Raw genomic sequence first — 72,089 nt, 5'->3', positions numbered from 1 at the left:
GGAGGGATGTGGACAACATTGAGAGGGTCCAGAGGAGGGCCACCCGCATGATCCGGAGATAACAGGGCAGACCCTACAATGAAAGACTGCGGGACCTGAACCTGTTTAGCCCTCACAAGAGAAGGCTGAGGGGGGACCTGGTGACCGTCTATAAACTCACTAGGGGGGACCACGAGGGTTTGGGAGAGACCTTGTTTCCCCTAGCACCCCCTGGCATAACAAGGAATAACGGCCATAAGTTGTTGGAGAGTAGGTTTAGATTAGACATCCACAAGAACTACTTCACAGTCAGGGCAGCTAGGAGCTGGAACCAACTTCCAAGGGAAGTGGTGTTGGCTCCTACCCTGGTGGTCTTTAAGAAGAGGCTTGATGTCTACCTGCCTGGGATCATTTGAGTCCAGTTTTTGGTTTTTGGTTTGTTTTTTTCTTCTGCCCAGGCAGGGGGTCAGACTTGAAGATCTACAAGGTCCCTTCCGGCCCTACTTCTATGATTCTATGAACTCCTTTGGCTCAGCAGGGAACTCATGGACCTCCTGAGTCTAAAAGGAGAGGCTTATAAAGTAAGAAAGATTGGAATCACCACTACAGAGGAGTATTTGGCACTGGTCTGTACCTGTAGGGAGCGAACCAGGAAAGCCAAAGTTCAACCAAACTCAAACTGGCTATATGTATCAAGATCAATAAAAAGTCCTTTTTCAGAAATGCGGGGAGTCGAAGTAAAACAAGGATAACATTGGACCCCTGCTAAACCAAATGGGACAACTGACAACTGACACCCAGGAAAAAGCCAACCTGCTTAATGGGTGTTTTGCACTGGTTTTTCACCAGCCCAAAGGAACTGCCTGACTAACAAGATGTGGGATGGCCAGGGTGAGGGTGAATTTGTACCCAACTTCAGTATAGACCTTGTAAAGGAACACCTTGAGACGCTGGACACTTTCAAGTCAGCTGGTCCTGACAGTTTGCATCTCAGGGTACTTAAGGAGCTGGCAGGCATCATAGCCTAGCCACTGGCAAGGATCTTTGAGAACTCATGGCACTCAGGTGAAGTACCCAAAGATTGGAAGAAAGCCAATGTGGTACCTATCTTCAAGAAAGGGAGGAAATTAGATCCAGGGAACTACAGGCCAATCAGCTTGACCTCAGTCCCTGGAAAGATTTTGGAAAAAAATTATCAAAGAGACCATTCTTGACAAACTAGCTGATGGCAACATCCTGAAGGACAGCCAGCATGAGTTTGTTGCGGGCAGGTCTTGCCTGACCAATATCATTTCCTTCTATGAGCAGGTGACATATCACCTGGACAAGGGAGAAAAGATTGACGTCATATATCTGGACTTCAAAAAAGCCTTTGATCTGGTGTCCCATGATTTTCTCATGAAAAAATTGGCCAACTTTGCCTCAGCTACATCACAATCCAATGGCTGGGCAATTGGCTCTGAGGTTGTACTCAGAGAGTGATAATCAACAGATGTGAATCATCATGGTGCTCCGTAACCAGTGGTGTCCCCCAAGGCTCTGTCTTTGGACCTGTACTCTTTAACATCTTTATTAAAGATATGGACATTGGTGTCAGAAGCAGACTGGCCAAGTTCGCTGATGACACCAAACTTTGGGGTAAAGCACCCACACCTGAAGATAGGCTGGTGATCCAGGCTGACCTTGACAGGCTTAGAAAATGGGCAGATAAAAACCTGATGACATTCAATACAGAAAAATGTGAAGTCCTCCACCTCAGGGAAAAAAACCCACATCATGCTTACAGGCTTGGCAGGGCTACGCTTGCTAGCACCATGACTGAAAGGGATTTGGGGGTCATGACTGACCACAAGATGAACATGAGCCACCTATGCAATGTCACAGCTGGTAAAGCAAACAAAACTCTGGCTTGCATTCATAGATGCTTCTCAAGCAAATCTCAGGACGTCATCCTCCCACTGTACTGGACCTTGGTGAGGCCAGAGCTGGAGTACTGCATCCAATTCTGGGCTCCACAATTTTAAAAGGATGTGGAAAAGCTTGAAAGAGTCCAGAGGAGAGCCACGCACATGATCAGAGGGCAAGAGAACAGGCCTTATGATGAGAGGCTGAGAGCCATGGGACTCTTTAGCCTGCAAAAGCACAGGCTCAGGGGTGACCTGGTGGCTGTCTATAAGTATATAAGAGGTGTACATCAGGATCTAGGGGAACACCTGTTCACCAGAGCACCCCAAGGGATGATAAGGTCAAATGGTCACAAACTGCTCCAAGACCATTTTAGGCTGGACATAAGGAAAAACTTCTTTACTGTCCGAGCCCCCAAGGCCTGGAATAGACTCCCCCCAGAGGTGGTGCAAGCACTTATTCTGGACTCTTTTAAGAAATATTTGGATGCCTATTTTGCTGGGATCATTTTACCCTAGCTGACTTCCTGCCAGCATGGGCAGGAGCTGCCTCCACAGTCCAAGGGGCAGGGCCCAGTGCAGGAAGGTGGAACGGGGTGGCAAGACTCATTGCTGCTTCCGCCAATTGGGCCCCCATGCCAGCTGTGCCACCAGCAGTACAAGGAATAACACGCAGGGGTGGCTGTGCTGTCCACACCTTCTCCCACCACCAGACACTCACTTGCTGGGCTGTGGCTCTATCCCACCACCATGGCCCAGCCACTGCCACCACTCCACTCAGGCTGCAGCTCTACACTGAAGGGGAAGTGGGGTAGCAGGCAGCATGGGTGTCCTGAGGGCAGTGGTGGCAGCAACTGAGCCATGGCAGTAGAGTGGAGTCAAAGCCCAGCGTGCAAGTGGCTAGTGGTGGGAAGAGGTGAGAGCAGCATGCCCTCCCCCTGTCCATTACTCCTCACCAGGGATCCTAGTTTTCTCTGATTTAAAAAACTCCCCAATTTTTGGATTTAAAAAAGTAACTCAAAGTCCACATTTTTCCATGATTAAAATGAAATGGCACTAATACATAGATATCTATATAGCCATGTTTCATTTTGATCACAGAAAAATGTGGATTTTGGGTTACTTTTTTTAACTCAAAAATTAGGGATTTTGGTTTTTTAGCAGAGAAAACCAGGATCCCTGCTCTTTACACTGCTGGTGGCATGGCTGGCATAGGGATCCCAGCAACAACAGCGAGTCTCACCACCCCACTACACCTTCCTGTGCTGCATCCTGCCCACTGGGCTGTGGAAGCAGCTCCTACCAGTGCTGATCTGGCCAGGCTGTAGCCCATTCCCACTGTGGGCACACAAAGCTGGGGGACCATGTGTCCCCCCCCATGCCCTACACACACTTGCCCTGCCCCACACACCCACTTCCTGCCCTACACACTCGGGGGCTGGGACCTGGGGGCAGAGCACAGAGGGCAATGGGTTGGGAGTCAGGGGCACAAGCAGGGCTGGAGGGTATAGGGCTGTGAGTTAGGAGTGAAGGGCACAAGCAGAGGCAGGGGACTGTTTTTTACTTAAACTATTTTCTGGGTCGGGACTGGCCACCAATGTTTACAAATGGGTCCTGGTACCAAAAAGGCTGAGAAACACTGAGCTAGAACACATCTAGCAGAAACAGATTTGGCACACACCAATCACTTATACAGCAGTAGAGTCTGTTAAGGTTCTCTAATAAAGCCCACTGAAAGAGGCTTGGGGCAGTGAGCAAGGAAACTCGTCTCCTGTTTCATAGATTTCATAGATTTCATAGACATCAGGGCTGGAAGGGACCTCGGGAGATCATCGAGTACAGCCCCCTGCCCAAAGGGCAGGAAGTCAGCTGGGGTCATAGGATCCCAGCAAGATAAGCATCCAATTTATTCTTGAAGGTGTTCAGTGTAGGTGCTTGAACCACCTCCGATGGCAGACTGTTCCAGACCTTGGGGGCTCGGACAGTAAAGAAATTCTTCCTTATGTCCAGCCTGAAACGGTCTTGCAGGAGGTTGTGACCGTTCGACCTCGTCATCCCTTGGGGCGCTCTGGTGAACAAACGTTCCCCCAGATCCTGGTGGTCACCCTTGATAAACTTATAGGTGGCCATCAGATCACCCCTGAGCCTACCCTTTTCCAAGCTAAAGAGTCCCATGTCTCTCAGCCTATCATCGTAAGATCTGTTTTCCTGACCTCTGATCATGCGCGTGGCTCTCCTCTGGACTCTCTCAAGCTTCTCCACATCCTTTTTGAATTGTGGAGCCCAAAACTGGACACAGTACTCCAGCTGCGGCCTCACCAAGGCCGAGTGCAAGGGGAGAATGACGTCCCGGGATTTGCTCGAGAAGCATCTATGGATGCAAGCCAGCGTTTTGGTCACTTTATTACTGCAGCATTGCATTGCAGGCTCATGTTCATCTTGTGGTCAATGATGACCCCCAAGTCTCTTTCTTCTGTAGTTCTGTCCAACGTAGCACTGCCAAGCCTATAAGGGTGCTGCAGGTTTTTCCTCCCAAGGTGGAGAACCTTGCATTTTTCGATGTTAAACACCATCAGGTTCTCGTCTGCCCATTTGCTGAGCTTGTCCAGGTCAGCCTGGATCACCCGCCTATCTTCTGGCGTGGATGCTTTGCCCCAAAGTTTGGTGTCATCGGCGAACTTGGCCAGTCCACTCCTAACTCCAATGTCCACATTGTTAATGAAGATGTTGAACACTATGGGTCCCAGGACAGAGCCTTGAGGGACCCCACTGGTCACAGGGCACCATAGTGAGCGACTGCCATCAATCACAACCCTCTGGGTCCGACCACGAAGCCAATTTCCCAGCCAGCGGATCGTGGTGGAGCCAAGGCCACAACTGGCCAGTTTGGCCAAGAGGTGATCATGGGATACCAGATCAAAAGCTTTTTTGAAGTCAAGATATATGACATCAATCTCTTCTCCCTCGTCCAGGTGATAGGTCACCTGGTCATAGAAGGAAATGAGATTGGTCAAACAAGACCTACCCGCAACAAACCCATGCTGGCTATCCCTTAGAATGTTAGCCTGGGCCAGTCCATCAAGGATGGCCTCCTTAATAAACTTTTCTAAGATCTTCCCCAGGATAGAAGTCAGGCTAATGGGCCTGTAGTTAGCCGGATCCACTCTCCTCCCTTTCTTGAAGATCGGCACCACATTGGCCTTCTTCCAGTCTTTGGGCACTACACCAGAGCGCCAGGAGTTTTCAAAGATCCGTGCCAGGGACTGGGCCAGCTCGCCAGCTCCTTGAGTACCCTGGGGTGTAGTTTGTCAGGGCCGGCTGACTTGAAGGTATCCAGCTTCTCAAGGTGTTCCTTCACGAGGCCAGCATTTATGGAGGGTAGGGGATCCCCATCACCGGGATCTCCCTGTCCCAAAGCAGGCATGGGCGTCCCGTGGGACTGATGAAAGACTGACGCAAAGTACCTATTTAATAGGTTGGCTTTTTCCTGGGCGTCAGTTGTCAGTTGCCCCATCTGGTTTAGCAGGGGTCCAACATTGCCCTTGCTTTTCCTCCGGTTCCCCACTTATCTGAAAAAGGACTTTTTGTTGTCCTTGATGCTTGAAGCTAGTTGGAGTTCAGTTGCAGCCTTGGCTTTCCTGGTTTGCTCCCTGCAGGACCGGACCAGCGCAGAATAATCCTCCTTGGAGGTGAATCCCATCCTCCATCCTTTGTAGGCTTTCCTTTTTAGCTGCAGGAGGTCCGCTAGGTCCCTGAAGAGCCAGGAGGGCTGCTGTGCCTTCTTGCTGCCTTGCCTGTTGTTTGACCCCTCTTACGTTCTCTTTATAAATTAGCCAGTTTGCATCAAAGATACATGATTCCATCCTCAATTTCTCTTCCTAACACAGACAACCCTACAGTATGCTGAACTTTGACTAACCATTTGGATCAAAAGGTGCACATCTACATGTGCATTAAAGCACTTTAGTTAATGCACTTTAAATCTAGTACCTCTGGATGCCTATGCATGAGCTTAGAGGCTGTTCCAATGGATTATAATTACAATGTGTTGGAGCAGGCGGAGACTTAATTAATCAAGTCTGCTGGAGTGTGATAATTACCACTTTCCAGTCAGCTTCTGCGGCTTGTGTATCAGCGTGCACATACTTCAAAATGGCCATGGGGGCACTTTAACTAAAGCTCATTCAAAAACTTTAGATAAAGTTCCCCCACCACCTTTCTGAAGCTCAGGGATGCTGATACACAAGATGCTCTAGGCCACTCTGATTAAAGCATCTCCCCCCACCACCACCATTCCCAGAGCACATGTAATAACATCCTTTATTGTGAGGTACTAGGAACATACACACTAGCCTGCCTTAATGTGCATTAACTGAAATACACAATTTTTAAGTGAAGCTTAATGCACATTAGCCTATGTTAATAAACATTAACTAAATAGCATGTTTTAGTGACACTTTAATTCACGCTAAAATAGGCTAATATACATTAAAGCACACTTATAGGTGCACTCAGGGGGTAACAAATAATAGTCCTTATATTTTAGTTGCTGAGACTCAGCAGATATAGTTGTCTCAATCTACTTCTCTTAGCAGAAGGAACAGATGAGCCAAATGGAAACATTTGTTGTGCTGTACAGAGGCTCAGGTTACACAGCATGAACCACTTCAAACTCTGAATGACGCAAGCCATGGTCAGACTTCTTGGCTCTGAGGCTTCAGTTCTGATGCCGGTTCCTCAAACTTATTTATGTCCCTAGGAGCAAGTTAACAGGAGGTGATGTGCAGATGCTGTTTGAATTCCCCAAACACTCCTATGGTGAGTGAATGCTAAACCAAGGGCAATGATGACTAAATTAAATAGAGCTAAATAAAGTAGACTTAAACTGCATGAAAACTGCCTGACTTAGCTTTCACTGCATGTATCTACTAGGGATGCTTTCTGCAGTTCCTTAATTAGCTCCTCAGTAAATTGTCACTGGTCTACATGCGTGGAGCTATTAAGCCGGAGTAAACTAATCAATTCCATCATAGGTTAGTATTGCTACAAGTACTATCCTATGATGGAGTTATTTACTCCGCCGCAATGCACATAGTTGCCGATGGGGCTGGCTTGGGCACTAGGGTGTTCAGTGTGGGGGCTGCCTGCCACCTAGCCCTGCACTGAAGCCCTCTTGTGCCCCAGCCAGCCCCTCTGCAGAAGGTTGAGCCAGGTAGAAGCAGCCCAGGCTGGCAGGCTGACCCCTGGGGCTCCCTGCCAGTCAGGGCTGCGCTACCCTGGCTAAATGTACTGTGGTCTTTGATGCACATGTAAATGCTGCACCTGGAAGCAATAAACTCCTGTACGAACTGCACTGGTATTTATTGCATCATGTTAATTTCACGTGTAGATGCTCCCACTTACTGCAACATGATCCAGGCAGACCCCTGCTCTCTGTTAACTACTTTTATTAGATCATTTGTTCAACCCCTAAGGCTTGCTTAGGGACCTAATTCCCACTGCAATTAATTTGAGTGAAGAACCCAAAATCTTTTTAAGGATTTGGGCCCAAGTCATTTCTGAACCATGCATAGCACCAACCATGAAAGGAAGTGAGAGAATATCCTGAGTGGAAGAACGGAGCAAATAAAATCCCCTCAGTGTTGAAGCTCTCTGGATTGGCAGGGTGGAGGTATTGCAAAACCCCATTTTTCTTTTTCAAAACCCCCAGTTTTTCTTGTTTTTCTTTTTAAAATGTATTCCCTCCCCTTCCCCAACCATTTCTGACTTTCTCTCTGCCCTCTCTATTCCTTATAAGTGATTTCAAGTAGTACTAGGTGAGCTAAGTTCTTGTATACTATTATTGCAATAAGCCCCTTTTTTATATGTTATAAATAGTGTTCTGTTATGTTTGTATTGATTTTTACTGTTTTATATTGTATTATATTGTATTCCTATCATATGTGCATTCATTTTTATTGTTTCATATTAATACCTTATGGTTTAGGCCTTCGTCCGTAAAGTGATGTGTCAAGTATCCATTCCCATCTTGTTCCCGACTTGGTCCCATCCCCTGTTGTGTAAGTATGTTGCAATTCTGTAACCTCTTCCATGTAAATTGGTTTTTTTGAATGTCTGAAACAAAAGAGTAAATGAATGAGTGAAACACCATGCTAGCAGGACCCTTTACTAAATCACCCCACCATTAAAACCAATACCTGGACCAACAACCCAGCCATTGGAACCACCCTCAGCATTCAAGAAACAAAAGATGAGACAACCCACCATTGCGCCAAGGCAGCACGTGCTCAGTATAAACATCTGGAGCCCTCTGGAACAGGGCTGACATTGCCCTGACAGGCCCTCCCCATAGGAGATCAGAAGTAGTCTGCCCCATAAAAATGGGTAGTGAAGACTGACTCCTTGGGATGCCCTCTTCATCTGGAGCAGACCTGCTCCACGTCATGCTGCCTATCAATGCAGAGGCCCTGCCAGTGACCCCCCTCTGGACAACACCTGCTGGAGAAAGACCCCGACTGGCCATCGAGGACCCCCTTCCCGCCTGGATAGATAGCTATCACCGCCATCCTCTCTTCAACCAAGGACTTGGACTCTGTTTCTCTTCCCTACCTGGACTCCAACCCTTCCACTGAGTCTCTTTCTCCTGCTACCATTGTGTGAGTGTGTGTGGGCATGCTTGTGTGACTGTGTGGGAACCAAGCTGTACAGTACAGTGTTCATTTAACAAAACTGTTATTTGGATGCCTGAGTTGGGTTTTGCTTTACTATGGTTTGGCCCTGCTCCAATCTCTGCTCCTTGTCCCTCTGACTTCTGTCTCATTTCTCCCTCTCCTGCTTCTGGCTCACTGCCACCTCCAATACCTGTCTCATGCTTCTATGGCTCCAGCCATCCTGAGCTCCTCTCTGCCTGCAAACCCCTGTTTCTTTGCATCTCCACTGCCTTGTCCCCAATCTCTGCCACTGCTATTGCTTCATCTCCACTGCCTTTTCCCCGATCTCTGCCACTGTTATTAACTTGTCCCCACTGCCTTTTCTCCTAATCTCTGCCACTGCTATTGCTTTATCCCTGTTGCCTTTTCCCCTGATATCTGCCACTTGCTGTTTAGTTACCATACACCCCAAGCATAGGTACCACAGGCACCACCACACATACACACTATTACCTGAGTCAGTGTTTAACCAGTGTGCATATGTGTATGTATGCATGTATTGTATATGATTTCATGTCATTATCATTAGAGCGTGTATGTGCTTGAATTGGTGATAGGTATGCATGTGCCTAGGCTGGTAATCTTGGATGAGTATGTGCCTGAGTTGGTAGTGTGTGTGTATGCACCTAATTGATTTGTGTGTTTGTATACATGCAATTGTACACCATGCCCTCCTGTCTAGCAGCACAATATTGAGATCCTGAGTGTGGCGTGACCCCACAGGGCAACAAAGGTGTGTATCTATCAGACAAGTACTCCTACCAGATCAAGCACCTTCACAGACTAAGGCCTGGAATGTGTGGATTCTAAATGACCTTGGAAGAGAGGAGAGAGGGGCACATACAGTGCCATGTAGAAATGGTTTCATAGTTTCATAGTTTCTAGGGTCGGAAGGGACCTGAGTAGATCATCTAGTCCGACCCCCTGCCATAGCAGGAAAGAGTACTGGGGTCAAACGACCCCAGCAAGGTGTACATCTAATACATGAGCTAGCCCTGAATGAGCTATCTGGCACACCAGAAGTAGTATAACCATGTTACAGAAAAACTCGGTACAGACTAATTTTCCCTGCAGAGTAGTGCTGGGATGTGCAGACATACCCTAAGTGATTTCAGCACCATAAGGTAACCCCTCAGTTGAGAACCACTGACTCAGTAGAGTAACTAAGAGGGAGTAACTGGAACATCAGACCCTCTATGCTGCCACCACCCAGGGCACAGAACTGCTCAGTTATGCTCCTGTACTGCCTTATGGCCTTCTTTCTGCCCCCTTTTGGAATAACAGTGCAGTTAAGTCCTGAGCAGTTTCAAAAACTACTACAGCCCCAGGAACACATACAGGCTCTAAAGAAATGAAGAGAGTGGCAGAGCCGCAATAAGGATCAGGTCAGCATGGTGGATTAGAAGCCTTTCTCTTTACAAATTTCGCCACTCCCTGTGACTTTTTTATTTTGTTTTGGCCTCCCAAAAGAGGCTGAGCTTTTCCTGACCAGAGAAGTTAATATCCATAGTTTCTTGCAGGCTCTGGTTACTTTGTGCTCACACTTGGGTTTCTGGATGTTTTTGTGCCTCTCAGTGTCTTTATGTGTTTATAAACGAGACAAACAAGTGACAGATTAATGTTGTTCAACCTTTCCTGCAATGCTATGTATATGTAAAACTACCAAGAACTAAATGCTACTCTTCTTTGAGAGCCTCATCCAAAGTCCAGGAAATCAAGGAAAGACTCCCACAAACTTTGTGTACTTTGGGTAAAGCCCAAAATACTAGTCAGAACTCCTCATAAAAAGCTTGTTAGTACAGAAAAACAGATGAAAAAAATGACATCAGAAGAAACTGATGAAACTGAAGAAACTGCACAGACTGGTAAAAATTTCATTGTCATTACCTTTCATGAAGGTCTTTTCATCAAAAAAAGTGGATGGGAGCTGCACCCACATGCCAGCTTTTCTTTCTTACAGTACAGTTGATCCTCCCAGTGAGAAATGCAGGGCCTTTAAATAACTGCCTATGGACAAAACTGAAGATTTTTTTTTCCACAAATAGCGCTCAGGGAAGATTAAAATACTCTTTCTTCCCCGCCCCACCTCCCAAGCTTATATGTACTGTTTTTATGGTACATTAGACTATAACTACCATACATGGTGTGTTAAAATATACATACAAGCTACCATGGTTTTTCTCTTACTATGAACTACTGTTGTGTTTGAGAAAACTTTCCCTTAGGTCTGTCTTTTCTCCTAATGATAACTATCCAGTTTCACTGAATCTTTTAGTACTCATATCCTCTAGGAATGGCACATTTCAGTAAGTCTGAACAGGAAATTCTGAGCTGGGCATGTGGCCAAGAAGTACTGCAAACTTGCAAAATATTAGCTTGTACACCAACCACTGAGTAACATATTGAGTTTAAGAGAAGGAAATCAATTGCCTATTAGTCAATTAGCCAGCTGATCACCTTACTAAATTCACTCTCTTGATTCCATTGAAATGATTAAGAGACTGAAATGATCTAAATCAGGTTCATTAGTATAGTGGTAATGGAACAAAAAGAAGTAAGTGAAATACAAAGCACACATTTCTTATCTAGCTTCCTCCTTTGCCCTTTTCCTGAGGTCCATGAGCACGGTGGTGTGAAATCCGAATTCTGTTCCCAAAATGAGTGTCTGAGGATTTAACTTTTCCTGTCCAAGCAAAAAGCTAAAAATTCAAAAGGCCCCTGTGTATTGGGAAACTCTAAAAACTTGTCCAACTAGTCCTGGCCTGGGGAATGTGTCAGTTTAACAAGACTTTGAAAATGATTTAGGACAAGATCTGAAAAAGGGCTTAAGTGCCTCAAGTGTAACTGAAAAGAATTTATGTATCTCAGTCCAAGATAGAGATCCAAACAGACACCTGAAATATGATAGCTCCATTAGCAGATCTAGGACTTTGAAAAGGGCAGGACTTTGAAAAGGGAAATGTATATGCTCTGGTGCATCATCACGTATAACACAGCACATATTTTTCAACAATTGAAAGGAAATTCCAAGATTTATGCTGAGACATGGGGCTACATTATTCAGTTAAGATCAAACAAAAACAAATATAGCTGTATTGGAATGTGCATTACTTTGCTCATATATAAAAAACACAGCAAACTAGGCAAACATACTCAAAAGATATTGTTTCATTAGTCCTGGAGTCTTTAGAATTAAATGTATTTTTTTTTTCAGATTCATAAGAGAAAATCTAGCCTTCTCAAGCATCTTGATAGTGCATCCAGTGTTTCTTCACTAAAAGTTATTTCCATACCTGAGTTCATGTCCATCTGAGTTAATGCTGCTACCTCTCAGTAAATGCTTTTAGAGTTCAAACACAGTCTGCAGGGCTGTGCAACAAAAGCTAAAGAAAGCAGAACTGCAGAAGAAAGGTTAACTTGATTAGTGGAACATCAAGACTATTAAAAAGGAGTGATGGTCATTAACACCTGTGGAAGAGGTGTTTAGAAGTAAGAGTTTAGAAAGAATCAGGTAGATTATAATGTGCCATGAGGTCAATTGACTCCCCCACTGCTGCCTGAATAGAAGTGTTCCCATCACTGCCATGCAGTCGGTTTTAAACTTTGGGTGGACCATAAATCAAAGGGGGAGGGAGTGCAACTGCATCACTGCACCCCCACCCCCTCCCCAAGATCTGCCCCTGGATAGCTCCCAAGTTTTCACTAATCATGCCACTATTGTGAGAGCCCAGACTGCCACTCTCTTAGGAGAGCCAAGCATCTTGGTGCCCCTCTCACCCAATTCCATTTAGGATTCACACATTAGATAGCACCATGTCTAAGTCGGCTAAGGGGCTCAGTCTCTAGGTGCACCAAGATTGGCCCAACCATACACCGACAGCATTGAGTTCAACATCTATGGCCACTACATTAAAACACATGGCTGGAGAAGGCATTGAACTTTCACATAATAGCAAGAATGAAAAGCTATATGGAAAGCATCATTCACCAAGATACTTTTTGATGGTTTGGATACCAATCCATTTAGCCAGTTTTTGGTTCAATTACAACTATTAAACAAAAATCCAGCAAAATAATTCAAGCTTCCTTCCCACCCCAGAGAGCTACAGCTGCTGGGAGCAAGAGACATGGGTGTCATCTTCAGGGTAGATGACTACAGATGCATGTGGAGAACAAGGAAGAAGGAACCTCTGATGCTGACAGCTCCTGGGCACATCTGAGCTGTCCAGACTATAAGTGTAAGCAACCAGTCTGGAACTGGACAGGGAGGAGAGGGCAGGGATGCATGCCAAGTGCTGCTCAGGTTGGAATTGCCTCAGGACTAGAGCAACTGCTTTCTTTTTCGTGGATATGTATTGAAATATGCATTGTATCATGAGTTGAGTATCATGATGTGCATCATGCTATAAGAGATGGGTTTGTTTCACCCCTACCTACAACACTCATTGAGGAAGTGGGAGATCTGAGTACCAGGACCTCCACAGTTTGGCAGGGTTCAGACTCATAATTTTCATCTCCCTGTACCCTAATCACTGGATTACGAGCTAGGCTAGACTGAAGGCATTCTCTGCCTGCCCTTCTTTGTTGAAGTTGGGTCTATATATCTTGCGAGGTCCCTTCCAACCCTTAACTACCATGAATCTGTGAATATCCAAGAAAGAATGCAAAACTCCTGCAACCAAAAGGAGTGCAAGCAAGAGGGCTGAGCACGTAGCCTATTGCTGAGAACACTCCCTTGGGAAGGGAAATTCACACCATGGTCCCATTGCTGTTTATGTATTTTATCCAGTGACTCATTATTTAAGGATAAATGTATAAGAATTACCTGGAACAGGGACTCCCCCTTCCTCCTCCCGATGAGGAAGTGTTCATATAACTGGGAGAACATGGTCAGACCCTTTCTTACTTCATCTCCTCCTAACCACATGAATCTTGCATTGTTTTTTTTCCCAATGGTGGCCCAGCTTCAAGAGGGGTGGAAAGTATGCACCATACCTCACATTCCACAAAGACTTAGATCAACTCACTCCAGCAACTCCCCTCAATACAAAGGGTACAGTTTTGTGTATTTTTAACATTTACAGGAAACCCTTGGCATTTGCGGGTTCGGCATTTGCAGTTTCAAATATTCACAAATGCTGAACCCCACTTTTAAATACACTTTAAACACTTACTGGAGCTCCTCAGAAGCTATGCTTGCTGCCACCAGGCTCCTGCCACCACTGCCACTGGAGCTGTGCGCCCCCCTCCCCCCCCCCCAGCCGCCGGGGGCACTGCATTCATGAATACAGTGCCCTATTCACGGATTTCGCCATTCGTGGGGGTCACAGAAACATATCCCCTGCGAATGGCAAGAATTACCTGTATTTTGTTTCATAACTACACACTGAGGCAAAAGTATAGTGATGTCTTAACATAGCCCCATGCATTCTCTGCAGCCAGGGATAGGACTGTTCTCAGAATTTTGCCTAAGGAAGCCAAGTGCAAACTGAAACTGTCAACTACTGCCTGAGAAGGCAGCCACCTAAATTAATAGAAAAGTAGGGCTTGAAGGGACCTCCAGACATCAACTAGTCCAACCCCTGCTCAAGGCAGGATCATTCCCCTTGGCAACTGGTATGAGGGGCATGGGGGTGGGAGGCACGTGCCCCCCGACAGGGCTGTCCCTGCCACCGACACTGCCAGTGGCTTCTGCGGGTGCTTGCCAGCCCCATCCCTACTGTGAATGCCACCAGCAGCTTCTGCAAGTGCTCACAAGCCCCGTCCTCACAGCCAACACTGACTTCTGCAGGTGCCCCTCCACACTCAGGAGGCACCAGTCACCCATGATCATCCCTATGCAAACCTTCCCTAGATAAACTATCCCAAGTCTTTGTCTAACCTGTTCCAGTCAACCCTTGCTTCACAACTGCAAGTCATATTGCCCAAAGGTATCAAAAGCACTTTAATCTACCACAAGTAAAGCAGGAGAATGAGGACTATCAGTGTCCTATAGCTGTAAGGGTTATTAAAATGCACTTGAGATTTTCAAGGAAGAGGGCCATGCCCCCTGCTACAGAGAAAGGCACAACCCCCTATAGTCCGTACCAATCTGACCTTGGGAAAAAATTCCATCCAGATACCAAATGTGGCAATCAGGCCAGCTCTGAACAGAGGGGCAAGACTCTCTAACCAAAAACCTCCAGGTTTTAGCCCCAGCAGGAACATCGGCATACCCCAGTCAAAATCCCCAGCCTTGGCTACAACCAGTACCCATTCTGAGGAACACACACAATGCCCTCCCCTCCCCCCCCAAACTCAGGCACCTGTAGCAACAGAAGTGGGGGGTGGAAATCGTTTCTGCCCCGATATGGCAAACAGCCCCTGCCCTTGAAGTTTCTTCTTACAATTTTAGTGTGATTTTAAAAGTTAGGGAGCTTTTTTTCTTTTTTCAGTTTCCCAAAAATAGTGTTGGTAAATATGCTCAGGTGCGAGAAGAGCCAGGAAATCAAGCCCTATGAGCACTTGACTTGCAAGATTTTTAAAACTAAGAACACACATAAGGCCTAATGGAATTTCCACTTTGTTCTGTATTATTTAAACTAACCTCTGAAGTAGTGGGAAGTTAGTACTCCTGCTCTGAATAATTAATTAATTAATTATAGTGGTTGTGGTAGTGGTAACTTCCAAAGCTGCCAAGCCCAGATCGTGGGAGGATGACTCAAGTACAAGCTTCTCACTTCTCAAGTGTATGTCAAACAATATGCGTAAATTCACAGACTGCTGAAAATAACTCTCTTTCTGACTTGTAAATAAAAAGATTGAAAGCCTAGTTCCAGAGAAGTCATGGAGCTTCGCTACTGAATTCACTACTGTCAGAATTACAAACATAATTTGCATCCAATAAAATTAATTCCTAGGATCATGCATGACAGTGAAAATACGCATATTTCATTCAAATGAATGAGATATAATAGAACTTAGTTTCTTATATCTATTGAAATAAACCTTAAACCTCTTCTGTTCAGGAAATGCTTTGGTAAGCTATTCACTGACACCAGATCTGCTTGTACTAAGCTTCTTGCACAAGAGTTTGACGATAACTGATTTCCCATCCCCAATATCTATATTGCTTCCCTATGGCTCTCTTTGTTAATTGCTACTGGAAAAATAACATTTTGGATATTTTTCTCATAGTAGTTGAAAGCAGAAAGCATTTTCCAGCCCCCCACAGCCTGGAAAATGTGTTTTTATAATCCAAAGACTTTACATCCTTTAAGTTAGTTCCTTCCCTCATACAACTTATCTATTTCCCCCTGCCTCCCATTGACTTCAGGATAATCAAGCAGATGGCTGGACTAGATGACCTCATGAGGTCCCTTCCAGCTCTATTTTTTTATGATTCTTGAGAATTGCCTTATAAACCTTTAAAGGAATCTCTCATCTTGATGTCCTGTACAAACAGGTCTTTGAAAATATTAATGTTGTGTCTGTGTGCGTCTATAAAGGAAAACTGAGTGAACAACAGAGATGATAAAAATGATTTCAACAATCCTCAGTAGGATAAAGAAGAAAGCTCAAACAGAGGCTCAGGCCTGCTTTAAAGAATAGTTATGAAAACAATGTAAATAGGAAGAGTAGAAACAGGCCAGTTCAACAAGGACCACATTTATACATTATTGCCTACATCAAGGCTTAGGCCACTGAACAGTGGTAGTAGTACAAAAGAGACCTTCATAAATGTTGCCTTCAGGAGAGGGGCAGGGTCCCAGGCACACTCTTCCCCCTTGGGTTAAACCCCCAAGTGGATTACACACCACTTGCATAGCATGCTGGCTACTGTAAAGCCAAATTAAAATGCTCCATTCAAGGTATGGTGACCCAAGATGATAACTCTTTTTTTTTTTTATTTCTCCCTAAAATTTAGGCATAAAAATGCACAGCACAGCAGTGATGAAAAGCCTCAGTGAATGAGGGTCCTGATTCCTCTTTTAGGTATTAACTCATGCTCACCAGGGCAAGGAGAGTTTTTAGTTTTCTTTTTTGTTTAGAAAGCACCTAACTTAGTTTGGGCACTACTGCATCCTACACACTAGATCAATACCTACTATTTATGCTGTGAAAGTAGTTATATCCCTTCCCAGAGCTTCTGAGTAATTATTGGGATGAAAAACAGCATCTCAGCAATAAGCATAATATGGCCACAGACAATTCATGGAATAGGGTAAAGAATTTTAAGAGACTTTTCCTATGCCTCATAGGAATGGATCCCAGCTGTCTATAATGAGATAGCAAATGAAGCTCACTTAAAATATGGTGTCTGACGCATGCAAAATTCCCACTGAACTGGGTGACAGTAGAAGGGACAGGATCCAACCCTTAGAAACTAATTTTAATTTTTGCAGGACACAATGTCTAGAAATATACATTGTTCAGGAGTATTTACATAAATATGTACTAACTTTCTAAGAATATACACATAGCATATTATGGCCCAAATCCTGCTTAATTTTTATATGCTTAAGTGACCCGTAGCTGGGGAAATGGAAGGAGCTGGGGAAATGGCACTTCAATGACTTTTAAATTCAATTTCCAACTTTGGCTAAATAAGTATGAACATAAGCGTTGAAAGTGGCAGTTATGTGGAGGTGCCCTTCTACCTTGTAGGCCAATAACTTAATAGTTAGTGTACCTAGCCAGGATGCTGGACATGGAAGTGCTAAGGCCCACTCACCCAGAGAGGATTTAAACTGCTCAATTCTTAGCAAACTGTTCTAACTACCACAATACAGGTTAAGCATTGCCCAAAACCCTCATGAGCCTTCCTCTTGAAGCTGGCCCACTGGGCTATCAAGAATGAAAGATATGTCAGGCTAAAAGTAGAAAGTAAGGTCGAGGGAGTGAAAGGGACATTGCCTAGAAAGGAAGGGACTCTGACATCTGCCCCACTGGCTTTCATGCACCTTACACTCATTGGGAAAACTTGAATAAAAGCTTTGGGATAGTTTGTGGCCCACTAATGGCCAGGACCAGACAAGAAGAGAATTTCAATGTAAGAAAATCCCAGACAACTTTTACAACAGGACAATAAATAAGGATTGCTCATAAACTGAAATAAACTCTTTGCTGACTTGCTTCTGACGTTCAGTTTGTGGCAGCCAAGATAAACATTGCATAAGGCACTTAAAAATAAACAGAGAGCCCAAAAAAGAATTAAATGTCCTCTCTTTAAAAGCAAACAGCTTTTAGTAGAAGCTTTAAAAAAGCAAAACTACAAAAGGAAAGATTATATTCACTCATCTGAAAAGGAAAAATTAATGTCAAAATTTATTATATAACCACACTATCATTTTACCTGTGAACTTTCACTGAAAAGGAATCATGCACACAGAAGGAGATAAAGGGGAAGGGGGAGATTTGAATATTAATTATTACATGCATGAAATACCACAGATTCTGAAAGATCCTGAAGTGAGTTTTTCAAATGGATCCTACCACACCTGGATCATTCATGCAACACTACATCAGTGGTTCTTATCCTTTTTGGACTTGAGGCACCACTCCATAACTTCTGTGAATTGAGTGGCACCCAATTTCCAAACTAATTTATATATTACAGGGCTTGCAGAGAGACTGGGCAATGCAGGTGGGATAACATCTAGACAGAGCCTGCACTTATCTTCTTAGCTTATCTGCTTATCTCCTCATACCTTGAGATATCCTTCAACAGATCTGGTGGCACCCCAGGGTGCCCCAGAAGCCTGGTTAAGAATCACTGGCCTAGATGAAGAAGGAAGATTAATAAACCCCATAAACTGGAGCTTAGGGCAAAGTACTAGATTTTAGCCCCTGTAGAAATGTATGACAGAAAGGCACTGCAAGAGGTTATTTAGTCTGGGCATGTCAAATGTTCAGCCTGTAGGCCAGATGTGGAGGTTGGGCAATGTAGCCAGGAAGAGGGGTCTGCCACAGAATGCGGGGCCCTTGGGGCACCTGTGACATGGCAGCTAGGGAGGGTGAGCGAGGGCTGCTACAGCCTTGCTTGCCCTCCAGCCAGGTAGCCTGTCGCCACTGCTGAGGTTCTACCTCTTCAGCTTCCCCGTGTCAGAGCTAAAGCTGTCCCTGCAGCCACCACATGCCCTGGGTCAGAGCTGGAGCTGCTGCCATGTGCCCGGGGCTAGAACCACCCTGTGGGCTAGAACCAGCTCTCAAGGGCCCTGCAGCCCAGATCCAGCCCAAGCACAAGGTGAGTTTGACACCTCTGACCTAGTGCGTTCCCCTGTTCTAAGGCAAGGGGAAGAATAGTGAGACCATCCCTGAAATATGTTGGTTTAATGTTTAAAACCTCAAGGAGGTTCAAGGTTATTCCATAATCTTCTTGGGTATGCTGTTGCTGAGTTCAATTGGCCTTAAGTTAGAAAATTATTTGTAATATCCAACCAAAATTCTTTTGCTACAAGTGAAGCCAACTGTTACTTGTTCTAGCCGCAGGGTATTCATCCATCCTCTTTATAACAACATTTTACCAGCTGGAAGATTCGTATCATGTTACCCCTCCGCCTTCTCTTTTGTAGACTAAGCAAACTAAATTCTTTCAACCTTTCCTCATATTTCTCACACCTCTTATTTTTCTAGTTGATCTCTGCATTTCTTCAGCTTGTCTGCAGCTTTTTTTTGTGTTCAGCGGCCGTTAAAAACAGACCTCCAGCTGAGGCCTCACTAGCACAGAATAGAAAGGAATCATTATTTCCCATGACTTACATATGACTCTCCAGTTAAAAAGATTTGCCTTTTCTGCAACTACACTCATTTTGCCTCAGGTACAGTCTGTGGCCCACTATAACCACCAGATCTTAACTGTGGCCTCCACCAGTTGATTTCCATTTTGTATGTATGCATCTGAGTCCTAACTTAGCACTTTGCATTTTTTTCATCCTCTTTATTTCAAATCATTTATCCAGTTTACCAAGATCTTTCTGAATTCTGTTCTCATTCCTCAAAGCCCCTGCAATGCCTCTCAGTGTGGTGTCATGTTTTAGACATATTCTCAATTACAGTGGTGTCAAACAGATAGCCCCTGAGCTGGATTCAGCCCATTCAGCCACCCTATCCCAATGAAGAAGAAAGAATGGCTAATTAGCAAGGCCCCTGGTTTTCTCTGATTTAAAAAGAATCCCCAATTTTGGGGTTAAAAGAAGTAACCCAAAATCCACATTTTTCTGTGATCAAAATGAAACACCACTATGTATGAATCTATGTAACTATGTATGTATTCATGGTGTTTCATTTTAATCACAGAAAAATGTGGATTTTGGGTTATTTTTTTTACCTCCAAATTGGGAATTCTTTTTAAATCAGAGAAAACCAGGATCCCTGCTAATTAGACCTCCTTTCTTCTTCATTGAGATAGTCATCTGTCATACCTTTAATATACTCTCTTTTAGTAACTGCCACATTTTCCCCTTAGAATTTCTTTCCAAAAGTTTTACCTACAAGTTTCCTAAATTTGCAGACATTGGCTATTTTTAAGTCCACTGTTCTTATTTGAGTAGTCTCCCTCCTCTTTCCTAGTTTCATAAACTATTGTTTTGTCATCAGTTTAAATACTTCCCACTTTCTGAGTCTTCCGTTAATCAGAATTAAATATAATACAGCTGCTGTCCCACAGACTTCCTTAGTTATCTAAAACAAACGGTTTTCGTCCACGTTTCCAAGAACTTGTTGGATTATGTCCTGATATCTTGTTTTCCAAAAAATATTTAGGTAGTTTAATTCCTGTAATACTACTATACCCTGGCCTTTTGATCCTTAGATTAAGAGCTCAAAACAAACTTCATCCACCTCCTTGTTCTGCTTAGATGGCACATGGTATACCTTTTATTACAATCCCCCTGTTCTTTTGCCCTTTGATTTTCAGTCAGAGACATTCAACCACTCTACTTCTCACCTCTTCAGGTGAGTCTGTCTGTCATCTATACATTCTTTAGATCCTCTTCCTCCTTTCCTCAGTCTGTCCTTCCTGATGAACAGGGAGCCTGGTTTTCTCCAATTAAAAGAAAAATCCCCAATTTTTGGTTTTTAAAAAAGTAACCCCAAATCCACATTTTTCTGTGATTAAAATGAAACACCACTATGTGTGTGTGCGTGCATGGCATTTCGCTGTAGTCATGGAAAAATGTGGATTTGGAGTTACACTTTTTAAAACTACAGTTAGGGATTTTTTTTTTAAATCAGAAAAAAACAGGATCCCTGCTGATGAAGCAATTGTCTTCTATACCAGTGCTCCAATATTATCTAATTCCTTGCAGGTCTGGGCTCCACATTTTTAAAAGAATGTGGAGAAGTTAGAGAGAATCCAGAGGTGGGCAACAAAGATGATGAAAGGCTTGGAAAGCAGATCATATGAGGAGAGGCTGAAGGAGCTAGGCATGTTCAGCTTGTGGAAAAGGTGCTTAAGAAGGGACATGATAGAAGTCTTCAAATACTTGAAGTGTTGCCATGAAGAAGAGGGAAAGCACCTTTTCTCTCTTGCTGCAGAAAGGAGGACAGACCAATGGCTGGAAGTTCAAGCAAAGTAAGTTTAGATTGGATATCCAGAAAAACTTCCTCATTGTTAGATTAGTGAAGCAGTGAAATAGACTGCCTAGGGAAGCTGTGGACTCTCCATCACTGGAGGTGTTCATAGGGCTGGAAGGGACTTTGAGAGATCATCGAGTCCAGCCCCCTACCCAGGGGCAGGAAATCAGCTAGGATTTCATATTTCATAGATTTCATAGACATTAGGGCTGGAAGGGACCTCGGGAGATCATTGAGCCCAGCCCCCTGCCCAAAGGGCAGGAAGTCAGCTGGGGTCATAGGATCCCAGCAAGATAAGCATCCATTTTACTCTTGAAGGTGTTCAATGTAGGTGCTTGAAGCACCTCCGCTGGCAGACTGTTCCAGGCCTTGGGGGCTCGGACAGTAAAGAAATTCTTCCTTATGTCCAGCCTGAAACGGTCTTGCAGGAGTTTGTGACTGTTCGACCTCGTCATCCCTTGGGGCGCTCTGGTGAACAAACGTTCCCCCAGATCCTGGTGGTCACCCTTGATAAATTTATAAGTGGCCATCAGATCACCCCTGAGCCTGCGCTTTTCCAGGCTAAAGAGTCCCATGGCTCTCAGCCTGTCATCGTAAGATCTGTTTTCCTGACCTCTGATCATGCGCGTGGCTCTCCTCTGGACTATCTCAAGCTTCTCCACATCCTTTTTGAATTGTGGAGCCCAAAACTGGATGCAGTACTCCAGCTTCGGCCTCACCAAGGCTGAGTACAAAGAGAGAATGATGTCCTGGGATTTGCTCGAGAAGGATCAAAGGATCCCAGCAAGATAAGCATCCAAACGTTTCTTGAATGAGTCCAGAGTAGGTGCCTGTACCACTTCCAGAGGGAGTCCATTCCAGGCCTTGTGGGGGTGGACAGTAAAGAAGTTTTTCCTTATGCCCAGCCTAAAATGATCTTGGAGCAGTTTGTGACCATTTGACTTTGTCATCCCTTGGGGTGCTCTGGTGAACAGACATTCCCCCAGATCCTGATGTGCACCCCTTATATACTTATAGGCAGCCATCAGGTCACCTCTGAGCTTGCCCTTTTCCAGGCTGAAGAGTCCCATGGCTCTCAGCTTCTCTTCATAAGGCCTGTTGTCCTGCCCTCTGATCATGCGTGTGGTTCTCCTCTGGACTCTCTCAGGCTTCTCAACATCCTTCTTTAATTGTGGAGCCCAAAATTAGATGCAGTACTCCAGCTGCTTCCTGGGCTTTGCTGGTTGCCCCAGTTTTGCTATATGTGTCAGGGTGTTTTTAAGCCTTCCTCGAGACACTGAATATTGGCTACAGCCAAGGCTGGGGATTTTGACCGGGGTATGACGTTTCTGGCTAGAGGGTCTTGCCCTGCTCAGGGTCAGACTGATGACCATATTTGGGGTCAAGAAGGAATTTTATCCCATGGTCAGTTTAGTATGGACTTCAGCAGGGTGGGGTTGCCTTCCTCTATAGTGGGAGGCGGGGAATGGGTGGCCCCTTACTTGGGATCTCTCAAGTACATATTTACAACATGTCATAGAAGCAAGACATTGGCTGCCATAGTTCCCATGCTTTACCTGTGGCAGGTTAGAGCGTTAGATCTGTGTTGTGTCAGGGTTAACAGTCATCTTATATAGAATTTAGATGATGGTTTGTGGGATGAGTTGGATAGGGACGATCCTGCCTCAGGCAGCTGGACTAGATCAGCATTTCTCAACCTGTGGGTCATGACCCAATAGTAGGTCGCAAAAATATATGAAAGGGTCACAACAAACAAACTTTAAAAATGGATTCTCCTGTAAAGGAGAAAAATGTGGGAAAGAGTGGCATTTCCCTGGCAGACTGGCAGAGCTCCTGCTATCCAGGGCCTGCTGGCCCTCAACAAAGGGGAGCTGGGACCTGGGCGCAGGGGGAAGCAGGTCAGGAGTGAGGGGCACTAGGTCGGGACTGGCCATTGATGTTTACAAATGGGTTGCAAACCACTGGACTAGATGACCTCTGAAGGTCCCTTCTAGCCTTACTTCTTTATGATTCTATGATTACCAACCCATCAAATTACAACCAATTCTAAATAAGAAAATGACAACAAGCACTCTCTGATCATTCAGTGAGAGGACCTACAGAATACTGGGATATACAATCACTCATGAAAATCCTTTCAAATTGATTCACTTCCAAAGGAATCTCATCTAAAAGACTTCACTTGAAAGAGAAGAGTAAAACATAGCTGAAAATCAGATATTAAATACAGGAGCTCTTTAACAAATGGACCTTTCCAAAATTTTTGCTTCAAAAATATGGAAAGTGTTATTCCAACTAATGTAATTTATGTCCAGGATATGTGCATTCACATGAAAGTGAGTTCTTACATATCTCTGTCCTTTTGTCACTATGTCATGAATTATATCATCCCAGAGCTGAGCTGCTGCCACTGTTGTATAACCAGGCAGGGGCTGGATCTTGCATGTGATCTGTGCCCCGGAGGGAATGGATACAGAGTGGAGCTGTGCCTAACTAAGCAGCAGGAGGAGAGAGGCCAGAGGCTGTGGGGAACAGGTTGGGAGGAAGGGGCAAGCAGCTGCTGCAGCTCCAAGGGGCTAGATGAGGGGCCTTTTTACCCATTTTGAAACAGGAAATAAAGTCCACTTGGATATGAGTAAATATGGTCGTGACCAAATTGTACCACTTAATCTTGCATGAAGTATAGATTTGGAGAATGTGTTGTGCTCTCTTCTAGCTGAAGGATGCAGAGAGCTCAAGGTCCAGGCCCCATCTCTCCTTTTGGAAATCATAAGGCTGAAGGGAACGTTGGCTTTCGGTAATGTGTGTGTGTGAGGGCTGCAGGAGCTTTCTGTAACAGGGAGTGGGAAGGTCACATAGAGGATGAAGGCCCCTTGCAGGATTTCTACCCCGCACAACTTGGAAGAAAGTGCTGGCCAGCATAAGTTCCATTTAGTTAGTTGCACTGAAATCATTTGAGTAAAGCTTTCAGCTTTGAGGCCCATAATTTGCCACAGGAAGCTTTTTCACATTTCTTGGCTGACATTTAACATGGAATATGTTTCTACTGTCTTCTCAGAAGCCGTTTTTTGCTCTTACATTTTCCTTTCCCCTTCTCCTCTCACTGTCTGATTTTCTCTCTCATACCTGCCTCTCTAGCATCTTCTCATGACTCTCCTCCCCATTAATCTTCCCTATTTTTTCCTTCTGTTATGACAATCCTTTCCATGAATTTTTAAAGAAGTTATTGTTTTACTGGAGATTTCCTTCTCTTTAAGGGAAACTGTTCATTAACTTCAGTAGGATTTGGATCAGGGCTTATTTTGGATGTTAGCCAGGGAGTGCACTAAAGGGTGTTTCCAAAAATCTGTCATCAAGTTAATCACCAGCTTCCATGACTCAGGTTAGGAACTTGGGACTTCAGGACAAAAAGTTCTAACTTCTTAAGAGGAAGTTGGCTTGGCTAGTTGGGATGTATCTTACTGTCTCAAAAGTTCACATCAAAAAAAGGATGCAGATTCATTACACAAACATTCTGAGATTCAACTGATAAAGTGCATTTCAAAGCCAAAGGCAATCTAACTGTTGTGTATTCTGTATGAGGCACGTTGAATTGTTTAACTGCATGTGAAAAATGAAGGTTAAGATGAAAATCATTTAATATCTGTGGCTACCAAACAACATAGTTTAAGAATGTAATGATCTTTATGAGTTCACTTACACTTTTCCAAACAAATGTGTTGGTTCTCAAAATGAGAAAGGAAATGTCCTTGTCTGAACTCTTTCAATGTAATCAGCAATCTTTCCTCCTTGACTAGAGTCAAGGAAGTAGCACAGATGCTGTATAAAAATGCAGGATAAGGGCATATTTAATATCTTCCTGGCCAAACTGAAAGAAGCTTATATCCCAAGAACTAGCGGGGATGAGATGTAAGAATATCACAAAGACGCCTGAAAAGTGAAGACACAGAATGATTATGCAAGGAGAAGAGGACTAGGATAAAGAGCCCAGAATGAGAAAGAGACAAAAGAGATTGCAGACGAGAGGGCAGAAGGGAACAGGAAGAACGGTCTTTGCCCACGGCAGGACACTCCCCTCCAGAACCTGAAATATTCACACACCCACCAGTCCTGAGTCTCCCCAGTTCTCTGCTGCCAGAAAATGTCTGCAAAGCCCCCTGGTGAAGTGTGCCATATCCCTTTCTTGTGGTGGCACCCCTTACTATTGCTGTGATTTACTCAATTAGCTCATACGGCAGAAGTCTGTGAAGTAAATTCAACAGTTGCAACCTTGATGATGGCACATATGAGTGTCGGTATAAAGCTACAGCGTGGAATTTTCAGTTTTTATATTTTGCTTTGAAAATATATATATCAAATGACAGGTATAAGCAATTAAGAACTTAAGAAGTGCCATACCAGCTAAGAACAAAGATTAACCAAATTATGGTCCATCTAATTCAGTATCTTGTCTCCAACAGTAGATGCTACCCTGCCTGGCATCAACCATCATTAATTTAGGGATGTTGGAGGATACATCCCTGACTGTTCTGTTTTAATAACTCCCCATGGTTCTGACCTTTATAAATGTACCTAATCTCTTTTGAACCTGAGTGGATTATCTGCCTGTAATAGTAATCTGTCTCTAAGTAATCTCTTTCTAACCTAATAGTGTGTTGCTAGGTTTATAAAGCCAAAGTAGGTAATGGCAGAATTAAGGCATTGCTTCTGCAACCGTTACTTGGTCCCCTGATGCATTACTCCTATATTCTTTAATTACATGCTTACAGTATATTTTTCCCTACCTCATTCAGTGCACAGAATGCACCATGCCCTGGAGATGCACTAAAGGAGGCTGTAATATACCTCAGCATTTGTTGTACAGTTAGAAGATGTATATCAAATGAAAGAGGCACCTGCAGTAAGGGAAAGAGTATCTTATTTTTAAGGAACTTAAATACCATACTGGAAAATAGGATTCTATGCCTGCTTCTGCCTCTCAATTCCTGTTTAAGTCACTGACACAAAATTTGCACAGGTGATCATTAACTCTATATCTTACTTTCTGGGTGCCTTGTGGCTTGATTTGCAGGCATGCCAAACATGTTGAGCTGCAGCTGAACTCAGTAGCTGTTGTGCTTCATGCTTACAATAAAATACTATATAATTCCAAATACTCTGAAAAATCATGTTGCTGCTGCTGCCTCAGACTGGGCACCACAAGTAGCAGACTTAATTGCTCAGTGCCTCAGCTCCCAGACTGTAAAATGGAGATACCGCTACCCTCTCAACTAACAAGGATGTTGTGAAGATGGCTTAACTAACATTTGTGAAGTACTCAGATACTATAGCCATGAGCACAACAGAAAGGCGCATAAAGAAATGAATAATTTAGACTTAAAAATTTGAAAACTACATTTGAAATTTTTTTTTTTGATTAAATAGAGATTGAATTATAGTTATTATGTTCTATTAAGCCAAAAGTTTCTGCCTTATTCCAAAATATCAGTTGCAGGAAATAATTTTGTTAACTTTAAAACTGATTTATTTTGTTACCTAGATTTAACTCTCTCCCACATAGGCACCAATTATGTGGGGCCCGAAGGCCCTGGCCCCACTTCAAAAGAGGGCTATAGGGGCCCAAAACTGAGGAAAATTACATAATATTTCTATATTGTTTTATGTTGTAAAAGATGGATTCAGTTATGTTGAGCATGCTGGCTGTAAAGTGACAGGTTAAGAAACTATGACTGAGACCCTGAGCTATTACCAGGGATCTGGGTTTTCAATTCCCTGTGGAAAAAAGTGGATGTTATCCTGGAATGGAGAGAAATGTGGATTTTATCCCTTAAAAGAGAAAAATCCAGAAAACCATGTGTTTCCCTGGCAGGCTGGCAGATTTCCAGCCTGCAAGGGGCTGATTCGGGTTAAGGAAAGCGGGGAGGGTGATTGGAGGCAGGAGGTACTATATTGCCTATGCCTCCTTTCATCCCCCACACATTGCTTGTGCCCACACCCCACCTTCCCCACATACCCACCCCATTCCCACAAACTGGGAGGCTGGAAGCACATGTCCATCATCTTAGGCAAAAATAAAAGTCAGCACTTATGCTCTTCCACATGAGCTGGGTATTATCTCTGTTCTTTAGTTTTAACTACAGATGCCCAGTCTGCAAAACTGGGAAACAGAGTCATTGCAAACTTCATGTTAGACACATTTACTTCATGACAGTTCAAGTTTCCAGATTTTTGTTAAATTTCATTTGTGGTTCTGATTCACACAATTCAAAGGCCAGCATCTGTCAGATATTTGGGTCTTTTGGAAAGACTGAATACTTACATTTAGGACATGTTGGGTGTGTCTACACATGCATTTAAGCATATCTAAATTTAATATGCATTAACTTAATGCGCATTAAGGATGTTTAGGCAGGTGTCTACACATACAGGCGTTAAAGCACATTACCGCTGCAAGTGAACTGACTTGCAACTAAAGTTAGTCCCAGCCAGTCCACACACACACACACACACACACACAGAGTTAATGTGTTTTAACGCGTCTACGTGTGTGTTGATGCTCTTTAACTATTTGTACCTAAATTTGATACCTGCATTTGCCCACAATTGCCATTTTTAAAGTGCATTAAGGGTGCGGCAGGACCCAAGGCAGGGTCCACCCACCCTGAAAAGAAAGAAAAGCCCTGAGGACAGGGCAAACTTACCTTTTCTGGAGAAGTGGAGCCAGATGAACCACACTGGGATAGACCACCTGCACAGTTTGTCAGCTGCTTTTATTGCCAACTGGGGGTGGTGAGGGCAGACGACCTCATCAGAAAATGCCACCCAGCCAATTTAAAAGCCAGCAGTGGGGAAATGGCTGGGGAAGCACCACCAGAGCCAGACAGCAAGGCTGCTCCCTGAGCCACACACAGGCTGCGTTGGCAGCTCAGAGAAAATCCAGGCAAGGATCCAATGGAGGGGTCCAGAGAAGGCACCACGCCAGCCTGGCAGGGTGACTGGGCCAGGGAGGACAGCACTGACGGACCCTGGAGCCACAGAGGCTGGACCCATGAGTGGGGCAGGTGGAAGCTCCATTCTCCAACCTTTCCTTTTGTGTTTTAATTTTTTTTTAGTTATCTTGAGGCCCCAAGGCAGTGAGAGGGGTCACAAACAACCTCCACAGATCAGGAGCCAGGACAGCACAGTGGACAGTTATGCAGTGTGGGAAGACCTGGAGCTTTGTCAGGGACAGTCCGACACCCCATGATCATCCAATGAAACAGGAGACTGGGAGACAAGCAGGGGGAAGAGCGGACAGGTGAAGACGTAAGAGGGCAAGCCGGCAATCCATCACCTGGCCATCCTGAGGGCTGGTGCATAGCTGGGGTGTAGGGGAGGTGGAGTCCCAAGAACACCCAGTAGGGATAGCACCCAGTCCACAAGAAGCTACAAGAAGGAGCCCCACTACCAAAGTGAAAGATCAAATCATGGCAGGAGAGTATCAGGGTCTCCCTCAGGATGAATGTGACCCAACGTGAAAGCCACAGCAAGACCGCCTGTGGCCAGCACTGGGTGCACACTCCAAAGCGACAAGAGAACACCTACATAAGGTCAGGTGGGTGCAGAGGGATTCAAGGAGTCTCACCTACTCAGGCAGCTCCAACCTCTCACATGCAAAGGAAACAGTCTTTAGACCAGAGATTAAAATAAAGCCTGATTTAGTCCAACTATCTAAACAATAGGGCAGCCAAGACTAAGGCATCCTCTGGCCAAACTCCACTTGGCACTTCACCCAACTAGAAGAAAAACAGCCTGTAACTCTAGGACAGCTCATTCCTGGTTCTGAAACCAAGAAAATTCTTGAGCAGGATGGCTATTTTCACTAGAACAACATGGCCTCTTTTTCTTGAGAGAGAGAGAGAGAGAGGGAGAGAGAGAGAGACTGTCACACACTGCAAGGTGGACATGAAAACAGTCAACTGTAACTGGGAGGGCACACAAGAGGGTCTTTTTAAGAGAATGTGACTTGGGCTGGTCTGTTCCTAACTTAGAGGAAAGTTAAGCTGTACTGAAGTATATGATTAGATGTTTAATTTTTTTCTCATGTACTTAATCCCAAGAGTTAAAGAAAATAACTTGTTTTTAAGACAAAAGTTTTCTGGAAATAAACACTTGCCATCCATTTTTGGAAAGATGGAGAAGAGCCTACAAGATACTTACTAATAGTACAGACTCAAACTGGATGAGTCTAGAACCTGTAACAGCCAAAAGTCTATAAATGTGTTGCTGTTAAAATGGAGTGGCTGGGCATCTGCCCAGAGCAATTTAGAACTGGGCTTAATCTATTTATATTATGCAAACAAATCATAACATGCACAACACATCATCAAAGCATGGCTGTCTAATATTTTTTCCTTCAAGAGCCACAAGATCAAAAGTCCTTCCAAATTAATCCATCAGCTTTATTTAACCTATTGCCAAAGTAGAATTTAATGTGTTTTCCCAAAAATGGAAAAGAAGAATGACAAGCTTAAATACTGACAACATTAAAAAGTTGTAATGTAGAAGGGTGATTCAAAAATTAGATCACTGCTTTACATATTAGTAGATTGGTGTCCTCATAAATAACCATGCTAACTGACACAGAAAGCAAGCTTTTTACATAAGCAGTTTGGTTTTTAAAAAGCAAGTGTGATGCTTTACAAACCACAATTAATCATGTTGTAGTGAATGGTCTCTACTTTTATCCCAAAACAATTTTCTGTTCACGTATGATGGATACTACTGTGACCTCACTGTTGTTATAATTTTAGTATGTTATAACTACTGAACTGAATAGTAAGTAACATACTGTAGGTGTCACAATAACTGCACTCCCTCTACTTATGTATAATATCCAAGATTCTTTGGGTAAATGTGATATTTTTAATTAAACTAACTAAATAAAAAATTGTTCTTTGCAAGCTTTCGGGTACAAACACGCTTCTTCAGAGAGAGGAAGAGGCACTTTCACTAAGGCAAAGTTGCTCCACAGTGCCCCCCTTCCCCATGAAAAATTGAAGCTAAAAGTCAAAACAGAAGTATTCTACATGCAGGAAACAATGTTAAGCAACAAAGCAAACAAACAAAAAGTAACATTAATGGATCAGTGTGGGAAAGGAAATTCCTTCTTTTCTCCAAACAACATGACACTTTTGGGTCACAACGAGTGCCAGCTCATTTATTTACAATATACTTTATTTACAGTTTGGACCACTTTTTCCAGCTAGGAATGTCTCATTAAAGACTTTTCTCCAGGAACAACTAGAATCTCTGTTCAGCAATCAGAATGAATTAGAGTTTTGGACAGGACTACAAAGGCATATCCAGTAATTGTTTTCAATATTTATTTCTCTTGAACTGCAAGGTTTCTCAAAAGAGAAAGGGCTGAAAACAAGGATAATGGAGATTTTTCACAGGAAATGATAATATAATACTCAGAACTTTTCAATCCTAGATAATAAAGTAGTTTTCAGCACTGGAAAAGACCACCTGGATCAAGAGGTCTACTCTCCTGCTATCCCAGAAATCAGCAGCATACACTCCCATTGATACACTTAACAAATTTCTTCTTAAAAACAATTTGTTTTGCCTTTTTCCCCACTGAAAAGTTGTTCCAAAACCTCATTCTACTAAAGGACAGAAAGCTTCTAACTTTCAGCCTAAATTAAATTAGTGGCCAGTTTATATGCTTATCTATTATTGTGTTGACTTTGTCCTTAAGTTTAAATAGATTCTCCTTTTCCCTGATGTTCATTTTCCACCCAATAGTTTTTTAGGCAGCAAACAGATGCCGTACTGGCGGTGCACAATTATTTTAGTTGCTATGTTGCTATAGCAATGCACTATATCGAGTAAGCGCATTGCTACGGCGATGTAGTAGCGGCATCATGGTTTTTGCCTACAGATACTAGCACCTCATATAGACGTGCCCAGTGGCTTAGTGTGATTACTACGCTGAAAAAAGTCAGTGGCTAAATTTCATGGATAGTGTTGGGGTGAAATTGCAGTTGTGATGGTCTATGAAAAAGAGAAAGAAAAAGATTTTTGAGGGTGTTATCTTTTATTGTACCAATTATATAGTTGCGAGGGACATAGCTGAGCTTTTAGATACTACTTACCTTTCCTCAGATGTCCACCTTTGTCATTCATAGAGTGCATCCAGACAGGCCTGGACGTTTGGTTCCCTGGGGACAAGTAGCAATGGAGCACCTTGCACCATGGCTATGTGTCCCCAGGGTACACCTGTACCACGCGTGCTTTGGTGCAGAGCAAGTTACCCTGGGGGCCTTTATGGGAGGCTGGGGCCAACACTGTACTGGCCCCAGCAGCCTTACCACATCCTGGGAGCCTCCTGAGGCTGCAGCCATAGCAATCCTTCCAGGTGGAGCCTGGCCAGCAGCTGCAGTGTGGCTCTGGGTGGCCCAGCTCTGGTTTTCTTCCCAACAGGATTTTTTGATCCCTAAAACAGAAGCAGCATATGCTTGGGCAGCATGCCCTTGCAGCTCAAAGAACACTGGACTGTGCAGTATGTGGCACTGCAAACACGTTTGCAGTGCCACATACCCCACAACCACACTCATTTGGATGTGCCCATACATTCAGATTACAATATCCTTTTGCTGTTCCCAATACACCTGCTGACCTTACAGGGAGCCTTGTCTAAGTGACAGTGATAGCAGGATTCATCCCACAAAAATTCAGCAAACATTTCTGTTTCATGATTCTTTAATTTAAAAAATGATAGCAGTTGTAAACTTTATCATCTGTTGTTTATTTAATATAGTTTTTGAACCATGAAGATCAATGTTATATACCACAATTTGCTTTGTTCTTACAATAAAACTGAAAATTATCTATTAAATTAACTCAGGAGGCAGGGATTTTTGTGGACGATAGCTTTTATCATTCAGTGCAAGGATATAATGGTACCTGAAAGTGCCTCTATGTACCTCTCAGCTATACAGTTGGTCCAATACAAGATAACACCCACAAAAAAAACAGCCTCTTTCATTAATTTCATAGATAACTTTCAGTTTATTATGAGGACAAAGCAGATTGTGGTATATAGAATTGATCTTTGTGGTGCAAAGACCATATTAAATAAACAACAGAGGGATAAAGTTTACAACTGCTAATAATTCTTAATTTTAAATCAGCTACATGGAAATGTTTACTGATTGTGAGGCAAATAACTCTCACTGAAACAAAATTACCAGTGAAGCCACCTGATGTAGCAAAAATAGTGTTTCATAGATTTCATAGACATTTGGGCTAGAAGGGACCTTGGAAGTTCATTGAGTCCAGCCCTCTGCCCAAAGGACAGGAAGTCAGCTGGGGTTATAGGATCCCAGGAAGATAAGCATCCAATTTGCTCTTGAAGGTGTTCAGTGTAGGTGCTCGAACCACCTCCGCTGGCAGGCGGTTCCACACCTTGGGGGCTCGGACAGTGAAGAAATTCTTCCTTATGTCCAGCCTGAAACGGTCTTGCAGTAGTTTATAACCGTTCAACCTCATCATCCCTTGGGGCGCTCTGGTGAACAAATGTTCCCCCAGATCCTGGTGGTCATCCCTGATCACCTTATAGGTGGCCATCAGATCACCCCTGAGCCTACGCTTTTCCAGGCTAAAGAGCCCCATGGCTCTCAGCCTGTCATCATAAGGTCTGTTTTCCTGACCCCTGATCATGCGTGTGGCTCTTCTCTGGACTCTCTCAAGCTTCTCCACATCCTTTTTGAATTGTGGAGCCCAAAACTGGACGCAGTACTCCAGCTGTGGCCTCACCAAGGCCGAGTACAAGGGGAGAATGACGTCCCGGGATTTGCTTGAGAGGCATCTGTGGATGTAAGCCAGCGTTCTGGTCGCTTTAGTAGCCACAGCATCGCATTGAAAGCTCATGTTCATCTTGTGGTCAGTGATGACCCCCAAGTATCTTTCTTCCATAGTGCTAGCCAGCATAGCACTGCCAAGCCTATAAGGATGCTGCAGGTTTTTCTTCCTAAGGTGGAGAACCTTGCATTTTTTGGTGTTAAACACAATCAGGTTCTTGTCCTCCCATTTGCAGGTCCAGGTCCAGGTCAGCCTGGATCACCTGCCTGTCTTCTGGCATGGATGCTTTGCTCCAAAGTTTGGTGTCATCAGCAAACTTGGCCAGCCCGCTCCTGACTCCAATGTCCACATCATTAATGAAGATGTTGAACAGGATGGGTCCCAGGACAGAGCCTTGAGGGACCCCACTGGTCACAGGGCACCACGATGAGTGACTGCCATCAATTACAACCCTCTGGGTCCGACCACGGAGCCGATTTCCCAGCCAGCGGATCGTGGTGGAGCCAAGGCCACAACTGGCCAGTTTGGTATCATGGGATACCAGATCAAAAGCTTTTTTGAAGTCAAGATATATGACATCAACCTCTTCTCCCTTGTCCAGGTGATAGGTCACCTGGTCATAGAAGGAAATGAGATTGGTCAAACAAGACCTACCTGCGACAAACCCATGCTGGCTGTCCCTTAGAATGTTAGCCTGGGCCAGTCCCTCAAGGATGGCCTCCTTAATAAACTTTTCTAAGATCTTCCCCAGGATAGAAGTCAGGCTAACGGGCCTGTAGTTAGCCGGATCCACTCTCCTCCCTTTCTTGAAGATCGGCACCACATTGGCCTTCTTCCAGTCTTCGGGCACTACACCAGAGCGCCAGGAGTTTTCAAAGATCCGTGCCAGGGGCTGGGCTATGATGCTCACCAGCTCCTTGAGTACCCTGGGGTGCAGATTGTCAGGGCCGGCTGACTTGAAGGTATCCAGCTTCTCAAGGTGTTCCTTCACGAGGTCAGCATTGATGGAGGGTAGGGGATTCCCCTCACCCAGATTTCCCTGTCCCATAGCAGGCATGGGCATCCTGTGTGACTGATGAAAGACTGACGCAAAGTACCTATTTAATAGGTTGGCTTTTTCCTGGGCGTCAGTTGTCAGTTGCCCCATCTGGTTCAGCAGGGGTCCAACATTGCCCTTGCTTTTCCTCCGGCTCCCCACATATCTGAAAAAGGACTTTTTGTTGTCCTTGATGCTTGAAGCTAGTTGGAGTTCAGTTGCAGCCTTGGCTTTCCTGGTTTGCTCCCTGCAGGACCGGACCAGCACAGAATAATCCTCCTTGGAGGTGAATCCCATCCTCCATCCTTTGTAGGCTTTCCTTTTTAGCCACAGGAGGTCCGCTAGGTCCCTAGAGAGCCAGGAGGGCTGCTGTGCCTTCTTGCTGCCTTTCCTCTATGTTGGAATAGATTTAGCTTGTATGGTGAGGACAACTGTAAAAAAAAAAAAAAAAAAAGTCACACAGGGTACATCTGCATGAGATGCTATGTCACCGTAGTGATGAGCTACAGAGACGTAGCTCGTCGCTATGGTGATGTAGCATTGGTGGGCACTAATTGAGCTCCTTTGCAGTAGTGTCACATTGCTGTGGTGACATAGGGTTGGAAATGACCTGTGCCACCACTGGGACTGCACAGTACAGCCGGAACTGCACAGTCATTTAATACTTGTTAAAGCAAGTAAGCTAAAGCAAGTACTAAATGACTGCACAGTACCGACTGTGCAATCAGGGAGACATGCAGACACATCCACTGTTACTTAGATTAGCTGTGTGCACAATGAATTGATTCTAAGTCATTTGAGAGTATTCTTCTGTAGCTAAATAAATTAAAAATATTAGCTGGTCCAAGTCCACATCACCCATCAGCTTAGCATCACCCATCAGCACTGCAGCCTTTTAACTAAGCATTTTAAAAAGCCAAAGCAAGCAAACAAGATGATATCTCCAAGGCTGAACAGCCTGCTGAAGTTTTGTATGAACCATTAAGTACACTGAAAGTGTGATCAGATAGAAAAACAGGGGAGCATGGAGGCAGAAGAGTGTACCACTCAACGCTAGACAGCTTGATACGTTGATTTCTGTTATATTTAAGAAATCGCTTTTTAATGAAGCCCATGGAGTATTTCCATATTGATTATGATCCCCTAATCAAAGAGGGCTTTTGCTTCCTCTCAGTTTCAAGAGACTTACTTTTGTTGTAATTTATATAACAAAGCAGTATTGTCATTAATTCATGGAAGTGTGTATAAATTCTGTGGCAATTAGAATGGTATCAAAACCTAGGATAAGTTAAAGGGAGACATAAAAGGGACTATTAAATAGAAAAGGACTAAACAGCCCAGCACCAAAGTAAAGCATTCACAAATACAGTTGAGGAGCATTATTTTAGAAGCGTGATACCTACACTGGGCCAGATCTTCAGATTTGAAGGAACAGCACTGAAAACACCTGAGAAGAAGGGGGTATCTTTCTGGGCACATCTACATAAAATGGTACATCACCATAGCGATGAGCTATGGCGATGTAGTTTCAGCAGGCACTAACCGTGCCAACAAGCTCATTGCTACTGTGCGGTAGGGTTGGAACAGACCCATGCACCACCAGGACCACCAGTAGGTGCTGCATAGTGTCGCGATGAACCCGGCAGAGCTGGCAAGCCAAGCTCGGGGTCACGGTCACGGTGGATTGGCCGGGTGGTGGCTATTGGCACGGACAGGTGGGATTAGCAGCTTTGGAGTCTAAGAAGTACCCAGGCATATTGGTTTAACAAAGATGGTTTATTTTACTCACGCTTTGAAGCGGAGGCACACAGTTGCTTTCTTCGGTTACAGTAATAATGCACAGACAACAAAGGGGGTCTGTTGGCCCACGAGGTTCAGTCCGAAGACCTAGTCCCAGGGCTGGTCAACAGCTCATTAATGGATGTGACATAAAATGAACTGTAACGCATAGGTAACGAGTCGTGTGACGCCAGTCCACAGCAATGGACAAATCGGGTGGTCAAATACGAAAAGCCGAGGTCGGTAGCCAGAAGATGAAGCCACGAAGATGTCAGGTTAGAGGGTTGAGCCGGGTCGTAGTCGAAGAAGGAAGCCGAGGTCGATGGTCCGGAGCCGGGTTAAACAAAGTCCAGAGGGTGATCCAAAATCGTAAGCCGTTAGTTCGTTCAAAGGTAAGTCAGGAGCCAGATGAGTACAAAGAGCAACTATCAACGAAGTCTAAGGAGGAGATCAATAGGCCCTGAAGCCTGACTCAGAGACAGTCCCTGCGGCAGCAGCCTCTGTCTCCAGTCCACGTGATCTCCCCCCCGAGGGAGGGGCTCACAGAACTTTTATATCAATTTAGTAGCCAATCAGGGTGCTCTCCGCAGAGAAAATTCTAGTCTGATTACCTCATGTCAGGTTCTGACTGAGCATGCTCTCAGTCAGGAGCTAACACAGTCTGAGCATGCGTCTGTGGGGAAAAGTAGGTCAACAATGATTGACAGCTCCGCAGGTCACCCAGGGGGCAAGGACTGGGTGAGCCTTGGAAATTTCCACTCACAGCTTCAAACCGCGCATGTCAGTTTAACCTCTTCTGTGCTGGCAGCATATATTCAAAGTTTTTTTCCATGACACGTAGTAGTACCAAATGTGCAGTGGGGCGCACATATAGATGTGCCCTCTGTCATCTTTCTAAACTAGCCTTCAAATCCCTGTAGATCAAAGCCCTTCAAACTCCAACTTTCTCCCTGTGCTGGGTCAAGAGTAAGAGGGGAGGAGCAGAGATGCTACAGTAGCTTTATACCTCCAGGGTTTGCGAATCCAGAAGGATACTTGGCCACCCCATACATTTCTAGATTTTCATTCCATCTGAGCACCTGGGCTTTTCTTAATGGTTCTCAGTGTCTCAGACTCTGGCCAGCATCTCTCAGAAGTTCCTTGCAATTATATAACTTCCTCAGAACAGGGGTCCAATATAGAGAACTTTGGTCTTCCTCAGCTTCAGCTTGCCTGGACTCACCCTAATATGACTCTTTGCAGTTGTTAAGGAGTTGTCCCAACTTAGAATTGCAGTCCTGGTTGCTTCTTCCTTGACATTTCCTTCTCCTACAATAAACTTCGATCGTGATACCTGGGAGTCCTTCCAAGCATCCAGTTCATTTTATACTGGAAGAGCTCTTGGGCCTGGCTGACCACCTACTGCACTGACAAATGGTATGGCAAAGATTATAAAGTGATGGGATGGCTTATCTAGCCCAATAGACCACAATCTTTTCTTGATATACAAAACAGTGAACACGTTTGCCCTATGTAAATAGCTGCATAAATTAGGTAGCAAGTTCTAAGCTGTTAGCATTTTATCAAAAGCTACAATCTCTACAAATGCCTAGATGAGGTATATGGCATCTGCACATGGCTCAAGATTTGGAAGTTGGAATCTGACACCATATGAAAAAAGAAGCAGCAGTATTAATGTACATGCACACAGGATGGGTTTTTTTTGGTCTTCTGTGTTGGTTTTCATGGCAAGCATACTGGATCTCAGTGCTTGAATTCTCAGTTGATCGGTCTTCATCCTGTTTCTTGGGTTCCTTTAGAATAAGTCTGTGTGTACTTGTTCTGCACCTATTGCTATATTTGTTCTGATCCATTCCCTGGAAAATTCAACTGCCCTTCCTATTTGGATGCATTTCTTTAAGATTAAATCCATTTCTCTCAACCATCTCTTGAAATCATGTGTCCCACAAGGAACCCTTCCTTTAACCACAGCATGTTTAATATCTCTGAAGTTATATGTGGACACTCAGGTTTTCTATTCTGTAATGTAAACTTCTACTACTTTTTTTGCACCTAGATTTTGGGTAAAATCTCTTATTCTATCCAGAATCATAATACTCCTCCAGCACCTTTGCCAGCTGTTCCAATTTTCTGGGCATTATTCCTGCAACAGTATCTCACTTCATTCTTTTTTAGCCTAGCAAGATAAAAAAAGGCTTCATCTTTATCCTCCAAGATCAGCTCTGTATAATGACTCCATTCAAGTTTCTGCTGATTTCATGTTTATGCTAGGAGTGCTTTTTGGTTTTGACTTTGGGGCTTTTTTGGTCTGAAAACCCAGCAACCCGGTGATTCATGCAACCCCCTTCATGCCCTTTCCGTTGTAGGTGCTACTTTGTTTTCCTGTGATTCACACTATCTTCTCAAGCTGACCACTGCCACCATGTGTCATATACCACACACTGAGTAATAAGATTACAGGACTCCCTGCTCACAAATCCAAACTAGCTCTTTCTATAGAGAACTATTCATGAAGGCACTGCTATAGCACCTGGTGCAATAGTCAAATGCACACAGATTGATTTTTTTTCTGTACTTCTTTGAGCTCCATATTCCTGCAACCTTTGTTCCTCCATCCAAGCTCTTTGCAGTTTGCTACAGATGGATATTGGCCTACTACTACAGAATTATACAGAAGAAGCAGATCTCTTGTATAAGATAATGAAGACAATTGCCATCTTAAATGCACACAAAGAGCAGGAAATGCAAAGTTAGTTTCTATAGCTACCTTTGGTTTTAGGCATGTGGTCCCCATGGAAGTGTAACAGAGTTTAATGGAGAAGAGCTTGAGCTTGGGATGTACAACTGCATCGTTCTGGTATTTAATCCCTCGAAGTCTGAATGTAAATCAGTCTTCAGCTTATCATTTCTCTCAAAAGTCAGCTGATGGGGTTTTTTTCTCCCCAAGTGCATTGAAAGTATTCCTGTGTTAACCTCTAATTGAAAAATGCATAGAAGTAACCTCACTTCCCATCCTCCAGAAGCTGTGGTTCAGTCTCTAGGGGGCATTACCAAAGTAAACAAGAATTCAGATGGCTACTTAGAACCATCTGACCCTATTCCCAGCAGCTCTAAAATCAGTGTAAAGGCATTATCATTAAACTTCACCACTTCCTTCCCGCATTCAATTTTTCTATGCCTGATAGAGTTTACCCTTCTGTTTTATTTTTATAATTAGTATGTTATTCATCTTTGAGATTTGTTTTGTTGGTTTTAGTGACCCTTGTGTTCTTGGTTTTATACTCCTTCCTGTGTATAGTAATGTAATTATTTTTCAAAGGACAGGAGGAATGAAGAGAGAAGATTCTCCGAAGTCCTCAGAGGGTGCATCTACGTGAGATGTTTTACTGGGACTCATCCTGCTGCAGCATGCAGTTCCCAGCTGCAAGGCTGGGACCCATATGGCATGGCACAGAGCCAACCCAGCCATCCTGGCACAATGCAGTTCTGGCTGAAAGGCCAGGACCTACATGGCAGGGCACAGAACCAGCCCAGCTTCATCTGTCCCAACTGCAATGCATGGTTCCTGGCTGCATAGCCAGGATTCGCTCTGCATGGCATGGAGGGGATGGGATGGGATGGGCTGGCTTCATGCTACTCTATGTGGGTCCCGGCCTTGCAGGTGGAACCACGTTGTGTCAGGATGGTCCAGGTTGGCCCTATGCTGTGCCATATGGGTCCTGGCCTTGTAGTTGGGAACTGTCCACTGCAGCTGGGACAGGATGGGCAGGTCTGGCTCCCCACCTCCCACTATATCCCCAAGACACACCCACACATACATTCTCACTCCGTACCATAACCCCTCACCCTACCACACTCCCCACACACAATCCCACACCCCCAACATAACCCACACACACTCCCACACCATGTCTACACAGCAAAGTCCTGCTCATCAGTCTGGGCCAACTCTGTGCCAACATGGTGTTCCTGGCACTCTAGCCAGGAGTGGCACATGGAGGCACAGAGTGAATCCCAGCAATACCCCACTCCCCTGCCCATTCTTATCTGAATTTCAACTCTTGGACAAAGGTGGGCTGGGGAACAGCCACAGGGTCACCAGGGCAGAAGCCTCTCCAGACACTTCTGGGGGTGGGGGTGGGGGTGGAGCAGGGCAGAGCAGATCAGATTGGCCACAGAGTTGCTTGCTGCTGCAGCCAGCAACTCATGCCACCGGTGCCTCGTCGGCTTTTAGACAGGCAGCCACTGGCAGGTAACAATTGTCTACATTTTATAGGGGCCCCATGGCTGGATAGAATGGCCTGGTAGGGTGGATTCAGCCCACAGGCCATATTCTGCCCTCCCCTGCTTTATACCATTAGTATCGTAACATTAACATATGCAAATTTTACTTCCCAAGAGTAAGATAAATTCCTTTTGTTCCCTTCATTTGACACAAAATGTTTTGGATTATATAACATTAATTGTATCCTTGTATCCTGCTGTTATATCTTGCTTTTCTTCCCCTAACCTGAAGTAGAATCTATTAAATAATCTTTTCCACAGCAGTGGTATTCTATATTCCATGGTATTGTTTTTTCTGCTCTTCAGTCAAGTCCAACCATGCTATTCTGTTGGATGTGTTTCAGCCTCCTAATTACTGTTGTAGAAGTACAGGGGAAAGGAGTCATATCATTGGACTCTTTTAAGAATGTTATTATTAGCCATATTTGTTTTCTAAACATGGACCAGAAGCTACTGATAAAAATATCTTCTTCATTCTTGGCACGCGTAGCTAAAACTTGCGCTTTCTCCAGATTCTTTCCCGCAACAATCAGTTCCTACTTTTAATTTATACTTTAATCTAACTAGAGATTCTAGACATGGCAAATTATAGCAAATTTTTCACATCTAGAATCTAATTATGGAGTGCTCATCTTAAATTCAGAGTCATCTAGGATTCAGGTAAATAGGGTACATGCAGATAACATCTATTGTACATCGTATAGCTGTTCCTCTATCAATTACCTTTCAAGCAATTAGTATTTCCTGAAAGACAGAATAATTAAAATGTTCTATTCATTTTAATTTCTGATAATTTGCCAGTGAAAGAGATTTCATATTTTTCCTAGTCTGTTGTTTGATTCTGATCTGTTTCAGGAATGGGGCAAGATTAGATTAACCTAATTAATCTAACTGGGCTGTGATTTGTACCTGGGATGTTTCCCTTTGTATAATTCAGTGGTTGCATACTGGTCTAACATCATTAATTTTAGACATGAGAGAAGAGAATCAAATCTAAAATGTGAAAGAATGGTACATAAAATAAATTATAAAGCAAGATTATAGTGTTATTATTGCAAGGTGGTCACATCATTTCCAGAAATAAGGCAAGAATTAGTCAAATGAGTTAAGAGAAATGTATTTATAATTCCAAACTAATATAACATACTCCAAAATCTTTTTATAGCATGGTACAGTAGAAGTCTCTTGCTACGATGCTTTGGCAGACTACATAGAATGCTCCATGATACCGCACCTACTATATTAATTCTGTTTTTCTCAGAAAGCAAATTTTAAGTGAGAAATAATCCAAATAGCAAACACTGAGATAGTTTGTTTTTGTAGGGTTCTGGCTCCTTTTAGTCTGAAGTAAAACAGAGCTACAGTAGGCAGTTGCCATAAGTGGAATTATCCTTCTGGGAACAAGCTTGCTCAAATAACATTTTTGTTGTGTTAAGATTATAGTATTTACACTAGTCAGAAGCCTCTTTGCCCCACTCGATCACATAACTAAAAGACAAACTATATGGGGGGGGTGTATAAAGGAGAGGTATTCTTTTATGCTACAAAAAGCCCAGAAGTTACCTTCCAATTGTAAACTAAAAAGTGATTTTTTTGCAATTCATCTTCATCTATATACAATGCACTATCTCAGAAGATACAAATAAAAAAATAACGAATGTACATTTTCTTGAAACATAATCCAGCTTGCCTAAAAATGTCTCTCTGAATTATATTTAACATATAGACAGGATGAAACCTTTTCTATTGAAGGTTGGCACCTGAAGCAGGCTTTCCTCATTATGATTTGGCAATCATATATCCTTTATCAACTCTCAGTTTCCAGCATTTGTGAATGAATAAACCCCCTAGAAGCAGGCAGACCAGTGCTACTGGAATCATTGCTATGTACCAGGAGAAACTGATTGCTGTAAAGAAAGAGAGAGAAATATTTTATATATACATATACACACACACAAATACATTTATTTATTTATTTAATATCTATATATGAAACAGCATAATTTTGTAAAGTCAAAAAAGCCCCAGAAAATGAGTATCTGATCCTACAGCCTGCTCACTGAATGGGCCCTTTGATAGTAATGAGCCTAATCAAATGAGTAAGAAATACTCACTTGGAGTGAAGGCTGAAGGATCAGAATTTTAGGGTTTGTCTATGAGGAGAAACTCCTGTGAAATGAATGAGGGTGTGAATTCAAAGTACAGTATCTATTACACTAGATCCCTGGATGGACACCCTCAGTCCACACTAAGAATGCCTTTGTGTGGGTTAGTTTAATTTAGTTCCAGTGTAGACTATGTTAAACCTCACAAAGGAACTCTTAGTGTAGAATAAGACCTTGTACGGACATTCAGTTTCTCCTGGGAGAGTCACTCCCAAAGGAAACCAGGAGTGTACAGATACTCAGGCTTTTTCTCTCAGAGTAAAAATGGCAACTCCAAGAGAAAATAACAGGTAGCAACCAGGGTTAAATCATTCCCAAGATATTTGCAGATATTTGCAGTATACAGATATTCGCTCTCCCAGGAGTGTTTCTGTACATGAGCGAATGTACAGGAGCAAATATCTGTACATGCTGTGCTTCTCTCAAAAAAGAACATAGTTCCTCTCCTCTCCAGGGAGACTGTCTGTCACTCACTGGACTCCACAGCTCCAGCAAGGAGTACCACACACCTCCATCCCAGTCCCCACATTGTGCTGCAGGGAAACCCAGGCTGACCATGGGGAGTCTGGTTCAGCCAATCAGGACTACCCTATGCACTACGGTCATCTGTCACCAGGAATACTAAAGGAATCTACAGAGCATACTGAAATGTGTGCACAGGACCCATCAGGCTGCACAATGTCTGCGCTGCAAGATCTCCTCTTTTCAGGGCCTCACTATTTGAGGACTCCTATACATGTGCAGGGAGCCAGCTCCGATGCATTGGAAATCCAATGCGTTGGATCAGACTTGATTAATTGAGTCTGCTGGAGCACAGAAATAAATGCACTCCCGTAGACTCACATGTATGAGCATCCCCGTGCTGAAAAAAATGGTGTCAGGGTACTTTGAACTGAAGCTTGTTCGATAAGCTTTAGTTCAAAGTGCCCCACCGCCATTTTTCAGTCTGGGGGATGCTGATACATGCAATGTTCTGAGGCTTTTAATTAGCGTGGCTCATTAATTAAAGTGCCCCTCCCCCACCTCCCAGGGCATGTATAAAAATGCCTTGTATGTCTGTACATGTGGCTCTGGATAAATTTCTCTACCAGGAGAACAAACCTGGAAGAATTCTTCCAGATTATGTGAATGGGTATATAGAGCCTAAGAGTACTCATGTGAGAAGCTAGTATGGAATTGCTGTTCTAGGCAGTTTCCTTATACTGGCAATCCCTTTAAGTTACAGTGATCAAAGCAAAACTGATTGAAATCTAACTTTTTTACTAAAATCAACCTAATTTCCAAGATTACCCGAATCACAGATCATTTGGATTATACCATTTGTCTTTTATACAAGAAACAAACTAGTACAATAATTGGTAACTAGGGTCAGTGACCACCGCTGCTGCCACAAGACAAAATCACAACACTGACAGAAACAGTGGCAACAGCTGGAAGTTGCCACTGCTCCTGTGTGTGGCAGCTGCCCCAGATCCCTCAGCCAAGTCATTATGCCTCTGATAATAGTCTATATCTATTAATGGATTTTCTTCTCATTAGTAATTCTTAGATAACCTAACAACTCATAGAAAATGTGAGCAGCACATCAAAAAGCCAGAAACAGTAAAACCCCAAAAATGAATGAATTGTGTCTTTTAATTAAGACTTTAAATGTTACTGTGCCTTTCTACTGCCATATGAGCAGGACTTAGTCATCAACAACACACAAAGAAACAATTTGTGTTACTCCATAAGGTTTTCACAGATGTTTCTCAGTCCATCTGACCATAAGACTTGTTTCCAGACAACGCATAATAACTTAATCCATTATAATTCAAACCAATCATTATTTCACTGGGAGTCTGTTTCTTGACATAGCCACCTTATTCTACTTCACTTGAGGCACTGGTTGAAATCCTGACCTCACTGAAATCAGTGAGACCAGGTTTTCAACCATTCTATACAAAATGTGTTCCCAAAGAGACTCAGCCCCATGCAGACCCTAACTTGTGTTGAATGTTACTACTAAGACGACTACAGACAGTGTCCTTTGTGTGTGAGGTGCCCCACAATACCATACTCAGCAGTGAGTGTGCAATTAAATGAAGCAGCCATTATTTGCTCAACAACAATTCATGCACTATTAAGATATGTTTAAATTTGATTTCATGGTAAGTGACAATTATAGCTTGTTTTTCTTCTCCAGCTTTATGTGCAATCAAAATCAATACCTTCTTCTTTGACCCGCGTTGGCAGCACTTGGTACCCGTCACTGTTCTGGGCTAAACACTTAAAGTCTGTGTAGAAATCCACTTCTCTGACTGGATCAAAAATCAAGGGCACCTCAATGAAGTTTTCACCATTTTCTACAATTTCCCTGGAATAAAAATAATACATTTGCTTACCTTCTTTCATATCTAACATGAGGTTACTCATCTGAGTTGGCACCAGCTTAATAGTCAGGGGTCAGGGGTCTGGTATGGGCCCAATCTGGCAGCCCAATGGAAAAGACTATTACACAGTTTCCAGCCTCCATTTCTTACTCCCTGTCAACATGGGTACCTGTAGCTCAGCTTCAGCAGGACTCAAGGATGCTCCCCTCCTCCCAGCCTATTCTAAAGCCTCAGGTTAGAGCACTTTATAGCGAGTTTGAATCTCCTCAGGCCTGGAGCTTAGGTTTCTCATGCCTTAATCACCAGGCTATTATGTAAAAGGAGGAGTAGCAATAACTTTTATTGAAAGTGATTGTGGTTGCAGTGCTCTGTGTTGAACTCAATTGGTGTATCCTTTGGGCATACATAACAGATCACTCTTCTGGGCAGAGTTTAGAAGTTTGAACAGAAGCCTCAGGGAACTTTACAATTCAAAATATAGGCGCTGAATTAATTTAGGAGCCTAAGGAGCTTTGTGGTGCTTCAGCAGAGGTATTCTGGGTCAGGTTTGAGGACTTAAGCATCAAAATTCCAATTAAGACCCAACGAGGCACACTTAGTTTTCCATTCTGGCTCAGTCCCACAGTCACTTGTAGGTGTATAAAGATATTCATAAGTGAGAATTCCCATAGGAATTAATGGACCAACCCATTAGCATGAGCCAGCTCACTTGCATGTGTTTTTTAGGATCTGGACTTAAAGGATCAAATTAAATAAAATTTAGAATCACATCCAAAAACAGAACTGTTCACTTCTTACTTCACCCTCTGATATTCAATAGCACAGAATGTGCCTATGACATTTCCAAACAACCTCCCGCCCTCAAGCAAACAGCGTGACAGCTCATCAATACTCACTGACGCTCCCCCACTGTAACTCGGTCGTCTTTGTACATCATGTCAATGTATGTGTCATTGGCAAGCCATACCACAATAGTATAAAAGTGTCTGCTTAATCCAATAAATACTTTACATGGGATAATCATCTTATAGCCTGTTTTTAGGAGAAAAGAAAAAGAAATTGCACAGATATATTTAGAGGTGTAACTGGCCAGGACTGTGCTCTCTCACTCCTCCCTGTACCTTCAGCAGAGGCTCCAGCAGTGGGCAGAATACAGCAGTAGCAGCAAGTTCACTGCTGCTAATGGCAGAAGTCATTTCATTTCTTTGCTACAGACATCCATGTTGACAGGACACAAAACCTCCTGATTTTGGTGGCAAAAAATGGACTGACATCTCCACCATAGCAGTAGCAAACTTCAGCTGCTACCACTGTACAGAACTATATTGCCCATAATGCCCTATACCCACCACCTCTGCTTGCTGCTGTGGCTCAAATTGGAAAGTGCCAGAGAGGACAGACTGGGGGATGAGAGGATGACTTGTTCCTCCCATCTCCTCATTAGACAGTGCACAGAGCTCCGGCCTGCTCACCCATCCAGTTTTATGCTGCTGGATATATTCAATCACTGGTGGGGGGCACAACAGAATGAACCAGCTCAGGTCAGAGGTCAGCAGGCATTAGGACCTACCTGCTGTTTCTGCTTATCCACACAGATTAGCTGCTGCATGACATGGCAAACAGCAGAGCAACACATAGGCAGAGCAACCCCACTGCCAGAGCCCTAGACAACTGAACCACACAGTGAAATGCTGCCAAAGCCACAGCTCCATAAGCTGGATCCAGACTGTGGGCCATTGGTTGCCAACTGCTGTATTAAGCAATACCATTTCTCACACTGAAGACCACTAATTTCAGTAAGAGATAATACCCCACACATGTTGACCATAGCTTCCCCTTTTCATAGCTACATACCAGGCTAATAGACAGAGCAGCTCTGTCCAATTAGTCCATCTCTGCTTCTTGGCAGCAAGACTAAACATTTTGGCAGCTGTCCCTATTATTTAGACACTAAGCAAATATCTGGTTTTTTCATACGTCAGTGAGTAACATTTGCTCTAGCCACATTCCTCAGGAGACAAGTCTACATTCCAGAGGCCCAAATCTTTCTGAGACATTGCAATTACTGTGCGTCAAAGGAATAATTTACAGTTTAAGAGCCACCTGATTCACAAGCAATGTAACATCATTCCTAGATGTGCTATCTGTTGAAGGCAATCCTGTTTAAAATGACAGTGAATACAAGAGGAGCCTCCAAAAATAGGTAAAGGCACAATGAAAATATCAGGAATTTTGCAATAAACCACTTTAGTCCTAAGTTAGGATGATGAACCTTCACCAGGGTGCAACTACTTCATACTGAAAATATGTGGTCAGATAACACACTTGAATTGAAGTGCAAAGTATACATGAAACTAACTGTGAGGTAGGTAAGTAGAGAAAATTCTGGTTTGCATTAATGCAGTGTTGGGGTGTAATGGCAAAGGGGTTATGTTGACTTGCAATAGCTCCAGCTCCCAAATTCAAGCCGTGTCTTGATGGGTGTTGAAGGCTACCCTTGGTGACCCTGCTATAAATGGGTACAGTGGGTCACTCACACTAGGTCCAGGAAGACAAAAATGGCCGGACGTGATGCTAGCCAACATCACTCCCATAGGAGTTGTTAGTTACAAAAACTGGTGTGCCTTACACATGTTACTCATTTAATTCATTTAGGCTCTGATGTCATAAAAGGGAAAGGGGACTTAAAAGTCAAGCTTTTGGAGCATAAATTAGTAGTTAATACAGTAAAAAAAAGTCTGTTGTTAAATATATTTTAGATTTTGGGGGAGTTGGAGATTTGGAACATAAGCTTCACGTCATAAAATAATGTACAATGTAATGATGTTGAGACCACATCAAGATACCCTGATCATTAATTACAGAGTGTCTGAGAAGCTACAAGTCAAACACTTAAAACAAACAAAAATGTTCCAAAGTCAAGAAAACCATTGTTCAAGGCTATGAAATAGTCCAGATCCTCCTTAAGGAATACAGAGTGGGGGAAGTTAGGAAAGATAAGAAAGAAATGTTGAATAAGCCAGAGCTCTAACGATAGCGAAACAAGGTTCTTTGGGTAAATGTGATATCTTTTATTAGACAAACTAAATAGTTGGAAAAATTGTTCTTTGCAAGCTTTCAGGTACAAACACGCTTCTTCAGGCAGAGGGAGAGTCTACAGTTGTATTACAGTATTACAACTGTAGACTCTCCCTCTGCCTGAAGAAGGGTGTGTGTACTAGGCCTGTGCAAAGCGGCTAGTACTCGCTTCGGATTCAGTTTCAGGCAATTCAGAGGACAGTGATTTGATCTGGTGATTCGAATCATTGTCCCGATTCCATTCAGCCAAATCTGATTCAGAGATTTGGCTGCTGCCCCAGCCCCCCCATGGCTGCCCCACCTGAGCTAGCTCTGGCCTTTTAAGGAAAAAAAACCCCCAAAAAACCCTGGGACTCACCACTCCTGCCAGCATGGCGCAAACCCGCTTCCCTGCACCATGTGGGGGGCTCTACACGAGCCCCCAAAACCCCAAGGCCACTGCAGGAGCAGTAAGTCCCAGTGTTTTTCTTGGGTTTTTTTCCTTAAAGGGCCTGAGCAGGTCCAGGCGGGGCACGCATGCAGGGGCTGGGGAAGTGAGGGAAAGGTCAGGGAGCTCGTGCAGAGCCCCCCACACAATGTGGGGCAGTGGGGGACAGCAGGGCTCACCCCCCGCCTGGCATCACTCGGTGAGCACCAGGGCTTTTTTGAAAGTACTGGGAGCTGGGGCAGGAAGGGGTAGCCATGGGGTGACTGGGGGAGAAGGAAAGGGTCAGGAGGGCTGGCAGGGGCCCCCCCACACCCAGTCGCCCTGCCCCTAATACTTGCCAGTTCGGAGTCAGCTACAGCCACCAGGGACTGTGTAAATCATCAAAACACTCCAAATTTTTGCTGAAGATTCAGAGAGCTTTGAATCGATTCATAGCTTTAAAATGGTCCCGATTCAGTTTGGATTCAGAGATTCGGCCACCAAATCAGGCTGAATCGAACCACCACCCGAAGCTTCGCACAGCACTAGTCTGTACCCAAAAGCTTGCAAAGAATAATTTTTTCCAATTATTTAGTTGGTCTAGTGAAAGATATAACATTTACCCAAAGAACCTTGTCTGCCTATGTCCTTAGACCAATACTGCTACAACCGACAACCCTCTAAAGACAGTGAAATGCATTTGTTGCTTTACTAGCCATTATCATACAATGTAATTTTGCTTCAGTATCTGTTGAATTGACGGAACCTGCAAATTAACAAAGGTTAATGAATAAAAACCACCCCTAGCTCAGATCCTCAGCCCATGCAAATCACAGTTGGCAGAGCTATAACAGTTTATTACTAACTGAGACTCCCCCCATACTTTCCTGATTTTGGCCTTACCAGGAACAGCTAATGTAGTCTTCTGATCTGGGTATACAATCACAGGTGTGTTTCTCTTCTCTGTTTCTGAACAGAATTGAGAAGACCAAAGGCAAGGTTAATGCAATACACAACAGAATAACCATACAAGACCTACAAATGGAAATTTTCCATTCTGTATAGCACCTTTCTCACTCTAGTAAAGCTTTTGATGCTACCGTTTACAATGAGAGGAATTACAATTTCAAGCTAATGGACTTAAATAAGGAAAATTGTTAGACATGCGTAGATTCAGGCCTTGATCATGAAAGCTTCATCATCATCACATAATGCACAGTAGGATGATAAAGGTAGACATGTGCAACAGGGAACAGATATTTATAAGGTTAAGCATAAGACGTAGTCTTCTCCTCTGAGAAGTAGAGCTAGAAATCCTTGCACAGCAGTGCTCAAACCCACAAGAGCATTCTCAACACTACGTTTTGAGCAGAAATGTTGAAAGTGAACCTCAGGCACACAGCTAAGACTCTTAGGAGACCCTCTCCAACTTTACACCTGCTGTTAGGTGTTATGTCAGTAAATCTAGCAGCCACAAAGCACGTTTGCCTTAATGCAGGTTTTCCTTTCCAACCACTATCCCACTCATCACTTCTCCTCTAACTTTGTGCTTCTGTGTGGAACACACTGAATCTGTGTTGTGCACAGAATAGCAGGATATTCAATAGGAAGGCTCCGATTAAAGATTTGTTTCTTTACAGATTACCCGGGTCACACTGCAATCCTGAGTGATGACATTAAAAACTTCAAACAGAAGGGAACTTCAAGTGAGGAAGATCTGAAAGATCTATTCCTTTGGCAGTTGCAGTAGAGCCAATATACATGCAGATAACTACAAGTCCAAGTTTCTTGGAATTGGGAAATTCTGAACATCATTTTCAACTTTCAGTGCTACATAATCACAGACTAAAATATAACATGCCTGCCCTCTGGTGTTTGTGTTGTGTACTGCCATAGTATTAAAATAATGACTGCCAGGTTTGTTTACTAGTGCAGCAGACAAGGGAATCTGTATCATATTTCCAAAGAGAAAGTGAAATGAATAGCTTTTCTTTCCATCCCCTATTAGTTTAATTAAAGATTATATTTTCTAAACTCCCTGAAGTCATTTTCAGTGTCTCCTATGACAAATTATTCAGTTTAATAACTCCAGACACTTACAAAAACACTGTTCCACCTCCCACAAGTACACTGCTAAATCCTATTGCCGGCTCATCTGTTCACCAGACAAAGAGCTGAGCTGAGCTGTGGCCACAGTGTTCTGTGAAACTATTTTAGATCATTCTCAAAAGCAAGAAAGATGCAAGCTGTTCTGGTATCCTACTTTTTCTGACAGCTAACTAGCAACAGCACAGAGATAATCATAAATTTCCTCTTGTGGATTTCATTGACAAAGACCATTTTGGGGCTGGACTCAATGATCTGCCGAGGTCCCTTCCAGCCCTAATGTCTATGAAATTTTGGTGAGAGATTCTGGTAAACAGAGTAGTGTCTTAAGCAATGAAGATTTACCAACAGTCTGTAGCAGTATAGTTCTGGTAACTGGATACTGTGTGCCTTCATATGTAAAAGACGTTTTGCATGTGTAATAGCCAGAATCTTCTGGTAACACAGAACCGATGATGAGAGAGGTTGTTTCTTTCAGTCTTATGTATTTTTTATTGTCTTCATCCAAAGGCACAGAGTCCTAGGGAAACAACCACAAAAAAGAGGTGTCTTGGTTAAAACAGGCCTGTATATGAAGAAACTTGGGACTTGATGCTCTCTGTAACCTCCAGAGAAAATCACTTATATGCTCTTATCTAAGTTTTAGTATCCCGTTTATGATGGATATCTGAGCAACTTTTCTTTAGTGCCTGCAAAATGGAAAGATTTACATCCAAATAACTATCCTTCAGAGAGGATAAACCCATAAACTCTGAAATGCTTTGAATCATAAGGAGGGATCCTGGTTTTCTCTGACTGAAAAAAAAATCCTCAATTTTCGGTTTTAAAAAAGTAACCCCAAATCCACATTTTTTTGTGATTAAAATGAAATGCCACTGTATATACATATAGACCTACATGTACACATACATACATATACAAATTCATGACTTAATGAAACACTATATACATTTTTAATTTAAATCATGGCAAAATGAGGATCTGGGCTTACTTTTTTTTAACCGAAAATTGGGGATTTTTTTTAATCAGAGAAAACCAGAATCCCTAGTCATAAGTATGAGGTTTTTCTGCTTTTATATATAGCTTTTCCAACAACACATGCATTTTTAAGACAGAGCCCATCTTCTTTAATTCCCCTTGTAGTAATCATTTATCCTACCCAGTCTCATAATATATGTAACATGTTTCCCAGCCATTATTTCTAATTCTAACTGAAAATTTGCTATCAGGAAGCATATTCTTTTCAGTAGAGACAGGGGCTTTTCTTATGATAAAGACCTTATTAATCACCTTGTAAAACTGAATTTTACCTAGGTATATTAGCCCACAGCCTGGTAATCACAATAAAATTGGGCAGGGAATATTTGCTAGCATGGTTTCAACCATAGTCAGTACCTGATACCAAACCTGGTTACCAATTCCCTTTATTTGCATACAGCTAGTTGCTGCAAAGTTCCAAGCTGTCTATACTAGAGTTCTGAATTAAGTGATGGTTGGTATCAAATTGTGATACATGAAACAAAAGTTTGGAAAGTAAATAATGCGTTTTGCACAAGTCCAACATGTAGTTAGCAAGCCTACTCCGGGAAATTCTGGCATAAAAGACAGTATTTCACTGAAACATAGGATGAGACTGAGAGAGAAAGAAAGCCTGAGCTGGGCAAGCTCTCACACATCCCAAGTTTCTGCAAATAAAATGTTGTTTCCATCTCACAAGCCTCATGAAAATACTACCAACAGCTCAATGGCTGCTTCTGGCACAAACTGTGATGCTCTGCTAATAGTTGTCACATCTTATGTCTTGAATCCAGAAATAAGTAGTTATGAACATAAATTTTACAAAGAAATATTAATTGTTGGACTCACATCTCCCCCCTTGCAAGCCATAAAACTTCAATAAAAGATTTGGGATAAAAAAGAATGCTAGAAGTGGAGAGAGGTTAACGAAGCATACCTCTATGCCTCCTCATAGTCTTTTAAAATGGCTACTTTAATGATGAATGATCACCCAACACTTTTCTTACATCTAATTTCTCTCATTTCCATGTCTTTTCCCCTGATACTCCCTCTGCTTGGAAACCCGTTGAGCAGAAGATGGGAAATGTTTGTATTATTTTGTAAAAATGGTTGTATTTCCCTGTCAGTTTTGTATTGTTCTCTACTGGGCTCAAAGAGCTTAATTTCTTTCCTAGGACAAGGAAATAAGATATAAGTGGCAGTCACATTGTCATATCTCAGAGCTATTCAGCCAGGCACGGAGGTTTGACATCCCCAGTCAATCAAAAAAAAAAAAAGAAAGAAAAAGCTTGTAAAGAAAGGACATGTAATGTCATGACATTTAAAAAAATACTGCTGAGGAGAAATACTTATTTCATTAAGACACTCAGAATAACGTATGTGAACACTGCAAAAGGCTTCGTAAGAGATTCTTGTCCTTCAAAAAAAGAAAATAACATTCTCTACCTTGTACCACTTCAGCTCCAGGTCTGCTTTCTTGTCCATGAAACCCCCCAAATCAGGGCAAACAAGTTTCCCAGAAGTAAAAGTGAAGAGCTTTTGCATGTAGGAAATATCATGAGCAGCAGTTTTCTCAACAACTGTTAAATGAATGGACACCTTGGCACAATAAGAGGAATTCCTGCAAGCAGATGACAGAGATGTTGACAATTGTGGACACCCATAGAACAGAAAGTGAAAATCAATAATATTTTAAAAATAATCATGAATAAATGTAATGCATGTGGAAGGTACTTAGTAAACCATCCTAGAAACTGAAATCCTCCAGTTAGCTACAGAACTACTGTAGGAGCAGTACACACCATTCTCCCCTTCTGCTGACACAACTGAACACTGACCTGATGGAAACATCTCAAGGTCTGTGCTGGCACTTTAGTTTCCATGATTATTCAGTCAATAACTGCTCTGTGCTAATATTAGAAACATCCCTGCTTAAATGCAGATAAAAGTCTAATACTGTTCCTAAGGAACCAAAGAAATTCAGCCTAAACTCCACATTTACAGACTTGCTCTTTTCACTGGGTGAGGAAACTCAGGCATGCTTACTTACTCTGTCAAAGGACTGCACTGGGCATGCCTGCTCTACACAAAAGTCTCACAAGGACAGAAATGTACCCATCCCTAGTATGGCATTGGACACATGCCAATAAGCCAAGAGAGAAGTCTTCAAATAGGTATCTGTCTGATACTGCACTATGAGCCGCTACATCATTTTAGGGTGTGACATGATTCCCTTCAGCACTCCCCAGTGTGGTGTGGAGAAAGTGTAGACATGCTCTGTGTTGGGTGGCACAGTACCTACGGGAGTAGTCTGAGCATGTTGTCTCTCTCACCACTGAGAGGTTAAGGTCACACTTCAAAATCAGGACAACGGGACATTGCCAGTGATTAGAGCAGAGAACTACTAGTCAGAACTACTCAGTTATATTATCTGCTACTCTGTGACACTAAGTCAATTATCTTCTTTGCACCTCTGTTTCTTCTTGACTTAGTCCCAGTAAGTCAAGGCCAAGTAAACACAGGCAGTCCTCAGACTTACAACACAATTGGTTCCTGAAAACCACATCTTAAGTTGAAATGTTGCAACTCAGAACTGATTTTCCCATAGGAAACAATGTTATAAATGGAGGATTGGCCTGATACCCTATTTTCACCAAAAAATAACCCATAACTTTGTACTCAATCAATTATAGATGAGTAACATAGCTACATTAATGTATTTATATTGTGATCAGCAATCACATTGATTTGGAAGGACTTCTTTGAGGTGACTGCTGGACTTTTTGAAGGGCTCTTGGTTAGAGGTTTTGAAGGGTTCTTGGCTGGAGTCTTCTCAGGAGTCTTGGCTGCAAGTTTTTCTGGAGTCTTGTCTGCTTTCTTAAAGAGAGTGTCCAAGGAAGCTTGGAAAGATGTTCTCCAGGGAGAGGGGTGACACAGTGAGTGTGCTCACTAGCATGGCATCACATAGAATCAAGCCTTGTAAAGTCAAAACTGATGTCAGAAAGTTGAAACAGGGTGTCAATTTATAAATGTTGTAAGTGTGAAACATTGTAACTCAAAATGTTGTAAGTCAAGGACTACCTGCACCAGGTTATGGGCAGGGAACTTGGACAAGTATTGATTTTAGCAGACTCTGAGCTTTTTGCTGGTTCTTTAGACTTAATATCTGAAACTTTCCTTTGCATATTGTGTTCACTGAATTCACTGAGGCTAGTTTGCACTATTAACCATGCCTCACACAAGGAAAAGAGGTTCTTCGTGAAAGAAGCAGCTATGAGCACATTTAAATTAACTCATTTAAATCAACTAGATATTAATTTAAGACTAAATAATGGGACCTGTCAGTGGCCATCTAAGCAAATTCTAAGTCGGAGCATTTATTTAAAAGATGGCTACTATCATTATTATACTATTAATAGGCATACTGGCATATATGGTGACAAATGTATCTAGTACTTTATAAACCATAGATAGTGACACACTACCTGTTTCTAAAATGTTGAAACTATTTAGCCTCTCCCTTTCCCTTTGACCCAATGAACCTTTTGTTTGTGTATTTTTAAAAGCAGGGCTTTCCAGTTCTGACTAGGAGGACAGATTAGGATTATTTCCGTCCATGCTATCAGCAGGGTTATTCGTTTTAGTTTCCAATTTCACATTCTCTGCAACAATTGCAAAGTAGCATTTTCTTTTCAATCAAGGTAATAAAACAAAGCTGTTTTATTCAATTACTGCTATACAATCTTCAGCACAAACCATCTGGTAACAGCTGCCTTAAAAGCACAAACCCTGTAAGGTCACCTTTGAGAGATGCAAATATTCAACTGCACCTATGCAGTGAGGTAGACCTGTTGATAACAAGTTGATACCTACGTGTTTGTGCTATTGAGACTTTGCAATGCCTAGGTTCCTTTAATCATCTGCTGGTGCCTACGTGGCATATGTAATTGCTATAATATCAGTGTAGCGTTGCATATATATATATATATATCCTATTCCAAAATAAGTGCTAACCAGTACTGCTGGCAGCAAAGATGTGCAATAATTTGCCTATATCCTCATTTTACAGTCTACTGAAAAATGTCTGTTTCCTTATAGGGAAAGGTTTGCAAGGAAAAAGTATGTCTGCTTCTTCATGATTCCCTACTCTTTAATACATAATAATAATACATATAGCAATTACATATCAATTTTCCTCAGGAGATATCAAAGCGCTTCACTAGCAGAGTCAGTGCCATTACCTATATTTTACAAGGGGAAACTGAGGCACAGAAAGTGGAAACAACCTTGGACCTGACATAGCCAGTAGAGAATGAAAATCTTCCAAGTTCAAGCCCAGTGATCTAGCCTCTAACCACTGGCTTCCAAAATGTGGTCCAAGTAACACTTGTGGGCTGCAAAGCCTTCGTAAGTAAACCACAGTTCACTGATCTCCCTCCCCTTTCCAATTAAAAGTTTGATAATAAGAATGTACGGTGCTCAGTAAGAAAACAGGATTAATAATAGTCTATTGGTCCAAAAAGCTTTGGATTCACTGCTCTAAGTCACACTGTTCTGTCCCTTTACAAAGACAGCTTCAAATGTGTGTTTGCTTTACATTGTAAATAGAAGAAATAGTACGTTTCACTTTCCTGTTTTGTATCAAAAGTCTGAGCAAAAGGAGAAAGTGTCAGACAAAGTATTTTTAGGAAGATTTAAATTTCAGTCTACTCTGATGTAACAGTCCTCTTTCTTTCCAGTCCTTCAAGTCTGCCAGATTCTGGTTCCTCCTTTGAACCTGCAAACTACTCTGAAATTTATGAAGCCCTGAAGTGTGACCAATGTCCCTTAGTCTTCACTGATAATTGAGAAAGTCACAGGTCAAGGGTTCAGCCCATCTTGATGCAACTCTAGCATTCTGCCTCTAGGTCTTCCAGGAAAATCAAAGAGGTTAAGACCTAAAATTTGTAATGTAAAACAGAGCAGGAAGAAACAGGAGAAATACTTTCAAAGCTGTCTTAATAGCTTCTTTGTGCAATCAAACACAAAAACCAATATTTGTTTATATAGTTACTATGCATTTCCCTTCAAAATTGCAATCAAAAGCTAACATTTTCTAGAACTCGGCAGGTTTCTACAGGGCTAGCAATGTTTTAAACACTCTTCTATCCCCTTTGCTGACTTAAAGGTACTTTAGAAGACAGAGCCATTCATATACTAGTTCAGAGCAAAAATGTGTACAGCTTGTCAATAGTTTGCCAGGTTTTCATGCATCAGTCATTTATAAGCCACCAAACACTTAACAGTGCTTTAAACTTCCTGAATTTTCCCAGAATGTGTATATCTACTTGCTAAACTTAATTACAGGTTGATGAATGCAAAGTTTTACAGGTTGGTACATGATACAAAGCCCAGCGAAGTCAAAGAAAACACTTCAATGGTTTCAGTAAGCTTTCTATCAGCCAATAATAACTTTTAGGGTATACTTACACGTTACACTTAAACCATACAAAATCTGTGGAACACTAAGCAGTGTTAAAATAAAAACATGCTGGGTGCATCTACATGTGTGCTTTACTGTGGAGCTGACTACTTAGCTCCTCAGTAAAGCATCACTGTCTACATGGGCACTTATATTAGTGCCCAGTAAATTAATAAACTTCACTATTGTCTGGGACAAGTACTATTCTATAACAGAGTAGTTACATGCATCAAAATACACATGTAGATGGTGACTGGGGCTGGCTGAGAGTGCTACTGTACAGGGGCTGCCTGCCAACTAGCCCTGCACTATAACATCCTTGTGCCCCAGTCAGCACCTCTGCAGTACATTGAGCCAGGCTGGAGTACCCCCGGGATGGCAGGCTAATCCCCCAGGCTCCTCACTAGCCCAGGGCTGCTCCGACCCAGCTCAATGTGCTGCAGTTCCGGGTGCATGTGTAAATACCGCACTCAAGAGAAATCAACTCCACTGCAAACTGCACTGGAGTTTATTATTATGTTTTAATTGCATGCGTTAATGCACCTGCCATGAGTGGTCACATGTTAAGGGATAATTTCATTTCTTGCTTGCACTTCTCTGACTTGCTACTAGAAAGCTGGTCAGCAGGGGTGTGACTAAATCCCAGGTCACCTGGGTGCTATCCTTCCTGTATCTGGGCTGGAAGCAGTGCATTCTGGGATTCTGGAGGACTGCAAATTGCTTGTTTTATCTCCATGAAGTAGATTGAAGTGACCCTAACATGAGCTAGGCTGTATGGCCCAGCATCAACCTTATCCTTAAGTAGCATAACTTGAGACACTCAGAGGACACTTAGCACAAGTGAATGAGGTTTAACCCTCAGACATTCGTATTTTAAGTGCCCTTCATCCTTAGACATGGACAACTTGTTCAATTTACAAACCTACCTTTGAGTGCAGATATATACTCCTGTGTCCTCTAGTGATGCTGGTAAGAACCAAAGAGTATCACCTTTTGCCTGAATTCTCTGTTCTTTATCTTCTCCTGAGATCACATGTTTTGAATCATTTTTATGCCATGTCAGATTGAGAGACAGGTCAGAGAAGGCCTCATGACTGAAGGAAGGGCATTTCAGAATCACAGCTTCTCCTCTTAGTACAAAGTAGTGTTTGAAATATACGGTGTGGTCCTGGCATTTATCTACATAAACCAGAGAAATTGTTTCACATTAGCACTGGTCAACCACATTATCAAGCTAGCTAAAATTCTGAGCCAAGATTTGCCTTTACCTATGCTTTTCACAGGCTGGATTCTAAAGGCAGATGCATCCATTGTGCAAAAAGAGATTGCAAGCAAGAGCACAGGCGTCTTTGTCCACAAGAAATGGGAATGAGAAAAATGGGAAACAGCATCCTGAAACCTGCAGGTAAGAAGATCAAGTATATAATACAGTTAGTTTTAAAAAATGATAATACTCAGTGTTAACTGTTCTTGTCATATCACTCTTGAATCTAGCTAGCTTTAGAGCACCCACAGTAAACAGAAAGATGCCTTCACCTCTAAGCTATGGTATACGTGGTCCTGTAGATCTGAAGGAGAAAGGATTCCCAGATCAGTTTTGTTGTATTTTTCAGTTAATGTGATGACCTGTTAAGGGCTTAGAATCTGCAGAAGGAATCCTTCCTCCTTCACAGTCTAAGCCCCTAACAAGTCATCACATTAACTGAAAAACACAACAAAACTGAGCGCTAAGATAAAAAAAAATGCTCAGAACAGAAAACTTCAAAATGTAACATGCTACAATCCAACGGACTGATATATAATCTTGGGGCCAGAATTGAGTGTGAGCTAGAACATATTTATCAACACTTGAGAAATGCCACAGGGTAAATGGTCTTTCTTACAATTCTGATCAAATTCTAGAGTCACATCCATGCTGGCTCTACTTTACTTCTAAGCAAGGACTGGACTGGTCCAAGAAGAATACTCTTTCCCCCTACCATCAAAAATACAAATTTTGCTGGCTCAAAAATTTGAGATGAAAGCCAGAACATTCACCTGCTGAGTGGACTCTTAGCATAAGGTAACACTCTGTTTTCAAGGTTACTAGACAAATAGGTAGACATGCATATTTCCATGTAAAGATCCTACACTGACTCCAGATCCAACAACAGCTGGTATCACACCTTGGAGAACATAAGATCCAAGAGAACCAAGACTCTGCAAACCCACATTGGTGCCAACAGCTTACATTATAAGATGCATTTAATAACACTGCTCTGGCACCTCACACTAATCACCAGACCCTGTCCCCCCTCCCCCTGCCTAAAAAACCCCCTCATAGGTTAGCTTGAGGAAACAAATTCATGTCATTTACCCCATTCCTTAAATGCAGACTTCAACATGGAACTGAATCAAGCCATTGGTTTTTCAGCCCAGCTAGTGTTGATTGTTACTGAACTGCTAATTCTGCTTGCAACATGGCAAATGTTGTACTGTATAAATAAAGTGAGAATACAAACCATGTTTAGCTCCATGCTAGTCTATCAAACCCAGCCTTACCCCTGCCATGGCATGTGACTTGTGGAAAGATAGGGTCTGTCTGTTATATGCAGATCAGTTGTACCACATTCTTTTCACTTCTTGAAAAGCATGAGACAGGCCACAGAATGCTACAGCCCCCAAAGTGCTTTGTGAAACAACCTCCCCCCACCGCCTCTGGAATCTAATATTGGAAAGTCAAAGGCTTTGTTTGCACTGCAGTCAAAAGTGGGGTTGGCACACGTGTAAATTAGTTTTAATCTAGTGATTTTGGGTGAGATTATCAGTGAAGACAGATCAGCACTGGCTTTAGACACTTTGGTAAGCATATATCTAGAGTCTCTGACTGTTTTGCATAGCTGACATTGAAGACCATGCTCTTCACTGTTGTGGTTACCCAGATGAGACAGATTAAAAACTGGGATATGCTTACTAGGGCTATGCATAACAGCACCATTCCGTTTCAATTTCTGTTTCGACATTTCAACAGGACAGTGTTTCATTTCAACTCTCATTTTGTTTTGAAACCACAGTTTGTGTTGTTTCATCAAAACTGTTTTGCTGTTTTGAAGTTTTGCCCATAGGCTATAATGGAGAAACACAAAACTGCCTATAACTTTGTCATTTGTTGCCTTATTTGGATGACATTTTAAGCCTGCCAAGTTTCAAGGAGATAAGTACAAGGGGTTTCTGGGAAACTGCACCTCAAATCTTGAAAGCAAAACTGTGTCGTGTGTATTAAGGCACAGCAGGGTAAAGACTGCAGGCATGCTAGGCCCTGCTGAGGCCATGAAGCATATCAGCTTTCAAGGAGATAGGTTCAGAGATTTCTGGGAAATTGCACCTTGGGCTGCTGACAAGCAAAACTCATGACATGGGTGACACTGTGTGTGTGTTAAGGCATGCTCTCACGGGTGCTGGGGCATCTACATGACACAGTACTGTGCCCCAATGAGGGCTCCTCCTCCCCTACAGCCTCAGCCCAGTACATCACTTTAAATGACAACAGGTAATAACTTAGTGAGCAGCACAGCAGTACCAGCAGCATCTCAGGCAGCTAAACTGTCACAGAGCCTTTCTTTCCTCTCCTGCAAGAGCTTCTTCTCCCACATGTGTGTTAAAGCATGCCTTCACTGTGGGATTGTGTGTGTGTTAAGGTGCTCCCTCACTGGTTCTGGGGTCTCTACATGACATGGTAGTGTGCCCCAATGAGGGCTCCTCCTCCCCTACAGCCTCAGCTCAGAACACAACTTTAAATGACAACAGGTAAAATAATAACGTGTGAGAAGCAACACAGTAGCACCAGCAGCCTCTTAGGCAGCCAAACTGTGATGGAGCCTTCCTTTCCTCTCTGCAGCAGTTTCTTCTCCAGCAGCTGCCACAGAATTCTCCCTGCCAGCCCCAGCTCTGGGGCTTAAATGTGCCCAGGGACTTGCTTTCTTCCAGTCAGGTGCTAGGAGTGTTGGTCTAAGGACATGGCACTGGTAGACAAGGTCCCTTCCTTTGAGTCAGTCTAATTTGGTATGTTTTAGCAGACAAACTGAATTGTTACAGAAATGTATCTTAGCAAGCTTTCGGGTTGAAAAACCCTAGTCCGGCTGAAGAAGCACCTGCAGTTGGTCTGCTGTTCATGGATGGAAGGAATAGTAAAGAAGCCAGAGGCTGGCATGCAATGCAGGCAAGAGAGCCAGTCAGTGAAAATGGAAATGGAGGTATCAGGGAGTGACAGACAGGCTGGCATGGGGGGGGAAAGAGGGATGTAGCAGCACAGGTAAAAGTGGAGAGGTACCTGGGGAGTCAGGATGTCCAACAGGTGTCATAAATCCAATGTCTATATTGAGTCCATGAGTTTCTGTACCTAGGTGGCTGATGAAATGAAGTTCATAGGCCTGGCTGTGAAAAGTGGTTTGTAAATTCAAACAAGCACCAAACCTTGCTAGCCTCATCACCAGAAGACAACTTCCTACAGATCAAAACACAAAACCTGCCAACGATCTCCAGTACCCCTACAAATTGCACACCAGAATCTATCAAAGACAACAATACCCAACTACCTGTGGGAGCACATTTCTCACAAAAAAACCCACTCTGTCTCCAGTCTCTCAGGCCTGATCCTGAAAGGGAATTTACAAACCATTTTTCACAGCTGGGCCTATGAACTTCACTTTATCAGCCTCCTAGGTAGTAGGGATCTATTTATATAGGCAACCAGGGATCTAATAAAAGGGTCTAGAAGAAAGCAAAAGGTATTCTGGAATCTCACTTGATAGGCTAGCTAGTAGAAAATCATTCAAATCAATGGTGGTAGTAGCCTTCATTATCTAAAGCTCCTGAGTTGCTGGAAGACAGCTCAGTAACTGTCAGACCTCAAGGCAGAAAGCAGGCCAGTTCAAACAATGCTGCCTTTTATGCTTTTTTTCCATCCGTCCCCCAGAGTACTGGGATTGGAAGGAACCTCAGGGAAGGATCACAGTCACTAGCCAGCTACACCAGTCAATATCAGACCAGTCCTTCCCCCCCGTCTTCCCTACCTCTTTGCTCCTCTTCCCCCTCCCTCTTACTTTCTGTTTCCCTGCAGGCAAGCCCAGCTTGAGTTTCAAAACTCAAAATGTTTTGAAACTTTCAGAATCTTTCAACTGCCCTTTTGTTTCAAAGCTGTTTCAAAGCCCTTTGTTTTGTTTCAATTTCTCTGTTTTGAGATTGAAACAGCATTGAAACGAAACAGCTGGTGAAATTTCATACAGCCCTAATGCTACCTATGTTGCCAGTCACACTTTCTGACTGCAGCAGAGGTATAGCCGAAGTCAACATTTCACACTAGTTTTGTTGTTGTTGTTGTTGGGGGGGGAGTGGAATTGGCACACAAAGCTGTGCACCCAAGTTGTATGTGCTGCCACAGAACTCTGTGTTAAGTCTGCATGCATGCAAAAGAGTTTTCAGATTCAATATTTGATTATTTGGGCACATAAAGTGAGAAAAACCCAGGGCATCAATAGAAACCACCCTGAGCCATGGACAGAGGAAAACACTGTTCTGCTGCCTATAAATTATTAACTATCACGTGTTCACTTAGCAAGGACAAGCTATAGCTTTCCTTATACAAAAAAAGACTGGAATCCTTTTTCTTTTTTTTTTTTTTTGGTATCTCATGCCAATTTTAAATCGGTATAGTTCCTTTCATTTCAGCATAGTAACTCATGCTACATGCAGCAAGTTGAATAGATATACAGTATACATAGAATGTAAAATTCCAAGTTTACATACATAACCTGTGTCTACAGCAAGCATATAAAATGCTATATATGCGCACACATACTACCGTTACATGCATATATTGCTTATGTGTGTCTGTACATGCTATACACACACTAGAAGATGTCTAACTATCACTACCTTACAGGGCAATTACCAAATGACAAGAGGAGATTACCTTCCATTATGACCAAAAAAACTAGACAAACCCATATATCTTCCAGTACATACACATATCAGATTTGGATACAGACATATGTGGACATACCTTTCTTCTACTTATGAAGAAAGTAGTCATTCTCCAAATTCCTTTCACGTTATATCTTTTTCAAACTTTCTCCATTCCAGGACCTCAGTTTAGCTGATTACAGCTAATTTGACTATCACAGCCTGTTTTCAATATAAGGTTGATCATTTCATACACACAGTTTACAAAAAAAACCAAAAAATAATAATAATAAAGCAAAGCTACAAGGAGTTTGGTGTAATTTCTATCTGTAGGGTAAGCTTCCAGATGGAGTAAGAAGTGTCCTTAACAGATCAATTTATATGCAAGTCCAAGCACTGCAGAAATTCTCTCTTATTGGCCAGTCAGCTTCTAAATCAATCCATTTCCCCTGGTATTGTATCTACAGGATATTTTCTGAGAAGTAGGGTGGAAAGTTAGCTACTCTGTCTCCTAAACCTAAATTAAACATTAATGTTCCTGTTGCATTATTAAGTCATAAGGCACACGTGCCATCCTATAGCAGTAAAGCTTCTCTCTCCTTCAAATAATTAGCCTGATGAAAATATTTTGCTGCCTTGTTCATAAACTTTAGACTTCTGTGTTTTCCAATCCAGCAATCTCCATAACATAACCTAAGAAAAAAAGGATTTACATCTCCCTCACATTTACTTACCTGTGAGTCTGCATTTATGTACTCAGAACTTCTTTGTGTAGTTTCTAGCTGTAGATTACGCTTCCACATGTACTTGGAAGTGTCCTGGCAGATGAATTTATATGCAAGTCCACACACTGCAGAAATTCTCTCTTATTGCTCAATGAGCTTTCAAATAGAAAACTTTCTGGACACACCTTATTTTTCTTCCAGAGAGAGAGAGTTTTTGTGAGAAAGAAGGGACAATGTATGTACAGATTTCTCAAACAGGGGAAATGACTGCTAAATATGTGACTAAGTTTCCTTTTTTATGACGAACTATAACTTACATAGGTCTGGCTGCTTGTGGTTTCAAAGTATAGCTGTATTTCCCAATTACCACAAGAATAAGCAGAACTAATGAGAAGTTATTGAAACTATTTTAATAAAGTTATTTAACAACTAGCTAGATGCTGATCTTCACATCCTTGACTTCAGTAAGATTGCTTATTAATTTTCATGGACATTATTACAGGTTCTGATTTCCTGCCTCATTCACTCTGCTTTAAATATTTGTAAACCCAAAATGGTCATCTTTTTTATGTTTATTCCTTAATGTTTACAGTGGATTTTGTAATGCTTTATGTTAAGGTTTTATTTATAAGTAGCATAGAAGGAGTTTATAGATGTTTTAGGCCTGTTTTAGTAATGTTAGCAAAAGAGATAGTATGCCCAACATGGCTATAAGCACATCAACAGAAAGGAGTTGTCTATATGTACTAGGCTGCATTCATTTTGACCCAGGCTATCTGGAGCAACTAGAACAATGAGGTTTTATTCAATTATTGGACTTCTTAGCACTCCAAGAAACCATATAATGAATAAATAATAAAGCTAGCATAAAGGGTTGGCCATGTCAAACATTCATCTTTGTCAACTCTTCAAAAACTCTTCATAAATTGAAACTTGCTATAAAACTACCATTTTATTTAACAAGTTTCAGCGTATTTCCGCAGCTTAATATTAAGAGCCTGGGATAATTCTTAAGAAATTTTACCTACTGCTGATATTATGACCACACGACCTTTTTTTAAGAAATGGAACAGACGGAAAGGAGGGAAACCTCTTGTCCATATCAACATACTTTAAACACAGAGAAGCAACTGCTTCCTGAATTATACCTGCTCTGAGAATAGAGAGAGACTTCACATTTGCAGGATAACAAGTAGGCACCTGTTGCCACCATTACATTAATATTAAAAAGAAATAAACTATAAAGGAAGAGGACATACCATGAAATATACATTGCTATCAATATTTATTATTTTTGCTTAAGCAGGAACATTGCACTTATGCTGACTGTGGCTGCCTGGCCCTAAGGTTGATTCTACACCAATTCAACACCTAACCCTTGCTCTTAAGCTAGCTATATCTCCAAAATACCAGAAAATCACATGAAAATTAGCAACAGCATAGCAATGTTCTCAATACACTATATAGTACAGAAATACTGTCTATCTTGGCTTGGGGCCCATCCCCCCCACTCTGAAAGAATATCCAGTAGCTTAACAGACCTTCTACTCTACTTTCTTCAGTAAGGAGAAGACTCTGGCCTTATAAATCATCCCATCTACCAACAGCCACCACCAGAGGATGGGAAGGGAGGAAGGAAAAGTGCTCCCCAGAACGACATCATCATTCATCAGCCTGGATCAGACCTACTCCAAATTGTTCTGAACACAGCCCAGCTGCTTTTCTGACAGGTCTGTGGAGGATGAATCTCTAATCCCTCGCATTCACCCTAAAATGCTAAGCTTGAGTATGAAGGATGTGGATGGAAAAGGTCTACGTAGTGTAGCTCTGGAGGAAATGAAAGATTGATGCTGAGTGTTTTTGACCATTGTGTGCTGAGAAGGCTATGTCATATTGTGAAAAGCTTTTCCTGCTAGCACCAGCTATAAACAGAAATTTATGCAATCCTGATTTGCATTCATAGACTCTTTTAGAGAAGCTGGTGTCATTGAGTAGTTTGGTTCTGTATTGCATTCATTTGATAGTGACCAAGGTGCTGGAGCACATCAGGGCAGTGCCTGATTCCCATGCCAGGATAAAGGCTTGTATACTCACAGTATGTTTTCCCCATGGATTTCTGGTCCTGTTCTGCTCAGCATGAAGTACAATGCCTCTCTCACAGTCACCCTGTTACAGGAAGATGGGCTTTTTCCTCACTAGAATATCACAGTTGAACAAGAAACACCACAAGGCTTCATAATTTCACAGTTGGTAGGGTCAGAAGGGCCTAAGCAGATCATCGAGTCCGACCCCCTGCCGTGGCAAGAAAGAGTACTGGGGTCAAACGACCCCAGCAAGGTGTACATCGAGCCTCCTCTTAAAGACCCCCAGGGTAGGAGCCAGCGCCACTTCTCTTGGAAGTTGGTTCCAGATCTTAGCCGCCCTGACTGTGAAGTAGCGCCTCCTGATATCTAACCTAAACCTACCCTCTGCCAGCTTGTGACCGTTATTCCTAGTCACTTCCGGTAGTGCTCAGGGGAACAGGGACTCCCCCAATGCCTGCTGGTCCCCTCTGACCAGTTTGTTACAGGCCACTAGATCCCCCTCAGCCTTTTCTTGTGGCTTGATTATTACTAGCAATCCTAGCCTCAATGCAGGGAATGTATCAGTAGGTAAAGTGTTCCTGTTTTACAGATAGGCAAATAGAAGCCCAGACACATGGGAAGACAAGTGCAGTTAGCAATGCAAATCAGTTCTTTGGCTTCCTGACCACAACTTTTTTATTGGAGCACATCATAGAGCAACTTTGATGCGATATAGTGGCAGCTTGTACTGAATGAATCATCAAGGAACTCCACTTAGATGTACATTTCTATTTATTATTTCATTCAAGAGACACATACAGTTAAGTTGACTAAGCCACTATCATATGACTAAGTATAGAAGAGATCTGGGTTGACTCATATGACAGACTAGGGCAGCCATTTTCAATTCCTGGAATTTGCAAAGTAAGCCCACACAAAATAAATCAACAATATTCCATCACAAAATGTTATATGCCAATTGATTTTTAGCAAGTCTAGTTTTAATTTATGACCCTGCATTAGTTCAGAACTGCCAAATGGCCCATTGGTAGCTGACAGAAAGCTGTAAAAGAAGAGGTGCCAGCTCTAAGAAAAATCAAACAGATGGGAGGGAAGAAATGAAATGAAGTATAAGAGCAGGCAGTCCGATTAGTCTTATTGCAGGCAAGACACCCAAAGTACATGAACACTTGACCCTCTGTTGCGATCCATGGCTCTGAGGATGCCGGGTGACTACGAATGGCAGCACAGTCATTCCATTTCATCCCAAGCAGAGGGGGATGGGGCATGCTCTGCTAATACATGTAGCATATTTTGCCAAAGTGTGGTGGGCTCACTATCGTCAGGCCTGACTTTATCATGGCTATGCACAGGATGAAGACTTCCCCTGAGCTTTTATAATGTCCTTTCACTTTCTCTGCCTCCTTTATTTTTAGAAGGAGAGTGACACTGTCCCATCTGTTAAATACTACTATGGATATCATTCTGAGTAACACTTGCCACCACAGTGCTTCAGAACAGGCACAGGCCAGATCAGTGGCTCTGCCTCGAGTCCATGTTCAAGGAACCTATCCTTATTTGTTCAGGTCCTGCAGGATGATTAAGTTGGAACCATCTTGAAGAAAGTGTATCCTAGTCCTAGGGAGGACCAGATGGAGTTGGGACAAGGTAAGAGCTTCAGAGCCTATTGCCTGCAGTTTTTAAAGCAGAAACAGTTGAAAATATGGTAAGAAAAGTATGTTTGTTCCGTAGTCATTTAACTTCCTGGGTGCTTGTGTTTCTATTTGTTCATCTGTAAATCAGAGATAATAAAGCATCACCTACTTTAAGGCCAGGCTTGCCAGTAATAAATACCCATGGGTTTTTTTTTGTTTAACTGTGATGGTCTATAGTGAAGAAAAAGCCCATCTTCCTGTAACAGGGTAACTGTGAGAGAGGCATTGTACTTCATGCTGATCAAAACAGGACCAGAAATCCATGGGGAGAAACACTGTGAGTTTCTTTGTCCTGGCATGGGAATCAGGCACTACCCTGATGTGCTCCAGCACCTTGATCACTATCAAATGAATGACACCAGCTTCCCTAAAAGAGTCTATGAATGCAAATCAGGATTGCATAAATTTCTGTTTATAGCTGGTGCTAGCAGGAAAAGCTTTTCACAATATGACATGGCCTTCTCAGCACACAATGGTCAAAAACACTCAGCATCAATCTTTCATTTCCTCCAGAGCTACACTACGTAGACCTGTTCCATCCACATCCTTCATACTCAAGCTTAGCATTTTAGGGTGAGTACGAGGGATTAGAGATTCATCCTCCACAGACCTGTCAGAAAAGCAGCTGGGCTGTGTTCAGAACAATTTGGAGTAGATCTGATCCAGGCTGATGAATGATGATGTAGTTCTGGGGGGCTCCTTTCCTTTCTCCCTTCCCATCCTCTGGTGGTGGCTGTTGGTAGATGGGATATTCACCAAAAGGAATGAACATGTCTGACCTGTTTGGCAAGCACATACTCTGATCGAGAGTTCAGCTGTCTTCTCCATCAGCTTTTTTCTTTCTCCACTTGATATGGTTTAATTGCTGTGTTTTCAACTGGATCCTCAAAATTGTTATGGGATCACAAGTGACTCTCTTCTCTGTTATATGAGAAGAAAGACCAGCAGGGTAGGGATGTGCCTGGGTCCAAGCAGAAGCGGACACTTCTGGTTGTTGTTGCAATCCCAAACATACATGTGCACCTTCCACACAAGCTGCCTTTTTTCATAACCCTACCACAAGTCAGAATCCAGTATGGTTGCACATATTGCCTGTACCCCATCCCTCCAGTTACTCCACTGGGGAAGATCATCATGTAGTATATGGCAAATTATTTAATTTAAAATTGTTGCATTATTTTACCTTTTAGCACCCAGACAGAAGTTTTATGTCCCATACTAGCAAGGTAAGGGACAATGATCTACCGCTCTTAGCTACTTTTCATAATTCATCTGCTGTCTCCACAGTTACAAAGTTAGATTTTCTTAGAATCATAAAAAATATAGGACTGAAAGATTTGTCCATACAAGTCTCTGCTCAAGGAAGAGGAGAAGGAGAAAGTAGAAGGATTATGGGTTAGGACACATGGAGGTCAAGGAGAAAGGGCTTTGGTGGTAGGGGTCTGCTACACCAAGGGGAAGAACTAGATTTGGAACTCCCGAGGCAGCTCTCGGAAACCACAAAGACTAGGGAGGCAGTAGTCATGGGGGACCTAAACTACCCTGACATCTGCTGGGAAACGCAGACAGCAAATTCGCACCATTCAAGCAGGTTCCTATCCCATGTATAGGACCTCCACCTGCTGCAGGACGTACATGGTCCCAATAGGGGGAATGCCTTACTGGACCTGGTATTGGCAACAAGGGATGACATGATAGGGGACCTACAGATTAGTGGTCACCTGGGGGACAGTGACCACCAAATAATAGAATTCATCACAAGGCATAGAGTGGGTAAGGTAACTAGAAGGGTGGAAGTGCTAGACTTCAGGAAGGCCAACTTCAGCAAACTCAGGCGTTTGGTCAATGATGCACTGCAGAGTAGAAGATTTGGCGAGATGTGAGCCCAGGAAGGATGGCTGTGCCTTAAGGAAACAATCCTTCAGGAGCCAGGAGCAGGGAGGAGAGGAGGGATCCAGGCACACGTGTGTCTCGCATGCACATGTGCCCCCTTACCTGACCCCAAGCGGAGGCAGACACAGCAGCAGCGGAGCCAGCAGCAGGGGCAGCAGCAGCTAATCTCCCTAAGGTAAGTGGGCAGAGGGACCGGACGCAGCTGAGCCGGATCCAGAGGGGAAGCCCCCCGGATCCCTTTTACCTGAGCCAGTAGGGCGTCGCATTCCCAAGCTGCGCCGTGTGAACAGAGTACACAAACAGGTGCGCTTTGTAAGAGCGCGCCAGCATTTGCGTTGGTGGGCAAGGAAGGACCAGGAGGGAGACTTCTGCTAGGGCAGGGCAAAGGCACCGCACTAAGCCATAAACAAGAAGCAACTCCTACGATGTTGTTGACACGGAGTGCTGCCAGGGCCCCTGCCCGGGGGGCACAGTCTACCCGGAGCTTGTCTGAGGCCTCCGCCCAGACAGAGTCCATGGACGGGCTGGTGTGCCCCCACCCCCTGGCCTGCGGGAGTTGCCCAGCAAGGCCCAGGGGGGCAGGGATTGGGGACCCCTACACTTGTCCTGCTGGCACCCACTTTAGGGCCCTGGAGGTGCAGGTGAGGGAGCTCCAGGAGGAGGTTAGCAGGCTGAGGGGAATCAGGGAGGTGGAGGAAGAATTGACGGCTATTTCCTTTCCCTGCAGGGCCACACACCCAAGAAAGAAGCACCTTGGGAAGTGCCCTCCACTGCAGAGTGACAGATGGTCACCTCCAGAACCAGGGCTGCGAGTAACACATCAGTACCAGTTCCTCCAGTCCAGCTGGAAAACAGGTACGAGGCCCTGGCAACTCTGGAGGAGAAGGAAGGAGAGGAGACAACCAGAGAGGAGGCAATTCCACGCTCTCCATGATCTGAGCAGGCCGAAGAAGCTAAACAGTCCCGGAGGAAACAGCATTGAGTCATCGTTATAGGCAACTCCATCCTGAGAGGTTCATAGGGCCCCATCTGTCTCCAGGACCCCTCAACACATGAGGTCTACTGCCTACCTGGAGCAAAGATTCAGGATGTGAAGGGGATGATCCAGGCCATCATCCAGCCCACTGATTACTACCCCGTGGTCCTAATCCATGTGGGTACTAATGATGCGGCCAGGAGAAGCCCTGATCACCTGATGGCGGACTACCATGCTCTGGGGGGCATGCTGAAGGAGATAGGTGCACAGGTGGTTTTCTCTTCTGTCTTACCAGTGAGCAGACGTGGAAGACGGCATGCAACGTGCATCACAGAGACCAACTGGCAGCTTTGGGAATGGTGTCTCAAGGCAGGCTTTGATTTCCTCAACAACGACCCGCACATCACTACAAGAGACATGCTCGGGTGGGATGGGCTCCACCTTTCCCCTAAAAGGTAAGCGTGTGTTTTCTTCTAGGTTGGCAAATCTCCTGCAGCGGGCTTTAAACTAGGCTCGTTGGGGAAAGGGGAAGATGAGGGCGGAAGAAGCCTTGGATTGCCAAACAAAGCAACACCTGCAAGTACACCCCAGCCTAGACCGACAAGTGGAACATATACACCAGAATGAAGGACCTCTATCTAACCCAGGAGGAGCACAGCCCCACCAGGGGAGATGTCTTGGTGGACTTGGTGCTGGCCACCGGTGACAACCTGTTGAGGGGGCTGCAGGTGCTCGACCACCTGGGTGACAGTGATCGTCCAGTGATTGTTGGGAGGTAATCCCAACACGGATCAAAGGGGGCAGGAGGCACAAAGGCCCCCATGGCTCACCAAAAGCATCTGGGAATGTCTCTTAGCTAAAAGGGAGGCGCACACCCAATCGATGGGAGGGGCCATCACCAGGGAGGATGATACTGTGGTTGCTCGGGGATGCAGGGGGGCAGTCAGGAAAGCCAAGGCAGAGATGGAACTGGGACTAGCTTCCCAGATCAAAGACAACAAGAAGTCCTTTTTTAAATACATAGGGGGCAAAAAGAAGGTACCCTGCAGGACACGCTAGGAAATTTGGTCGTCACACCAGATGACAAAGCTAACATGTTTAACGCTTTCTCTGCCTCCATTTTCCTGAGCAAGGACTGGAACAGTCACCCTGCTTCTGGGCCCCCCTCAGAACCCAGGGGAGGCACACATAGGCCAGGGGTTAGTGAGGAACTGGTTAGGGAACTTCTGGAGGGACTGGATGTATTCATATCAGCTTGTCCAGATGATCTCCACCCTAGAGTACTGAGGGAATTAGCAGAGGTCATTGCGGGACCCCTGGCACAGCTTTACGAGCACTCGTGGTGCTCTGGTGTGGTGCCAGAGGACTGGAAGAGGACCAATGTGGTTCCCATCTTCAAAAAAGGGAGGAAGGAAGACCCTGGAAACTATAGGCCGCTTAGTCTTACCTCAATCTTGGGCAAGCTTTTTGAGAGAATTACTCTGGCTCATGTCCACAAGGGGCCAGCAGGGGAGATTATGCTTAGGGGCAACCAACGCGGGTTCATTAGAGGCAGGTCCTGTCAGATCAACCTGGTGGCCTTCTACGACCAGGTCACCAAATCCTTAGATGCAGGGGTAGCAGTGGACATAGTCTTTCTGGACTTTCAGAAGGCCTTCAACATTGTCTCTCACCCCATTCTCGTTAAGAAACTGGGGGACTGTGGTGTCGACACCTACACAGTCAAATGGGTTGCCAACTGGCTGGAGGGCCACACCCAGAGTGGTGGTGGATGGGTCATTTTCAACCTGGAGGGATGTGGGCAGTGGGGTTCCGCAGGACTTGGTCCTCAGGCCCGCACTGTTCAATCGTCAGTGACTTGGACGAGGTGGTAAAAAGTACCCTGTTCAAATTTGCTGATGACACCAAGATGTGGGGGGATGAGGGTACGCTAGAATGGAGGAATAGGCTGCAATTGGACCTAGACATGTTACAGGGGTGGGCGGATGAGAATAGGATGGGATTCAACACCAACAAGTGCAAGGTGATGCACCTGGGGAGGAAGAACTAGCACCATACCTACAGGCTAGGGAACTCCT

At 43.3% G+C, this 72,089-nt stretch overlaps 1 protein-coding gene across 1 annotated transcript; it reads right to left on the bottom strand.

The window, feature by feature from the left end:
• Positions 1 to 39,613: 39,613 nt before the first annotated feature.
• Positions 39,614 to 63,594, bottom strand: LOC149874679 (interleukin-1 receptor type 2-like). The gene is made up of 9 exons (XM_090031678.1): positions 63,374 to 63,594; positions 57,968 to 58,098; positions 57,626 to 57,878; positions 52,685 to 52,859; positions 50,567 to 50,741; positions 49,019 to 49,084; positions 45,528 to 45,663; positions 44,470 to 44,615; positions 39,614 to 42,001 (listed from the first exon to the last, which is right to left on the bottom strand). Exons 1-9 carry the CDS (start codon positions 63,385 to 63,387, stop codon positions 41,874 to 41,876), a joined length of 1,224 nt encoding a protein of 407 aa, XP_089887804.1. The 5' UTR covers positions 63,388 to 63,594; the 3' UTR covers positions 39,614 to 41,873.
• Positions 63,595 to 72,089: the final 8,495 nt, after the last annotated feature.

Source organism: Crocodylus siamensis, chromosome 1, assembly GCF_052110815.1.
Source record: "Crocodylus siamensis isolate JL-2025a chromosome 1, ASM5211081v1, whole genome shotgun sequence".
NCBI classification, from domain to species: domain Eukaryota; kingdom Metazoa; phylum Chordata; order Crocodylia; family Crocodylidae; genus Crocodylus; species Crocodylus siamensis.
Note: the sequence above shows the minus strand (reverse complement) of the source record. Positions and strands in the feature narration are given on the sequence as shown.

What these genes read in the sequence shown, in the direction of transcription:
- LOC149874679 (XM_090031678.1), bottom strand. An exon ending in TATACTGCTACAGACTGTTG is followed by an intron (nt 49,085 to 50,566) that starts GTAAATCTTCAT and finishes AATTCTGTTCAG; the next exon opens with AAACAGAGAAGAGAAACACA. An exon ending in GTTACAGTGGGGGAGCGTCA is followed by an intron (nt 44,616 to 45,527) that starts GTGAGTATTGAT and finishes TTTTTATTCCAG; the next exon opens with GGAAATTGTAGAAAATGGTG.